Below are 52,514 nucleotides of genomic sequence, written 5' to 3' on the forward strand. Positions count from 1 at the left end.
CACAGGTACTTAAATATTAAGTCCAGGCCCAGATCAACAAAAAGGCTATCTTGTTAAAAATGGCCCGGGCCGTGTTTTATCTGACGTTGGAGGCCCCATCCGAGGCTAGCTTTGGAGTTTGGACATGGCCTCGAGTAGATTCTCTTTCTTTGTTTTTAAACCCTCCAACAAGACAAATTAAAACCAGTTAGGTCCCTCTATCTAGAACCCGGCTGATTTTGGGACTAAAATTAAACTGAATTTAAAAATAAATTGAGAAAGATAAAACTTAAAGTGATCCTTGATGAAAAAACCAGGTTTCAACTTGTTGATTTTTATTTTTTTATTTTTTACTAAAAATGATACCGTTTTAATTTTTTTAAAAAAAAAATTAATCTAGGTAACCTGATGATTAGATTAAAACCTGAAACTCGAGCCTTGATGTTTAAAAACTATACCTAAGACTATATACTCTTTTCTCATTTGCATCCCAAACCTAAAACTATGGTAAACTATGCTCGGTTTCTTTTAATATCTCATTTCTGATGTTTTATACACTAAATGATATTGATTAAAAGAAAGATTTGACAAAAAATTACTGACCTAGGCATTTTTGGTCTCTGAAGATTTATGAACATTTTTAAAAAAAAAACTTGATTAAGATTTTTTTGGAAATGTCCGAGATCTAATTATAATTATAGATTTTAGACTCATTTGATAATTAGTATGTAGATTCTAGATTAAATTGAGTTGTCTCCAAAAACTTACACATTATCTCATTATCATTTAACCTCGAAACATGAACCTCGAAACATCGGGGCTGAACGACACCTGTCATGCTGGTAGTGAGGATTTTATGGCTAGACCGTTGTGATCTCTACGGGTTTTGATTCATAAAAGTCGTGCTTTAATTAATTGCTTTGGTGGCCGTATACATTCTTGCCATTTATTTGCTTCTATTTCACCTATCAGTATTTTTCTTAGTTCTCACACTGTGTACAGCACCACTTTTGTAAAAAGCAAGCTTTTCTTTTTTCCTTGCCAGCGAAAAGCATAATTAATTTTGAAAACTAATTTGTGTGCAAAATTCGCTTGCCTTAACTTAGTTTACCAAGCAACGTCATCAGTCAATCTGCAGAAATTTCTTGGTTTAATTAAAAATGGAGTCCGAGCTTTCAGAAGAATGCCAAAGGGAATTGATAGTTTGCTTCGGCAGAAGACAACAATTGAAGGGCCCAGACCTAATTTCTGGGTTGTTTACGATGCCAAATTTCGAACCATGGGCCTGCTTAGACCAGTGCCATTCACTTTGGATAATTTGATCGGTTCTTACAGACAAAAAAGCTAGGAGTCCTTCTCTCCTTTGTGAGTTTAGGTCGGCAATCCAAAAAGTCATCTCCGACAAAGCGAAGGAAAGAAAAGAGGGGTCGGGCAGCTACAGATAAGAGTGAATCCCCGAGGCCGAGGAATGGCTACCCGGCGAACACGAGGTCCCGGTCACTATTCTTGGCCAGACAAAAAGGGACCACTAACCTAGAGAATCAAATATGGAACAGGCCATGAGTTCACCCGCTTGCCCGAAGATGAAGCGGGAGAAAGAGATGCCAGTGACAGAGTAACCTCAGGGTTCATTTCATGCCCCCGGAAGGTAAGCCACAGGATCAGGAGCGGGGAGGAAGAGGGAAAAGAAAGAGGAGAGGAACGATTGATCAATTCAGAGTCCCGAACCGAAGCCCATACTCCGACTAAGAATAGTGGAAGCTCGTACACGGGGAACATTGACATACGATCTTTCCGGATTAGGGAGCAGAGTATGAACCTGCAGCCAGTATTAAAGAAAGCCATCAAGCAAGATAGGCAGAGATCGAACTGTTAGGTTCTACAATGTTACTGCAATTAAACTGTTAGGTCCTCCAAGGTTCCATTTTGTAATAAAGCAAGTACATGACAAGTAAAATACAGTTGAAATTAATGCGACAAGCAACTCCTGTCAAGAATATGAAATTAAAGCCTTCCTAGCGTACTTGCTGTAATATTTATAACACTTTCATCCATTAAGCAAAGTAGCAAATGAGAGAAAATGGTCAGAAACAATAATGTCACAAAAGTTGGTGAACAGTGAGATCCGATCATGGTATTGGATCCCCCCCCCCTCCCGCCCTCTTGTAAACAACCCTTGGAGGACCTGATCAGCTGTCAACCTCTCAAGGGTCATCATCATTTAACTGTTCTGTGAGAGGGAAAATCATAGCATGTGCACCAGGATTTAAACAGTTGATTAGTTTTTAAGCATATGTTTTGGTTTTCAAGATGTATAGAACTCAAAACCATCCCTTTTCCTGCCCTTATTTTACTTGGAAGAGTACTGATATTCTTTAAAATCATCCAGTTTAACTGTACAAGAGTAATGCTTGTTTTACCGAGACTACTACTATACTTTGCAAAATATAACCGCCATAATTGAATTTGTGAGATCCGCCAGGACTTCCATTTGATTCCATTTATACGATGAATGAGATTGTTCTTTCTTATTTCGAAGATGATATTTGGGGAAAGATTAAATTAGGATTATTCATTGTTGAAACTACGTTTCAGAACTAAAGATGTGCTCGGAGACGCTCCATATCTGAAATGACTTTAGTGGTTGTGTGCTTAAGGACTGGCAATGCTTGACCACTGGATCGGTGGAAGAGGGACCAGTATTTTGTGCCGAAGGCACAGCAATCAATATAAAGCAGGAAGTAAACTTTACTTAATTTTGTTGCAAATCTATTTGTTTGTTTTGGTCAGAGATCGCAAGCAATATATATATATATATAAAACAGTATTTGTGATTTGATTTGGACTTTTATTGGATTTTGAATTTCGGAGGCAGTTGGTTGGTATTATCAAAACAATCTTGGACATGGAGACTCAAAAGGTCATAATTCCCATTTCCCGTAGGCACCCACTCGTGCAATCTTGGAGACATAAAATTATAAGAAATGGGCTGTGGTCAAATTAAAGACTCCAAGACAACATTTGAAAATATAGCCAATAAGAGAGCTTACGTACAGGCATGGAAAAACATGATTTTCGTTCCTCGACGAAATCGACCATTTGAGATGGACAGATTTCTCAGGAGTTCAAATGCTCAATAAATACTTGATGCAAGCTGAAATGATTTCTTCTTCCTTCGTGATCAGTTGCAGAGCCAGCTCAAAACCCCCTCCAACACCTTCTGATTTATTCATCAAGTGCACGTGTCAGATATTCACGAATGAAATCCTAAGAGTACAGATTTATTGAGGAAATTAACCCTTACGCACATAAAGTCTCCATGTATTGAGAACATGAATCTGGGAAGTGCAATTTGTTAAATATATATTTTCTCAGTTTCTTTGATTCTAACTAGGAAGTTGGTACTCTTAATTAATTTTAGTTGGGATGAAACGCACCTTTTTTATGTCTAATAGTCAACATAGCTCCCAAAGAAGTCTTCGTTCAAAACCGAGTATAGTTATGGTTTGAGGAATTCAAAATCACGGTTCCCTTTAATTGTTTATTATTATTATTTTTAATGTATTGGCGGTGAAATTGGTTTGAATTTCTGATCTTAAGCTAGCTTTAGCTACCATTTCCCAGAAGATACGTGCAATAACATGTTTGAATAAGAGACCTAGCTCCTCCTGTTTTTTTTTTTTTTAAAAAAACATCAACAAGAAGAAAGTCCTCATACGATTATAATTAATTGTAAGGAAATAAAGAATTGTATATGAAAAACACGCAAGAGTATTATCATTCTTAACAGGGAGCCACAGGTTTTATTTCAAGAAATGAAGTGTCAACAAGGAGTATTGTTGTTATCATTACTATTAGTATTTTGCTAGTATATATCCTGTTATATAATAATTAAGTTAAATATATTTTTTTTAAACACAAAAACAAATAAATTTTTGCATATCTCTTACGTGTCCAGCTTCTCCGAACCAAACATCTGATATTGGCTTCTTGAAACGAACAAACGTCTCGCTCTGAATTTTAAACACATACACGACTGCACAGGTGCAAAATCACTTAGAAGAGTGGAGTGAAAATCGAAAACGACACTGTTTCTCATAACAATTAACCGGTCAGCCTAAATACTCGAAGAACACTGTCCAAATCCTCAAATCCTCGAGCCTGGACAGGCACGTACAGGGGAAGTCACTATTATATTCTGGCTTCCTTTTCATCATCATCTTCTGACACAGTGCAAGCCATTCTATGATGATGTGACTTAACATGGTAGCATGCATGGAGTCCTAGATTTGTCAATATGTGTCACCTCATTAACTTTTATACACCCCATCTATGCACGTAACGAGAAAAAGTGGTTGATTACACAGTAAATCGTACAATATCAAAACCCAACGCCATTCTTTAACGAGTTTGTTGACTGAGCTAAAGAATGCAGCTGGTAAAAGGGCCCTTCCGATCCCACAATCTCTTCAAGTATTTGAATGCACAGAAGACATTTTATTTTTAAAAAGAAAAAAAAAAAAAACAAAGTCTGGCGACTTATTCATTTATTAGTGTGTGTGTTTTTGAAGAATACAAGGAAGTCCTCGAGATTGTATAGTGTGTGTATTACAATGAAGAAGATGTTAAGAGAATGCACTGCGAATATTTACACTGGAGTTCAAAGTTGAAAACTAGAATGAAAAAAAGGGTAGAAGAGGCGGTGGTTTTAAATCTTGGATTAAATAAGAGTTTCTTCTTCCAAGATTAAAAATATAAAACGACTAGATTATTCTTCCACAATGTTTGAACTGTTCTTTTTTTTATTTTTTTTCTTTTAAAACATATGTTTCATATAGAAAAATTATCATAAGTATTATTGTTGTGTAATTAAATGAGAAATAATATCTTGAAAGAAAATATTATTAAATCCGATGACATGCATGACTTTGTTCCATGAGTTTTCTTGATTTGATTTAAGTTTATTTTATTTTTTTTAATCTAATATTTTTTTTGTTAAATTTCTTTTAACATTGAATTAATTTAGAATTGAGCGTTTTTAACTTCTTTCAAAATTATTTTTGCAAGTTTCACAGTAGGTTAGTCTAATTTAACCCAAGTGAATTAAATATTTTTCTATCTTAATATCATTTGGTTGAATTTTTTTTTCAGAAGACTTGTTACAAATATATAAATATTTTTTGCGTTTTTTTTTTACTACTAGTGACATGGCGCGAGCCAACAAACTACCACTCTTCGAGTAATGCATATTTTTTCAAATAGATACAATAAATAACTAATAAAAAGTCATTTATTACTCTGTTTTCCATCACTCTCTAAATTTTAGGCTTAACCTTGCCTAATGCTTTGTGTCATGAGGCTGTATTTTTAATATAAAACCCGGACCATCATAGGGTGCATCCCTTCCCATGAAAATGGCAAGCTTAGACGCGTAAACAAACATAAAACACAACCACCAAAGCAAATGGCGAAGGGGATAGTAGTCGTTAATTTCAAGCAAAAGATCTAATGAAAAAAAAGATTTTAAATAACAATAGCAACAACAACAGAATGTTACCTCTCTCTCTCTCTCTCAGAATATTGCGTGGTGCAATCCGCTCCTGGGAGACAACCTTCTGCAGGTCCAATCTCTGACTTTTGTCTTTGTCTTTTTCTTCTTTCTTTCCTTCTTTATTGTCATTTCATGCATGCCCGTAAGTTTCTTCAGTTAATGCAGAGGGTAATTTCTTGACTTTTGTACACCCTTAGTTTCTTTTTACTACTGGCCTCGTGCTCTTCATGTTCAAAGGTATTCAAGCCCTCGACCCCCCCCCCCCATCTCTCCTGCCCCTACTTGGTGCTATATATAGTAGCACAGTCTATTCTGCTAGCCAAAGTGTCAAATCACACTCTCCTTCCTCTTGCTTCTTAGTTTCACCATGGCAGACCCTTGCTTCAATCTCATCACTGGATCTTTCAACTTCATGCCTCTTAATCCTCATTACACGGCTTTCACTTCTTTCCCAAACCACCACTTGTTCAACACCAAATCATCCATTCCTTTTGCCCCGCCTCAAAAAGAAGCACCTCCCCTTGTAGAATATTTAGGCCCTGTAGGACAACAAGAAGACCATCTCGAGTCCTCGAGTAGTTCCATGGAAGAGGACAAGAACGTGAAAAAGGATGTTGAGAACCTCTTTTTTAGTACTGCAGATGGTAATGATAAGCCAGTGTCTGTATTTCTGCATATAGGCCTCCCTAACCCTAGTTCTGATCTGCAGAGAGTACTTAGGGTTTCCCCATCTGCAAATGGACCACATAAGGAAGAGATTAGTGCAGTTTCAGGGTACCCCTCGGAGAAACTAAACAAGGATCAGTATTGGATTCCTACACCTTCCCAGATTCTCATTGGTCCAAGTCAATTTTCATGTCCTCTTTGCTTCAAGACCTTTAACAGATACAACAACTTGCAGGCATGCCACATTTTCTCGAAACATGTCTCATTAAGCTCTTCTTGTTTCTCTTTTGCTTTTATCTACTTTTTTCTTGCTTCATTATCAGCTCGATCTTGGTATTTTGTTTCTCATGATTAATCAACAGTAATTATTTAACTTCTTGCAGCAGTAGCATAGTACGTTAGCCTAGTACAGAAGGTCTCTGTCTACCTTAATTTGTTTGTTTGACTTCCATTTTGCATAAACTTCATATATCTTAACTATGTTGAGATCTGTCTTGAGTAATTGATTTTTCTTTCAAGTTCCAACTGAGATTTTTTGCGTGATTTGACCTTTCATGAGACGTCCTTGTGCTTCTGTTACTTTGAAGATTAGGCTAAGGTCAGCTACTGCGGTGGCTTAAAGAAAACAAATGCAGTGCTTCAGAGTTCTGAAAAATCTGCAGATAAGGCTTTGCTGAACAGTGAAATTCAGAGTGCTCCGATCCCTTGCATGTCTGTAAGAGTTCACCGAAGATTCAGGTTGTTTTTACTGAAAACCTGATCAGCTCCCAACCCGAACACTGTGTGTACCTTTAAAGGCACATGCTAATGTCTGTTACAACTAATTCTAGTATTTGTGGAACCCTAAGTTAAGCTTAAAGCCTGGCATGCACAATCTCTCAAGGTTATCTAAATCTTACCAGTCCCTTTGAATATTATAAGGAGGCTGCTAGAGTTTGTTCTCCCAACCTTTCATTTTCTTGTAGTGAATCTTGCCTAATTTCTTATATACATTGTATAACCCAGGACCCAGTACGCATCTCAGATGGATCAAATGTCATGCCCCTCTACCCAGGGCAATATTCCTTTCGTAGCCATTGATCACAACGCTTGTTTGTTTGTTTGTTTTTCTCTCTCTTTATATCTAGCTCAGCTGGGTTTTGGTTAATATTGCAGATGCACATGTGGGGACATGGATCTCAGTACAGAAAAGGACCCGACTCTTTAAGAGGAACCCAGCCAACAGGAATGCTAAGACTTCGATGTTATTGTTATGCACAAGGTTGCAAACACAATATTGATCATCCAAGAGCAAGACCACTCAAAGATTTTAGGACTCTCCAAACACACTACAAAAGAAAGCATGGAATCAAACCCTTCATGTGTAGAAAATGTGGCAAGTCGTTTGCAGTGAAAGGTGATTGGAGAACACATGAAAAGAACTGTGGGAAAATATGGTATTGCATTTGCGGGTCTGATTTTAAGCACAAGAGGTCTCTGAAAGACCACATTAAGGCCTTCGGCCATGGCCATGCAGCTTTTGGCATTGATTGCTTTGAAGAAGAGGATGAACTGGCATCTGAAAGTGAACATGATTGTGAATCCTCTATGTAATCAATAGGATTTTAGGTGAATCCTCCCACCTTTATGACTATATCCTTAGCTCAAACTTTATATTTCTCATGATGGGTGCATTAACTTGTCTGGTTGCCCGATTTTTCTGGCTTGCGTATTTCTAGGCATAATGTTAATTAGTTTCCATAACCATGTTAGACCAAGTTGTCAAACTCCACCCACTCGCAAGGAAGAAACTAATGAAACCAGTGCAACAAGTCTTATTAAATATATATAAGCTATCCTCATTGCTCTATGGTGCGTGGAGATCTTTCTCTAGTCAAATGGAATTAAGCGCATAGTTTTGATACTTGTTAATTATAAACTAGTTTCGTTTCTAGTGTATTGTGTGTAGATTCTTCTTCTTTCGCCCTCAATGGATGTGCTGTAAAGCTTTGATGATAAGTGCATGCTACAGTATTATTACTGGGATGTTATGATTGCTTATTTTGTCTGGGAACAAGCATATTTACGTAATTATTAAACTGTTGTAAGTCTTTAATTAGGATAGATACTGACAGACAGTTTTATTAAAAATAAACAGTAAGACTAGGATTCCTTGAGCTGTTTTCGTGATTTTCGTCTTCTTGATTTTCTTTTATTCCTAGCTTGTCTAGACATTTCAGGTTGCACAAGTTCTTTTATTTAGAGGTATCTCTTGACGTGTCCATTTTTTTTTTAATTAATTTAAATCATGAAAATCTTAAATTTATTAAACAATTGATAGTACTAGCTATGTTTTACATGTATAAAAAAAATGCAGGATCACAAAGAAAACTAGCCTTTAGCCATCTAAATAGCATGCTAATGATTGAAATCAATGGAAAACCTAGGGACTTTTCTAGCTGAAGCTCCTTAAATTTCTAGTCAGGCTCTTGAGATTTCCTTATTATAATTGGTAGGTTGGATAATAGCTAGATACGCGTTGTTTCGAGCTGGATAATTTTTTTATATAAAAAATAATAGTTTTAAAAAAATTTAAATCTCAAGTTATTGGTTAAAGTATTAATTTAAATAATACAAAAAAAAAACAACAATAAATAAGTTATCCATAAAAAACCAATATTTAAACTCATTCGAATTATCAAACAACTCAATGATAATCTAATTAAATGAAAATAAATAAATAAAAAGTCAAACTTAAAAAAAACAAAAAAAAATATAAGCTTAAACATGCGAACCTTCTAAACTTAGTCTAATCTAAGAAAATTACAAGTTATTAATAGGACTAGGTTCAATTAAAAAGTTTAAATATCATCTAACTTAATTTTGAAGAGCAAAGTAGTTGAAAAAACTATTAATAAAAAAACTTATAAGAGAAAAAAAGAAAAGAAAAAAGAATAGAGCTGAAATTTGATGGTAAAAAAATCTCAAACAAAAAAAATTATAATCAAGAGAATTAGGACTAAACTTAAAAGATTAAAAAAATCACTAGGGTGAGATTGAAAATCATTTGTACTGTAATTAACTATTTATAAATTAAAAAATGATTAGGGGTGATCAAAAAGAAAAAAATATATATATATATTAAAGGCTAATGCAATAGAATCAAACTGGAAAAAAAAAAGAGTTAAAAAAAGAGAATTAAACCAAAAAAATAACAAAATAAAAGTTAAAAAATGATAAAAGAAGAAGGAAGAAAACATCAATTTATGAAAAAAGAAAAACACAGGGCAGACTTGAAAAACCTTTTAAACCTGATCTAATACCTAAAAGTCGCATTCTATTATTTTTTTTATTCATTTTCAATCAAAAAAACATAATTTTAAACCAATTTAATTTTAAAAGAAGAGATTGGTAAAAGAATAATAATAAAAAAATCTACAAAAAAAAGGATATAAATTGATAGAAAACATTTAAGGATGATGCAATTTAACAAAAACAATAAAAAAATAATCCAGATAAAATAAAGATTACTTTAAAAAAATAAAGATTAAATTTTAAAAATCATAAGAGTAAAATTAAAAATATCTAAAAAAATATTAACTAATAATTTAGAGATTTAACACAAATACCCCTCCTAATATTTGAAATGAGTGATGAAATTACTATAAAAATACTCTAGGAAAGAGAGGAGCAAGAGCCCATTTTGGTTGTTTAAGTGACTCGATCCATTAAATAGCCATGGACATGGCCCTTTATCTTTTTAAATTCGAAGTGATGTATTTTTCTTTATTTATTCCGAACAGTATGATACATTAACTTAATACCATATTAATCTTTATTTTTATCATATAGAGTTTAGTTATTACGTATAAATTCATGACCAAGCACGTTACGAAGAACTTGGAAAGTATTTTATGGACAGCTAGACAAATGATGGATATGCCGCATTTCTTTTGGGCTCCTCTCTTCGTTCTCGCTGTTCGCGTTTTGAAGACTTATTATTGTGTTGCAAATTATTATGGAATATCTAAATATGGGATGAGCTGATTGTAATATTATCCTATTATGGAATGTGAATATTCTTAGGCATGTATTTAGGCATTAATTGTGGACATTTAGGGATTATAAAACCCTAATACAATACACGCAGACTTTAAGCTTTTGGCTGCAACATACATTCTCTATTGTTGCATTGTTCCATTGTTTTATCATGATATCAGAGTAATAAAACAATCGAAACACAATCAAACAGAATACATGGCAGAATCCATGTCCGGCAACAGGAGTGTATCTGGTGAGAATCGAAAAACGATTTCGCCATACGATATTACATCTCTTGATAATCCTGGGTTTACGATTACTCAGGTCCAACTGAAGGGGAACAACTATGAAGAGTGGGCACGTTCGTTCCGAACGGCCCTGAGAGCCCGAAAAAAATTCGGGTTCATCGACGGATCTATTGAACGACCCAGTGAAGAATCAGAAGATTTGGAAGACTGGTGGACCATCAACTCATTGTTGGTGTCCTGGATTCGAAACACTATCGAATCCACACTCCGATCAACCATATCTCATGTAGAGATTGCACGGGATTTGTGGTTGGACATCAAAGACCGATTCAGCATCACCAATGGACCTCGGATTCAACAATTAAGGTCCCAATTGGCCGATTGCAAACAGAAAGGAATGACTATCATGGATTACTATGGGAAATTGAAACAATTATGGGATGAGCTGGGCAATTTTGAGCAATTGCCGGCGTGCAAGTGTGGAAAGTGCACATGCAATCTGGGTTCAGAATTGGAAAAGAGACGAGAGGAAGAGAAGGTGCACCTGTTTCTTATGGGTCTCGATGAGCAGCGGTTCCTTTAGAACAAAATCATCGACTTGCTTTGTCCACTAGTACAACATTAGTCGATCCGGAAAAATATCGTTGCTTGGTAGGACGATTGATTTATCTTTGCTTCACTCGACCCGAACTCTCTTATAGTGTGCATATTCTATCCCAATTCATGCAATGCCCACGGGAGGAACACTGGGAAGCTGCTTTGCGGGTGGTCCGGTATCTTAAGGGTAATCCGGGTCAAGGTGTATTTCTTTGTAGTGACAGTGATCTGCGGCTACACGGGTGGTGTGATGCCGATTGGGCCGGTTGCCCCCTTACTCGACGATCACTTACTGGCTGGATAGTTTTTCTTGGTAATTCACCGGTATCTTGGAAAACCAAGAAACAACACATTGTCTCCCGCTCCTCCGCCGAAGCAGAATACCGATCTATGGCTATGACGACATGTGAGTTGACTTGGCTTAAAGCTTTACTGGAAAGTCTTGGCGTGTCTCATCTGACTCCTATGTCCCTTCATTGTGATAGTCAATCGGCCCTTCATATGTCGCAGAATCCTGTGTTTCACGAACGCACTAAGCATATTGAGGTTGACTGTCACTTTATACGTGATGCCATTGTGGCTGGGAGTATTACGACTAAATTCGTTACGTCTTCATTACAACTTGCCGACATATTCACAAAAGCCTTGGAAAAGCAACAATATGAATTTTTATTGCGCAAGATGGGCATCCGAGACCTTCATGCTCCAACTTGAGAGGGGGTATTATGGAATATTTAAATATGGGATGAGCTGATTGTAATATTATCCTATTATGGAATGTGAATATTCTTAGGCATGTATTTAGGCATTAATTGTGGACATTTAGGGATTATAAAACCCTAATACAATACACGCAGACCTTAAGCTTTTGGCTGCAACATACATTCTCTACTGTTGCATTGTTCCATTGTTTTATCACAAATAACTCAATATGGATTTATCTCATCTTTCTCTATCTGTTTAAAACTCTAAACTACAGCATTTCTGTTTATAGAGAGCACAGGGATCAATTGTCAAGAGTTTTTAAAAAACTACATACAATGTTGAGTGTCCACCAACAGTCTCTAGCTACTTGAGCTAATATTTAGACCGATCGTACAAGTCCTCTGAGATAAGAAACTAGTTTGTAGAACCAATCATACAATGGAAGTACTTTTCCTGTAATTTTGATTGGCAAAATGGTTCACTTATCGCTGTTACTCGACAACCTTGAAACAGGGACTTGATGATGGAAAGAACTAAGAAGAGGAAGGAGAAAAGATGACATAGGCCCATGTTTCCAGATCAAAATTCATGGGCTACTATTATATTCTGGACAATTATCTAAGCTATAGGTATAATTGGGCTTTATTATAGAGTCTCTAGCTACGAGCCTCATCAATGACCACTATCTCTGTGGTGAATTCACCTGCAACATGGCTATGACATGCTCTCTCTCCCAAACCCTTCACTACAAGCCATCAAATGCGTTAAAAATCAGTTCATCTTCACAAATTGATGAAACAAAACTAAATATCACTCGAATCCAAGCCATGAAACGTTGCTTGAGATGCAATACTCTTTATCTTGACAAAGATAACTCCCCAACTGCCTGCTCTTTCCATGGCCACACCACGGGTATGTGCCCCACCTCACCCAAATGAATTCCCTGTCTCTCACTCTCTCTCTCTCTCTCTCTCTTTTAATGGAAGTTTTATGTTTACAATGTTTTGTGTAGGGGAGAAGGGGTTGTACGCTTTGGCTCCACCACACCAGGGTATTGACGGAGAGTGGAGCGACCGCTCTGGAGTGATAGTGTATAAATGGAATGACAAGAATAATAGACCAGATACTGGAAGTGTCAATTGGAAGAAAAGATGGAGCTGCTGTGCCCAGTATGATGAAAATGCTCCACCTTGTAGACGGGGGTGGCATGTTTCATATGACGATGGTTTCACTCTGTATTAACCCAAAAATTGTTTTGTTAGCTAAATTCAGAAGCATAATTAACAGTTAAGGATACAATTTAGGATGAGGTGGAAATCCAAGCATCGATAAAGTTTGCTCGGGTAATGTCTGATGTTTAGACAAATTAGGCTTGGACATTAAAGTATATCCTGTGTTTTTCTATTTATCTACATTTTGATTAACAAATATCATTTTCTTGGATATCAAGTTCCCTGTCTTGTTTTTTCACTCAAGAGGTATGTGGCTGAACATTTTCATTTTCTTGAGGACAAGTAGAGCAATTTGATTTATTTTTCCTTTTTGATGTGTTCAGCAGCAACGATTGCTTGCAAGGTGTATATGGAATTGATATAATATTATCTGAGGGTGAACATGCTTTACTTTTAAGCTGGAATTCAAAGTCTTCTATTCCAGGATATCTACAATTTAAGCTTTCAGACTACCCGGTGATCAAAGAAACACAAAATCCACTGCCAATCCGTAAATATGTATCCTGCTACCTGAGTTAATGATGCTGTTACCATTGTCGGAGTGCTTTTTGATAGAGAATTGCAGCAGAAGCCAGAGATCATGCAAAGGCCTGTAGAGAACGGAGAATTCATACAATTATGCATGCCTGTCCAGCACAAAAGTTCATGTTGCAGAGTAATGTGTCTCTATCCTTCCTTCACATGGCTTAATCTGAACACTAGAAGCAATTGATGAAGAGCTATATATCCATGGTGAATTCCTAAACTAGGTATTGTTAGGGCCAACACTTTGAAACAGAACATCATGCAAATGAACCTTTTAATGATCACTTGAGATCGGCCAGGTTTATCTTTCATGTTTTCAATCCAACAGCTAATTCTCTCTCTGATTACCAAAACGTTCACTTGTCATGATCTCAATGAGCAGCTGTTGATATAAAATTCCCTGCTGTATATATATTGCAAATAACATATATCATTACATTGCCACAAGTCAGAATATTTTTCACAAACTTGATTTCCATTTCTTGTTGGTGCTGAGTTCCAAAGGGCACGATTCCAGACATAAATTTATAATCCACTAATAAAGATACATGAATAAGATACAGCAAAAGGTTTTATTAAAACAAGAAGTCTTTACTTTACATGAAATTCTAAGATCAAACATGCTCAAAACAAGCAATTAAGCTTCAGCTCGTACAAAACCAAACCTCTCAACCCCCCTCTAATATTAGACATTAACAGTCTTAAATGACTGGTGAAGATGCCTCAAAGTCTCTTGATCCTTATTCCATTCAGGTGTTGGTGCATTGACAAAATGAGCATATAGCTTATTGTTAGCACAGGTAACCTTGATCAAGCTATGTTTCCCAACCCCATCAATCTCATAAACATAATACAGCTGTCCATTCCCATCCTTCTCCTCTTCACTCACCACACTGTCGGCACCTGATATCAAGTCTTGCAAGTCCACATCAGACAAGGCCAAGTTGTTTAGCACGGAATCTTTTGGAGCTAGCTGCCGGAAACCAGCAAGATATGTCAAGTACTCCTTTTCAGTTCTCTTCTTTGGATTGTAGAACTCGCTATCAGTTCCATTAGTACCCTTTTCAACTTTGGAGACTAAACGTTCTTTCCATCCATCAGGGACATCATAGACGTACTCAGCGGAAGCTTTCTTGTCCGAGTTACCACCATATCCTCCGTAATTGGCGGCACTGGCTGCGGTGCCGTAGTAGATGTGGAATGGTTGTGAAGGGTCTGCCAGGGAAGGAGTGGTAGCAGTTAATATGGTGGTGGCTGCAATGGTGGCAGCTAGTGTTGTAAGGGGTGGCTTGTTGGGCGGGGAAATGGGCAGGTGGGTTTTGGACAGCGATGGGGTTTGTGGTGGTTTTTGGGCGGTGGATGTGGAGGAGAGGCGGGCTGATGAAGAGAGAATGGTAGCCATGGGATTGGCTGATAGTGGGTAAGGTGCTTGTGTTTTATCTTGAATTCGGCATTTTTCTTATCCAATCAAGGAGTGAGGAGAGAGAAGGTTCATAAGGTGTTGGGCCAATGGACATCTGCCAGGTCATGTTAGTTTTGCTTGGATTTTTCTGGATGGAACCCATTTAAGTTAATCCATTTTCTTAGCAACAAAAAATAAACAAAATGGACGCAAGTGGAGATGCAGGGGATCGAACCCTGTACCTCTCGCATGCAAAGCGAGCGCTCTACCATTTGAGCTACATCCCCTACGACGTCAATGATCTTTAACAAATTTATATAATTAAAGTAACATGCCTTTTGTTCTTTTTAGTTCAATTTAGCTATTTCCACGGATACTGAGTCGGGTGTGTTTATTTCACAAAAAAGGTTGACTGAATTGAGCAACTGTGTTTCTCGTTTCGTGATTTAAGTTATATATACTTCAATTATAGTTCATGCTCTGTTATGTCTCGAACGTAATTCGATTCGATGCATGGTAATGGAACCTCAATCCTGCCTTCAGTCCCTACATGACAAGTTGTTATGTTTATGTTTCTCGTAGATAGATTCTTCTTACAATAATCAGGATTGGTCTTAATTAAAGAATCCATAACTTTTTTTTTCCTAAATTGAATGTGAACATCCCTCGAGGAAAAAATAGATCGTATCCTTGTGAATTTCTCTCAATCATTACAATGAAACAAGATCCGTAAAATTAAAGATAAGCTCAGAAATATAAGAAAAGTTTAAAGTGATTGATAATTAAAGCCGCCGCACTCAAGTTTATGACACTATAAATTTTACGTTATAATCCTAAGTTAAAGTTATTGAATCGAAGACAGTTGCAATTTATTTATTCTATTTGTTTTTTATATTTTAAAAAATATTTTGAAAAAATAAAAAAAAATTATTTTTTTATTTTAAATTAATATTTTAATATGTTAATATCAAAAATATTTTTTAAAAAATAAATAAATAATATTATCTTAATATATTTTTAAATAAAAAATACTTAAAAAAACAATTCATAACCACAGGCAAAATTTGTAACCAAAACAATTATCAAACTCCAAATCATCTTTTGATAATAGAGGCATATTATAAATTAAATTATTGCAAAAAAAATAAAATAAAAAAGGAAATAAATTCTAAACATACCCTAAATCACAGTCTTCGTACTCAAGTTTATTTTAAAATGATATTATTTAAAAAAAAAAAAAAAAAACATATAAAGGCTATCTCTATAATCATGTCATAAACTTGCCTAAAGAGCTAAGAAAATCACACAAACACCCCTCTACTTGTTAAAATTTAATTTCTGCCCCTCAGAACTGGCCAATTATCAATTTTGTTTTAAAGCATATTTGGTCCTCTACCTAACAAGTAGTAGGCGACAGAGCGGAAGATAGGTAGAGTGAATGGAAGGGAGACAGACACCTTTCCTCTTAAAATTTGGCTAACTCGCTCACGTGATTGACACCCTTCTATTTCGCTTCCTTTCCTTTCCTCTCCTCTTATTTTCCTTTTCTTCTCAATTTCCAGTGTATTCATAATATTATAATAACAATAATCATTGTGGTTAATACAAGCTCCAGATTAGGGTTTCAGTTATTCATCCACCTTCCTCTCCTAAAAAATAAAATAATCAAACTAAACCCGCTTTCGTTTTCTTTCGAATTAATTAACACCATTCTTTATGTCTAAAAGGTAATTAATCTTCTAAACTTTTTGATAGTTTCTTTTATTCTGCTCATGGTCGTATATGTTTGATTGCTGATTATTAATTCATGATTAACGCATTTTTTTCCCAACTATGATGTGCTAATTTTGATTGAATTGTAGGGAAATGATTAAACTAGTTGTTAATTTATTATTGAATTAATGAATAGGTTCTGCTTTTCAAGTTTGAATTTTTGTGTTGATATGTTGATGTTCATGCACCTAGTCAGTTGAATGATGATATGGGCATGTAATAAGGTGGAGGATGGAACTTTTATTTATCATGATTTTGTGTTTTTTTTGTTTTTGTTTTTTCAGGTTACTATGCAAGTTCTTTGCTCATGGGGCGTGTTTGAAAGGGGAACATTGTGAATTTTCACATGACTGGAAAGATCCTCCAAATAATGTAAATACTATGTTTTAGCTATGGTTTAAATTTTTGCTTTTTTTTTTTTTGCCTGTTTGGTTGTTTATACGTGGTTATTTTAATTATTGCCTTTTAATTGTTTGTTAATGCAGATTTGTACATTTTATCAAAAAGGTATCTGTGTGTATGGCAGTCGATGCCGATATGATCATGTTAAACCTTCTAGGCCTGAATCTACTGCGTCATCTTCTTTGACAGTTCTGGCCTCAACTTCTGTTTCCTTGGCCCTTCCTGCAAGAACTGTATCAAGTGGGGTGAGGACAGTACTGACGGTTCCTCCAGAGCTTTCAGCTTCAAGTAGACCCTTTATTGCTCCCACTACGCCAGCATGGGATTTGGAGTCTGTGCAACATGACTTCTTAGAAGATGGTGATGGTGAGGTTATACAGCCTAGGAATGTTAAACCAGCTGATCGATCTCTCTGTTCATTTGCTGCTGCTGGTAGCTGTCCTCGTGGAGATAAATGTCCTCATATTCATGGTGACCTATGTGCCTATTGTGGAAAGCATTGTTTGCATCCTTTCAGACCTGATGAAAGAAATGAGCATTTGAAAGCATGTGAGAAGAAGCAAAAGAACCTTGACTTATTAAAATATAGTCAGGAAATAGAGTGCAGTGTATGCTTGGATCGTGTACTTTCAAAGCCCACAGCAGCTGAGCGGAAGTTTGGGCTGCTATCAGAATGCAATCATCCATTCTGCATATCGTGTATCAGGAATTGGCGTGGCAGTTCCCCAACCTCTGGAATGGATGTTAATTCTTCATTGAGGGCTTGCCCAATATGTCGCAAGCTTTCATACTTTGTTATCCCAAGTGTCATTTGGTATTCCACTAAAGAGGAAAAACAGGAAATAGTGGATACCTACAAGGAAAAACTCAGGTAATTGTTTGTCAAATGTATTTTGCTTCCATATCTGCTACCCAATTACTGGATCATCAATATATTCTTGATCAGTTTTGAAGAATTTGCAAAGTTTGTGTACAAAATGTTTGAAATCTTGCAACATATAACTGTCATTTTTCTTCATATGGTGAAAAAGGGAAAAAAGAATCATCTTGCATATTCTCCTAGGAGATTGGTATGTTATTTTGTGATAATGTAGGCTGTAAAATTTCATCTTGTAAATTTTACTTGTGATTAAAAACCAGGTAGATAACCAATGAACTCAAGATTTTTGAAGTTGTCAAATAATCATATATTTACTTTGACTTTTGTAGGTCGATAGATTGCAAGCACTTTGACTTCGGGAATGGGAACTGCCCATTTGGAACCAGCTGCTTTTACAAGGTAAAGTGCCTTCTTGGTCTGTTCATTGGAATGTTATGCGGGGATTCTCGCTGTAGTTTGGACAATTTTGTTTTATCAACTCTATTTTTGCTCATTAAATGCTAGCCAACCAAAAACAATCTATCATCTGTAGCTGTGTTTGCCCCCATTTTTTTTTCTCCTTTTCCCTACTTATACTGACTTTTGACATGTGCTGTTAGACAGTAACGTCAGATCTGCTCAACAGTCCTTTGCTTTCCCTTTTTTTTGTGTATGTGTCTTGAATGTTGCTTTTCATGTATTTATAGTGGGAGCCATATATTTACCTCTGTGGCAGCCTTGCCAATTCAGCAGGAAAGTGTGAAATTGGGTGTCTATAGAAATTAGAATTAGATTTCAAGCCCTAAAGTTCTCTTTTCTCTCGCTTTTGCATGTATAAAGGGGTGTCATTGGTATTGTTAGCTTTTTAACTCTTAATGGATATGATGATGTATTGTGTTAACATGCACCGTAAAGGCCTCATGCACGTGTATATATTGCAGACCCTCTTGTTGGAGACCATGCTGATGCGCATCCTATGTTTTGGATATGGATGCATTATCTTATGTGTTTTGAGGACTTAAATGATTATGATTAATTACACATTTCTTATCCTGAGGATTTTAAGTGATGAAGATTAAATGCCTAGGGAAATGGCTTTTTTAGCTCTGCATCTAGATTTTAGATCAGGCTACTCTTTCAGTGATCAGGACAATTATCTATTTTGACTCTATATTTCGATTTAGCATACTGGAAGCACTTACTTTCTGCCAGACTGTTTGAGTTACCATCCTATTGTAACTGAAATGTAGTTTTTTCTGCACATATTTTGTTTCTCTCTCTGTATGTTTGCAATTCTACTTGGAAGTTAACCAGCTCAGAAATGTCTCTATATATGGTTAATGTGCTATTGTAAATAGACAAGGTTTCAAGCACTCGCTATTGTTATGTATTAGTAATAAGAAAGCAAAGACTCTGTTGTTAATGCATGTGAATTTCATAAAGATTGTGTTTTCAGAAAGTACTTTTGTTTCTCTTAAAGTTTTGCTGACTAGTTATTCTCAAATACTTTGGAAAACAATTTAAGTTTTGTTTATAGTTTCTTTTGTTGTAGAAAACTGGACTTGATAGGATGTAATTAGCAAACTGGTGAAAAGGTTCTTTGGACTTGATAGGATGTAATTAGCCAAACTAGAAAAAACAAAGAAAGGTAGGAACATGAATTCGTGTTGTTGCATGGATGGGCCATAGAAGATGGCACAGTATGTGACCATAAGAAGCAACATGTGATGAGATATCATGAATGCATTTTGCTAATAGGGATAATTTCTCAATCTCTCGTGGTACTTTTTTTCTGCATGCCATTCTATTGACTTCTCAACCTTGTCTCATAAGTTTTGATCGTTGCAATTCTCAATTTGCAGCATGCATATCGAGATGGCCGCTTGGAGGAAGTGGTTTTACGTCATCTTGGAGCTGAAGATGGACAGGGTGTGATAGCTAAAAATATCAGGTTTGCTTTGTTCCTGCTAATGTTTCACATAACTAGCTGACAAAACTTGTCTTTTGTCTATTATTAACGTGTTTATTCTTTTCTGTTAATTAATTTATTGTTGCCTCAGGCTGTCTGATTTCCTTGGTAGCTTGCAAATAAGGTGAACTGGTGGTGTTCAAATATTTAAATGTAAGTTTCAAGTTGTTAGTATTTCTGCTTTTTCAGGTATCACTGATTTCTGAACTGTACATGCCCAAGCACTCTGTCACGTGCACGTACGTGTACAGACATGCATGCTTGTGTTGGTCTCTTAATAGCCAAAGTAACCGTGCACTTTAACTTTCCCGAAATATTCAGGATATCTATCAATGTCAAGAAATTTATTCAACTTTATTGTGGAAGGTCTTCAATCTTCGGTGCCAAACCCGGTTGTTTGCAAGGTAAATTGCCTTGCAAATATTATACCCATCAGTTTATCCTATATGATGAACTTGTTGTTCTTTGGTTTTTGAAAATGCAATTCTGTGTTTTTTAAGTTAACTTTGACTTAATTTATAAATTTCTGGTGAAATTGCTTGGAATCTTATGCTCTCCAAATCTTTCCTGTTCTAACAACTCAACATGTTCTGTGATATATTCTCGTTACTAACCATCAGTTTCTATCTATTCATCATTTCTTCCTTTGGATTTCCTTGTGAAGACCCGATGGGATTTTATGAAGATTCATGGCATAGTTATACTTTATGTCAATCAATCAAGGGTTCATACTGCATAATTGTCATATGTTCATAGGGTTTCATTAACCTTGTGAAGTTTCCTTTAATACTTTTCAGTACTTGCATCCACATTTTGGTTTCTGTTCTGGTCTTTTCTCTTCTATGTACTTAAATGATCCTGTGGGGCGTGCATAAAATTCAGTCCGGAGAAAAAATTATTTACCATCTTAATATAAGCTTAAAGTTCACAGAATTACTTAGATTTTCCATGTGGTTGAATAATAAGTAGGTGCTTTGAGTTACTCTTTAAGCTAAACTTTTATTAGATGGTATTGTTTTAGGCCATCTTTCTATATACCCCTTTTATCTAGTTTCTCACTACCAGGCCATATTGTTTTATGTTTCTGAAAATCCTCAATATAAAATTTACTGCCAAATGTAGGATGGCTTTCTGGACGAGACTCGATTTCGGGAAGCTGAAAGGTGTGCCGGTGTGTTATAATAAACTGCCTCTTGAGTTATTTTGAAATAATATCATGAAGAACATGCCAAGGCGTGAAAAACTATACCAAGAGGTGATAAATTGTGTGCTTGTCAAAGAAAAGGATTTGAGTAATGGATGTTTGCGATTAGAATTTGCTTCCCTCACACCGCAAAGGACAGTGAAAACTACAGGGTTTTGCCCTAATGGTTTGTAATAATTTGAAGTTTTGATGGCAATGTCATGATGTGGTGTTGCATTATGCTGGAGTGGCTCCTGTATAAAAGTTTTGAACTTTTGAGGTATACATGAGATTTAATACAATGTAGCTCATTTGTATCAACTAACTGAACTGTCATCTTGTGGTGACGATTACAACTTCGTTTGGTTCTCTCCCCCCCTCCATCTCGTATGCAATTTCTTGTTCAAGGCCCTACTCTTTGTTGGGTTATTTGCTGCAGAGAGCGCGATTTGTTTGCACGAATTGCTGAAATTTATGCGTGGAATCTAATGCAAAAGTAGGTTGCAGACTCTTAGTTTCTAGCGTGAGAATGGGAGTATTCTTTTCTTATAGGAAAAGGAATAGTTGTTGATGCTAGATTTCCTTGGAAGCCGGATATCTTCTTTTCTTTTCTTTTCCTTTCTTTCTATTTTTCTGGGTGCTCTCACTCTCACCAGCCTTGAACCGTTGGCTATGGATTGAATTAAGCACAAACCATCACGGCCGGTTGTAAGCCAGATTATCCTATCTCTGTTATTGTAAATGCTCGTGATATTGCTCACATGCACGAGTCATCTGCACTGGTAAAAACAAAAACAAAGAAAAGGTCATCTGCACTGGTTAGCATTTCCCCTCAGTTTCATGTATATTTTTGTTTGTTGGGCTTGTTTCATCGGAAGACACGGTTGGCTTCGGCTATACAACAAAGTGGTCCCTGACCATCCCGGAATACCACTCCATTATTTTTTCAGGTCTTGAACATTTCCTAATGGAGAAATCCCATGACGAAATCGATGGCTGGCTCCCATGGAAATGTGCAGCTTTTGTTGCCAATCATAGTTTCTTTCCTTTTATTTTCCAGCATTTTGTGGGGTGCTGTACTGTTGTTGCTTTCCTTTCTTTTTTTCTTAAAAAAATTAAATAAATCTTTTCCTTACTAAAATAAATAGATGATTGCCACTAAAATCCTCCAAAGCAGGCATACAATAAATTAATTATCGTGTGTATAGTGTGACTCTGGTTCATAAATATTAATCTTGATCCATAGATGAGAACTTCCGCAATTTATAACACCATTGTTAAAAATGAACTTCAGCTTCTATCATCATACATCATAGCAATTGATCGTGTATACATTCTATTTTCCTAGCTAACAATTTGTCATAATTTACAAATTTCTTCGGCCTGACAAAATTGAAAACAAAATCAACATTGTGCCAAATAAAACTGAGCATTACAGGAAACTCAAACTCAAAATTATCATTTCTCTAGAGTAAAAAATGTGGATTGGCCATGCTTTTAAACCATTTCCAACTTTAGTCATGAGCAAGTTTTGTTTCGAGATATTTCGTAGGGCATAAACTTAGACAGCGACTGTGTTCATGAACATTTGTGCCCTGTCCTAGTTCATATGAATTATGATGGATGTACACAGTATCACACAGATGGTTAAAGCTACTGCATTATGCATTCATAAAAAGAGATGCAAGTATGCCTGGTAGCCAGATCAGGTGAGCGCAAGAAAATAATGGCAAAAAATAAACCAATTCACCAAAAACAATATTATATGAACCGCATTTTATTTATTCTCTTTATGGATCAACAAATAATAAAATCTTGATTCTTAAAACAATAAATAAAATCATGAACAGCAAACCATTTTCTCTTTCTGCATCAACAAATAATAAAATCAAGAACAACAGGCAAAGTAATTATACAAAGTCCCTCAAAAAGAAAGTCAAGCGAGCAGAGACAACAACAGGGATGAGCAGAACACAGCCGCGGACATCCCCAGAGAATAGGCTGCTCCCTTGTCCATTGTCGGTGCAGGTGCTGGCTCCATCTCAAGATCTTGAGCAGTAACAGTTGCTAAATACATGGCCACAACAAAGAAGATGGCCATAGCCTTGAATGTACACACTAACTGTGCCATGGAGACAGAGAAAAATAAAAGGTGCAAGAAAACTCTGGTGTTTGCTGAGTATGTTAAACTGCTTACTGTGTGCTGATTAGTACTGTCTGTGCGCTCTTAGAGAGATTAGAACCGATGGCTATTTATAAGGTTTTGTGGAGGCTTGCGGGACCCCAGGACAGAACCTGGAACACCTGCGCCATGTTCACACTTCACAGGTGAGAACGTTCCGAGTCCAGCAAGTAAAATCAACTTTCGTGGTTGGTAGCCACATGGTTTGGGTTGGTTAAGCTTGCTTCCATCCCAATTCCCTAGGACCTTAGCTCGTAAGGAAATTTCTAGTGTGGGACTTTGAAGACGACGCCCTTTCTTTGTTTTTTTTTGCCGTCCAGAAGTTTCTGTCTCGTGACATGATCAAATTAAAATCAAACACCAATTACAACTTACAAGGTGATTTTGGGTTCAGCTGAAATTCTAGTGTGGGACTTTGGGGCAGTTTGTAAATCCGTTCTTTTCTAAATTTTGAAAAATTTTATTTATTTAAATTATTTTTTTATCATTTTAATATGTTAATATTAAAAATAATTTTTTTTAAAATAAAATAATTATTACCAGAATCACAAACATCCCTTTTCAATACACTCTATTTGGTCCCAGATTGAGACAACGACGTTAGCCAGTGCAATTTCTGACATGTCACGATTATTAGCCCCTCTTAAGGTTTCGTGAGCCGCGTCTAAAATACAATGCTAAAATTTTTAACCACATTTTACACCTTAAATTTCAATATTTCTTTGAGCTGGCCCATATTAAAACACGTTGAGGGATAACAAAAACTTCCTTATTAATATCCTGTTTATTTTTATATTTTAAAAATATTTTTTAAAAAAATATTTTTTTAAATTAATATTTATTTTAATTTTTTTTTTAATATGCTAATATCAAAAATAATTTTTAAAAAATAATAAAAAAATTATTTTAATGATTTTCCAAATAAAAAATGCTTTGAAAAATAACAACAGTTACACTTCCAAATATAATTTTATTCGCTATAATATTGTTTTAAGTTTTTTTATATTTAAGTTTTTTAATTTCATCACGATTCAATCATTGTTTTTTAGTTTGCTTTTAATTTTAAAAATTTAATATTAAAATGTTTTGGAAATTATATTTTGTATTTTTTTTTATATTAGGTTATATACTAGTCTTATGAAATTAGATTTTTTTTCCTCTTTATTTTCATCTTTAATATTAGATTTATTGGAAGTGAGGTTTTATAATTATTTCAACTTGTTTTCTATAAATGTATTCAAGTCGCGGGTTTAATAAGTTAACTGAAGTTGACTTGGTTTTTTTTAGCTGTTTTTTTCAATTTAATTTTTTTATTTTATTTTTTAATATTAAATTAATTAAAATATAAAAAACAATTTATCTGTTTTCTATTATGTTATTTCCATATTATTTCATGCCCTCCTTTCGTATCTGTCTTTATTTGTTCATAAAAAAGGAAGGAAAAAAAATCTCCATCGAGAGAGCGACATTAGACCACGAACTTATCTCAAGATATCAAAACTCAAAAAGAAAAATTGAACGCTAATCAATTAAGACAGAGAAGAATAATTCTGACTTTTAGCTGTCGAATTTGCTTCCTTCAAGTTTTCAGAGATGCAAAATAAGAACGTAGTCTCATATTCTCATGCAAGGCAAGAGAAATTAAGGACTAGATTGAGAATACCTAATTTGATAGGACCCGCAACCTATTTTTAATTAGGAATATAGTTTTTAAGGACAAGCCTTGAGCTTGAATCAATAAATCCCCTCTCTCCTTGCAGAAAGAATATACGACAGATCACATTAATGCGGATGAGTCCATCCTGTTTTTTTTTTTTTTGTTAAAAATATGGATATTTAATAGTTTTATTATACATCCAACAAGAATTATTGTATTTTTCTCATAAGTTATTATATTTATGTCAAGATTTAAATTTATTAGGAAACCGAAGTGAATAAGATTATTAGATATTGATATATGTGTTAACTCGGCAACGAAAAAGAAACAAAATCAAAGCCCATATAATTTGCTAAAATGAATATTATAAAAAGAGTTGCTAAAACGAAATAATAATTTATTAATATCGAAGAAAATACACAAGTTCTTCTAATAAATCGATATATACATACCCCTCATTCAACAAAAATACAACCCATGTATAAGAATAAATAAACATTTATTTCACCGTATAAACAAACAAATAAATAATAGTACTAAAAAAATCCCTAAAAAACAGACTCTCAAAAGAGTACATGTAAAAATCCCATCCATCCAAGAGAATCTCAGATCACAAAACCCAGCTAGTGCCTCAAAAGAGCGAGCACAGACAAGAAGAGAGAAGAGCAGACAAGAGGCCCAGACATGCCATGAGAAAAGGAAGCAGCTCCCTCGTCCATTCCAGGAGCCGGCGCTGGCGCTAACTCTCCAAGATCTTGCCCGGAAACAGCAACAGTACTGGCAAGCATTGCCATTACAGCAGCAGCAGCAAGCAACTTCATTGCAGCAAATGCCATTGTACAAGATCGGGTGTCCGGACACGAAAACAAACCCTTTCAAGAGATATACTGAGAGCGTAACCAAATCTTGAATATTGTTCAGTGTTCTTGATCCAGGGTGGTGATGAGAAGCACGAAGTGGCAAGGGGTGTTTATATAGTGAGGGCTCGGGTAGGTTTTCACAGAAAACGCGTGGGGTCATAAAACGTGGACGGCTGGAACACAGAGGCCAGCAAGAAAACGGATGGTGCTAAGAAATAATTTGATTTTTAATAACTTTAGCGGACACTTGGAATCCTGATTTTATTTCCCTATCTTGGTAACCGTTACCTAACACTAGTCTCCATGTCAAACACTCAACGTAGTTAAAACGGCATGTCGGTGTGGGATTGGGTTGCGGGCCTTCGATTTGGTAAGCTGGGCCTGCATACTTGGATCTCATCTCACTGCATTATTATTATTATTATTATTATGAGTGCTATATATGACATGCTAAACTAATGGAAAATTACATACGTTTAAACGAGTAAAATCTTCCAAGCTTTAAACTTGAGGGGGGGAACCTGTTATGCTTAACATGGAAAGTTAACAAAAAAAATTGATTTCAAATGGGATTCATTTAAGGAGATTCATTACCACAATCTTTAGATTTACCATCAGAATTTTCTGTCGGTATTTGCACTACCATGTTATTAGCAAAAAAATTACCGATAAAATCACTGATGGAAAATTTATGTCGGTGAATCTTTCATCGATACTTTTTTTTTTCCGTATGTTGATAATAAACAAATATCATTACCGATGGATTTATTGACGGAAAAGGTGAGCAAAAAAAAAAAAATTATTCCATCGGTAATTCCCACATAAACAAACCGTATATAATTTCATCAATAATTATTTTAAAAATATTTTTAAAAAATATATTTTACAAAACTATAAAATAATTAAATTAATATTAATTAACATTCTATAATACTCAAAATGCTTGAAAAGAAGAAGAAGAAAATCAACTCAAAAAAATTTGCAACAGATAAATAACACAAAAAAATAAATTCAACTAAAAAGATTCATATGAAAAAAAATTAAAAATCCTATAAATAAATCAACTAAAAATTGATCTCACATGAAAAAAAAAAATCCTACAACAACATTCATACAATTATTAAGAACAAAAACAATTAAAAATAAAATAAAAACATGTAAAGTGAAAAAAACATGAAAAAAGAAGAATTTCTTTTTTACCTTAATGTAGTTCCAAGTGAAGTTAAGAAGAGAAAAAAAAAACAAATTCATAAAATGACTAATTAAAAAAAACTGAGAAGAAGAAATAAGAAGGGAGAAGAAGACAACTTTGAGCATAAAGGAGATGAGAAGGGGTTGCGGAGAGAAGAGAAGAAGAAGAAAGGAGACGGCTCTGTTGTGAAATTATGGATTCTAGACTTTTTATTTGGTGTTTTACAAATGATTTTATTGACGGATAATTAAATATTAATATTTTTAATCATTCTGTTGATGATTCCGTATGTAATATTTAATTTAAGCTAAATTTTTCATAAAACCGCCCAATAACATTGATGAATTTTCAATCCATCGATGATTTTGTCTATAAAAAACAATAATTAACAGTGCAATTTGGAAGTGAATAGTTCCAGAGCTCTATGTAAAATACTGATGAAAGTTTTCATCGGTGATTCCCTTTATAATTGATATGATGAATAATATTCACAGTTTACCAATTATTTTACCAATAAAATAAATTCTATTGGTAATTCCGTTGGAAAAAAGGTAAGTTATCATTTTTTTTGCTTTGTTTTAATATATTTTTTTAATGTAGTTTTCTTGGTAAATACTGAGGGAATATTTTTATTAGTAAAATTATAGGTAATTTATCAACACAAATATTCTATTAATATTTTTATTTGTATTTATTAATTTTCTAGTAATGATGATAGTTGAAAAACTAATTTTTTAACAATAATCTATCTGTTTTTTTCGAAGACTACGTACTCTATCTTGGGAGCGCACTATTGTCAACCCGGCAATGAAAGGCAACATGGTAATTAAAAACTCCAAAGTAGTGTTTTTGTTCAGCATTCAATACATAAAAAATAGTGAGAAAGAAAGCAGTCGTTTTCCATGTCCCACTTCCACCCAAATGATCTGTTAATTTAATCAATTTTGAATTATGGGATAGTAACCTAATTAATTTAACAATTCAACATCTTAATATTCTTAATTATAAGAGTACTTTGTCCATGTTGGACGTCCTTTATTCTTATAAGAGAAGAGATGGAAATAAATTAATTTTATTCAATGTGTGGGCCTGAAAAGATCATGATTAAATTGACGCCAAGGGTTCAAGTAATTATTATGATAAAGGGAAAAATAAATTAATGTGTGGGATTGAAAAGATCAAGATTAATATGACCAATATTTGTTAAAACAGGACTTACTGATAATTTGTCCAAAGAACAAGGCCATGTCTGCAAATAGCAGGGCTGCTCTCTGTGTTGAAATCTAATAGTTTTCCACTGTACTGAGTAAAGGCTTGTGAGTATAAAAAGAAAAACATGTGCCAAAATGTACTCCATTGATCGATTCATATAAAGCGATGCTCTTCTGATAAATAATAAAAAAGTGAGGGGCTTAAACAAAATAAATCAAAGCAGAAATACTTGGAACATAAAATTTACACAGAAATAGAGGTACTAAATAACGACACATCATTGCTTCAATTTCCAAACAATGATTACATTGTGCTTACAGAGGCACCGAAAGCTCCAGATTTTTCAAACTCACGAATCTCACATTACAGGCGTTTTATTTCGTACAGTGTTTAAGAGGTGGAGAATTCAAATCTTCATGGTGTTGCCGATGGTGTTGCCGATGTCAATAACAAATCGGTATCTGACATCTGTTCTCGAAAGCCGCTCCATGGCAGTGCTCACGTAATCCATCGAGATAACCTCAATGTCTGCCGTGATGTTGTTTTTGCTAGCAAAATCAATCATCTCCTGTGTTTCCTTCATTCCTCCGATGCCACTCCCACCCACTATTTTTCTTCCTGCCAAGCCAATAACATGGAATTCGTCGCTGTCAGCTCTCAATATATGTTTATTTATTTGATAGCCCATTGGAAGATCAATACCAAAATAAATTCAGAACACACACGGAGATGCATGCATATATATATATATATATAGACATACCCATGATCAGAGGAAACACTGGTAGCTCAAGTGGCTTTTCAGGCGCACCAACCAAGACCAGCTTTCCTTGAGTCTTCAGTAGACTAATCAAAGGCAAGATAGGATGCACGGCCGACACCGTGTCAATCACACCATCCATTGTGCCCATTGCAGCCTGAATAAACAAACAATATTATATTATGTTTGATGTTTAATTAATTAGTTTTGCAGATAAATACAAGGAAGGTTCTCTGAACCATGTATATATATATATATACCTGCATCTCATCCTGGTCACGACTAACCAGAAACGAGTCAGCGCCAAGATGCTCGAGGGCTTCTTGTTTCTTCTTGGGAGAGGTGCTAATAACTGTAACCTTGACCCCCATGGCCTTTGCAAACTTTACAGCTACATGACCTAGCCCGCCGAGCCCAACCACGCCCACATGCATTCCCGGTTTGTCGAGACCGTAAAATCTCAAGGGGCTATACACTGTAATTCCAGCGCATAGGAGAGGTGCAGCGGCATCTAGAGGTAGGTTGTCTGGAATATGAACAAGGAAGTGCTCATCTACGACCATAATGTCCGAGTAGCCCCCGTATGTGGTGGTTCCGTCGTGGTATTTGCTAGCATAGGAGAGTATCATTTTTGGGCAATAATTCTCGAGATGGTTGTTGCAACTATCGCAAGAGCGGCAGGATCCAACCATGCACCCCACCCCCACTTTGTCTCCAACTTTGATCTTCTCGACTTTGCTTCCTACCTCTGTCACTTCCCCGACAATCTCATGCCTGCATTGCCAATTTAATTTAATTAACCTCCAGCGGCGGAGCTGGTAATAATTGGTAGCGAAGGTCAACATTAATATAAAAAAGATATATATTATTAAAAAGTTTATTTATTTAAAATAAAAAATATTTTATATTTTATATTTAAATACTAAATAATAAAAAGTTTAAAATGTTCTGTGGAGCCAGCCCCTGCTTGCCTCCCCTAGTTCCGCGCGCCCTGCCTCATATGCAAGGCATGGATGAATTGATTCCAGTCAAAGCAGTTCCTCTAAACATTTTCGTTGGACTGCCAATTGCCATCCATCATGTTTATGTACAAAAAATCAAGAGAAATAACTATACGGTCATATATTTTTTTATTGCTGTGTGTAAATACCCGGGAACTAGAGGGTACGTGGACATTCCCCAATCATTCTTGGCCATATGAAGGTCTGAGTGACATATTCCACAAAACAGCACCTTGAATCGCACATCCTTCTCTCCTGTAGACCTGTTGAAAGAGGTGTTTCTTGCTTAGCATAAACCGCAAGTGAAAATGAGTGATATTAAGAGGTAGAAAATCTATCAGATCGCCATTCACCAACCATAATATTACTAAACATACATATAAAGCTAAAAAAATGTGATTCGATAAACTTATTTCACACATTAAAAATAAAAGGCTGCCATATCTGATGTAGCCCATCTTGCAGCTGTGCTGCATGCTTGTTGGTGTTTAGAAAAACAAGGAGAAAACGGGTCTAAGGTAAAACAGAGCTAGACAGAGAGAGAGAAGAAGTCCCATAATTAAATAAAGCAGCGACAAGATGGAGGAGAGGGAATAACCTCCTGGAGAATTTGAAAGGAGAGAGGACCCCGGATTGGTCTCTGGCTGCCCATCCAAAAGCCTTGGTAGGGTGTTCTTCCTCGTAAGATTTTTCTGCCATTTTCCCCTCCTTTTGCTCTATTTGGTATACTGCCGAGAGAGTGTGCATGGTGCACTAATTTATAATGGGCAGGGATGACATACTGGGTGAGCTAAGCACCTTTGGTCGCTCATCCGTGAGCTAATCAATTACCTCGACAGAAAAGCCATCTGTCCATTAGCTAGTTATAAAATTGGAAACAATCAGGTAGGTCTGCTTCTTTGTTTTAAAAATGATTTAAAAAATTTTAATTTTTTTTTTATTTTTAATATTTTAAAATTATTTTAATACACTAATATCAAAATTAATTTTTAAAACATATAAAAAATATATTATATTAATACATTTTTAAATAAAAAATATTTTAAAAAATAATCATAACCTCAATCATCAATTGAAGAGTTTCGAATCTCAAGTACAGGCTGTCGTTTACTCTCAACTCTATTTCCTTGCGTTGAATTAACAAGTGAAAAGTGAATTTCCGGCCTCCAAACCAATGGTTGTGTGCCTCCTAATAAATTAATATGTTGGAGAAGTTTTGAACCGCATTTTATTTATTCTCTTTATGGATCAGCAACTAATAAACATTCATAAAAAGAGATGCAATGCAAGTATGCCTGTTAGCCAGACCAGGTGAACGCAAGAAAATAATGGCAAAAAAAAAAAAAAACAATATTATATGAACCGCATTTTATTTATTCTCTTTATGGATCAACAAATAATAAAATCTTTATTCTTAAAACAATAAATAAAATCATGAACAGCAAACCATTTTCTCTTTTTGCATCAACAGATAATAAAATCAAGAAGAACAGGCAAGGTAATTACACAAAGTCCCTCAAAAAGAAAGTCAAACGAGCAGCGCGATGTCCAAATCTACTTATTATTATACATGGTACCTATTTAGGATTGCGTTTGAAAACTATTTTTCATAAAATTTAAATTTGTTTTTGGTTTAAAATTAATATGTTTTTGATGTTTTTAAATTATTATGATGTGTTAATCTCAAAAATAATTTTTTAAAAATAAAATAAAATTACTAACATATTTTTTTAAATAAAAAAATATTTTAAAAAACAATCATAACCACACTCTTAAACACATTAATACGGAGGAAAGCAAGCAGAGACAACAACAGGAAAAACCTGGTGTTTGCTGAGTATGTTATACTGCTTGCTGTGTGCTGATTAGTACTGTCTGTGGGCTCTGAGAGAGCTTAGACCCGAGGGCTATTTATAAGGTTTTGTGGAGGCTTGCGGGACCCCGGAACAGAACCTGGAACACCTGCGCCATGTTCATAAGTGGCAAGGGGTGTTTATATAGTGAGGGCTCGGGTAGGTTTTCACAAAGAAAACGCGTGGGGTCATAGATAACGTGGACGGCTGGAACACAGAGGCCAGCAAGAAAACGGATGGTGCTAAAAAATAATTTGATTTTTATTAACGTTAGCGGACACTTGTCCTGATTTTATTTCCCTAAATTGGTAACCGTTACCTATAACTAGTCTCCATGTCAAACACTCAACGTAGTTAAAACGGCATGTCGGTGTGGGATTGGGTTGCGGGCCTTCGATTTGGTAAGCTGGGCCTGCATACTTGGATCTCATCTCCCTGCATTATTATTATTATTACGAGTGCTATAAATGACATGCTAAACTAATGGAAAATTACATACGTTTAAACGAGTAAAATATTCCAAGATATTAGTCTTTCAAGCTTTAAACTTGAGGGGGGGAAAACCTGTTATGCTTAACATGGAAAGTTAACAAAAAAAAATGATTTCAAATGGGATTAATTTAAGGAGAACCATTACCACAATCTTTAGATTTACCAACGGAATTTTCCGTTGTTATTTGCACTACCATGTTGTTGGCAAAAAAATTACCGATAAAAAATCTTCGTCAGTAAATCTTTCATCGGTACTTTTTTGTTTGTCTGTTGGTAATAAATAAATATTATTATCGATGGATTTATTGACAGAAGGTGAGCAAAAAAAGTATATTTCATTCCGTCAATAATTCCCGCGAAAACAAACTGTATGCAATTCCATCAGTAATTATTTAAAAATATTTTTAAAAATAAATTTTACAAGACTATAAAATAATTAAATTAATATCAATCAACATTCTATAACACTCAAAATGCTTGGAAAAAAGAAGAAGAAAATCAACACAAAAAAAAATTGCAAAAGATAAATACACACGAAAAAATAAATTCAACTAAAAAGATTTGTATGAAAAAAATTAAAAAATACTATAAATAAATCAACTAAAAATTGATCTCACGCGAAAAAAAATCATACAACAACATTCATAAAACTATTAAGAAAAAAAACAATTAAAAATAAAATGAAACATATATAGTGAAAAATACATGAAAAAATAAGATTTTTTTTTTACCTTAAATAGTTGCAAGTGCAGTTAAGAAAAGAAAAAAAATTTCGTAAAATGACTAATTAAAAAAAAATTGAGAAAAAAAATAAGAAGGGAGAAGAAGACAAACTTGAGCATGGAGAAGAAGAGAAGGGGTCGAAGAGAGAAGAAGAAGAAAGGAGACAGGTCTATTGTGAAATTAGAGATTCTAGATTTTTTATTGGGTGTTTTACCAATAATTTTGCAGACGGATAATTAAATATTAATATTTTTAATTATTTTGTCGATGATTCCGTCCGTAATATTTAATTTAAATTTTGAATTTAATCAAAAAATTTCAAAAACCATCAAATATCACTGGCGACTTTTCAATCTGTCGGTGATTCTGTTTGTAATATTTAGTTTAAAATTTTACTTTAAGCTAATTTTGTCAGAAAACTGCCCAATAACATCGACGAATTTTCAATCTATCGTTGATTTTATCTATAAAAAACAGTAATTAACAGTAAAATTTAAAAGTGAATAATTCCAGGGCTCTGTAAAATATAGACAGAAGTTTCTGTCGGTGATTCCATTTGTAATTGGCATGATGAATAGTGTTCACAATTTACCACTAATTTTACCAATAAAATTTACCGATGGAATAAATTCTGTTAGTAATTCCATTGAAAGAACAAAATGTCATCATTTTTTTTATCTTTTTTTTTAATGTAATTTTCTTAGTAAATATCGATGGAATATTTTCATTAGTAAAATTCATAGGTAATCTATCAATAAAAAAAAAAATTACATCAGTATTTTTATTTATTTTTATCAATAAAAGTTGAAAAATTATTTTTTTAATAATCACCTATCTGGTTTTTTCGAAGACTACGTACTCTATCGTGGGAGCGCACTATTGTCAACCCGGCAATGAAAGGCAACATGGTAATTAAAAACTCCAAAGTAGTGTTTTTGTTCAGCATTCAATACATAAAAAATAGTGAGAAAGAAAGCAGTCGTTATCCATGTCCCACTCCCACGCAGACATGATCTGATTTAATCAATTTTGAATTATGGGATAGTACTGACCTAATTAATTTGACAATTCAACATCTTAATATTCTTAATTACAAGAGTACTTTGTCCATGTTTGACGTCCTTTATTCTTAGAGATGAGATGGAAATAAATTAATTTTATTCAATGTGTGGGCTTGAAAAGATCATGATTAAATTGACGCCAAGGGTTCAAGTAATTATTATGATAAATGGAAAAATAAATTAATGTGTGGGATTGAAAAGATCAAGATTAATATGACCTATATATATTTGTTAAAAACAGGCTTTCTGATAATTTTCTCAAAGAATAAGGTCATGTCTGCAAATAACAGGGCTGCTCTCTTTGTTGAAATCTAGTAGTTTTCCACTGTACTGAGTAAAAGCTTGTGAGTATAAAAAGAAAAACATGTGCCAAAATGTACTCCATTGATCGATTCATATAAAGCGAAGCTCTTCTGATAAATAATAAAAAGGTGAGGGGCTTAAACAAAATAAATCAAAGCAGAAAGACTTGGAACATAAAATTTACACAGAAATAGAGGTACTAAATAAAGTCACATCATTGCTTCAATTTTCAAAACATGATTACATTGTGCTTCCAGAGACACCGAAAACTCCAGAATTTTCAAACCCACGAATCTCACATTACATGCGTTTTATTTCGTACAGTGTTTAAGATGAGGAGAATTCAAATCTTAATGGTGTTGCCGATGTCAATAACAAATCGGTATCTGACATCTGCTTTCGAAAGCCGCACCATGGCGGTGTTCACATAATGCATCGAGATAACCTCAATGTCTGCTGTGATGTTGTTCTTGGCAGCAAAATCAATCATCTCTTGTGTTTCCTTCATTCCTCCTATGCTGCTCCCTCCCACTATTTTTCTTCCTGCCAAGCCAAGAACATGGAATTCGTCGCTGTCAGCTCAATAAAATAAATTTAGAACACATGCTGAGATGCAAGCATATATACATACCCATGATCAGAGGAAACACTGGTAGCTCAAGTGGCTTCTCAGGCGCACCAACCAAGACCAGTTTTCCTTGAGTCTTCAATAGACTAATCAAAGGCAAGATAGGATGTATGGCCGACACCGTGTCAATCACACCATCCATTGTGCCCATAGCAGCCTGAATAACAGACAATGTTATATTATGTTTGATGCATAATTAGTTTTACAGATAAATACAAGGAATGTGCTCTGAACCATGTTATATATATATATATACCTGCATCTCATCCTGTTCACGGCTAACTAGAAACGAGTCAGCACCAAGATGCTCAAGGGCTTCTTGTTTCTTCTTGGGAGAGGTGCTAATAACTGTAACCTTGACCCCCATGGCCTTTGCAAACTTTACAGCTACATGACCTAGCCCGCCGAGCCCAACCACGCCCACATGCATACCCGGTTTGTCAAGATTAAAAAACCTCAAGGGGCTGTAAACTGTAATCCCAGCACATAGGAGAGGTGCCGCGGCATCTAGAGGTAGGTTGTCTGGAATATGAACAAGGAAGTGCTCATCTACGACCATAATGTCCGAGTAGCCCCCGTATGTGGTGGTTCCGTCGTGGTATTTGCTCGCATAGGAGAGTATCATTTTTGGGCAATAATTCTCGAGATGGCTGTTGCAACTATCGCAAGAGCGGCATGATCCAACCATGCACCCCACCCCCACTTTGTCTCCAACTTTGATCTTCTCGACTTTGCTTCCTACCTCTGTCACTTCCCCGACAATCTCATGCCTGCATTGCCAATTTAATTTAATTAACCTCCAGCGGCGGAGCTGGTAATAATCGGTAGCGAAGGTCAAAATTAATATAAAAAAGATATATTATTAAAAAGTTTATTTATTTAAAATAAAAAATATTTTATATTTTATATTTAAATACTAAATAATAAAAAGTTTAAAATGTTTTGTGGAGCCTGCTTGCCTCCCCTAGTTCCGCCCCTGCCTCATATGCAAGGCATGGCTGAATTTATTCCAGTCAAAGTTCCTCTAAACATCTTCGTTGGACTGCCAATTGCCATTCATCATGTTTATGTACAAAAAATCAAGAGAAATAACTATGCGGCCATGGATTTTTCTTGCTGTGAGTACATACCCGGGAACTAGAGGGTACGTGGACATACCCCAATCATTCTTGGCCATATGAAGGTCTGTGTGACATATTCCACAAAACAGCACCTTGAATCGCACATCCTTCTCTCCTGTAGACCTGTTGCAAGAGGTGTTTCTTGCTTAGCATAAACCGCAAGTGAAAAGGAGAGATATTAAGAGGTAGAAAATCTATCAGATCGCCATTCACCAACCATAATATTACTAAACATATATATAAAGCTATAAACATGTGATTCAATAAACTTATTTCACATATTAAAAATAAAAGGCTGCCATATCTGATGTAGCCCATCTTGCAGCTGTGCTGCATGCTTGTTGGTGTTTAGAAAAACAAGAAGAAAATGGATCTAAGTAAACCGAGCTAGACAAAGAGAGAGAAGAAGTCCCATAATTAAATAAAGCAGCGACAAGATGGAGGAGAGGGAATAACCTCCTGGAGAATTTGAAAGGAGAGAGGACGCCGGATTGGTCTCTGGCTGCCCATCCAAAAGCCTTGGTAGGATGTTCTTCCTCGTAAGATTTTTCTGCCATTTTCCCCTCCTTTTGCTCTATTTGGTATACTGCCGAGAGAGTGTGCATGGTGCACTAATTTATAATGGGCAGGGATGACATACTGGGTGAGCTAGGCACCTTTAGTCGCTCTTCCGTGAGCTAATCAATTACCTCGACAGAAAAGCCATCTGTCCATTAGCTAGTTATAAAATTGGAAACAATCACGTTGGTTTATTTATGTGTTTTAAAAATAATTTTTTTAATTAATATATTTTTAATATTTTTAAATTATTTTAATACATTAATATCAAAAATAATTTTTAAAACATATAAAAATTATATTATATTAATATATTTTTAAATAAAAAATATTTTAAAAAATAATCATAACCTCGACAATCAATTGAAAAGTTTCGAATCTCAAGTACACGCTGTCGTTTACTCTCAACTCTATTTCCTTGCGTTGAATTAACAAGTGAAAAGTGAATTTCCGGCCTCCAAACCAATGGTTGTGTGCCTCCTAATAAAATAATATATTGGAGAAGTTTTGAACCGCATTTTATTTATTCTCTTTATGGATCAGCAAATAATAAACATTCATAAAAAGAGATGCAAGTATGCCTGGTAGCCAGATCAGGTGAGCGCAAGAAAATAATGGCAAAAAAAAAACCAATTCACCAAAAACAATATTATATGAACCGCATTTTATTTATTCTCTTTATGGATCAACAAATAATAAAATCTTGATTCTTAAAACAATAAATAAAATCATGAACAGCAAACCATTTTCTCTTTTTGCATCAACAGATAATAAAATCAAGAACAACAGGCAAAGTAATTACACAAAGTCCCTCAAAAAGAATGTCAAGCGAGCAGAGACAACAACAGGGATGAGCAAAACACAGCCGCGGACATCCCCAGAGAATAGGCTGCTCCCTTGTCCATTGTCGGTGCAGGTGCTGGCTCCATCTCAAGATCTTGAGCAGTAACAGTTGCTAAATACATGGCCACAACAAAGAAGATGGCCATAGCCTTGAATGTACACACTAATAGAACTTTTGTGGTTGGTTGCCACATGGTTTGGGTTGGTTAAGCTGCTTCAATCCCAAGGACCTTAACTTGTAAGGAAAATTCTAGTGTGGGACTTTGGGGCAGTTTGTAACTCCGTGCTTTTCTAAAATTTGAAAATTTTTATTTATTTATTTTATTTATTATATTTTTTTCATCATTCTGATATATTAATATTAAAAATAATTTTAAAAAAATAAAATAATTATTACAAGAATCACAAACATCCCTTTTCAATACACTCTAAAATACAACGCTAAAATTTTGAAACACATTTTACACCTTAAATTTCAATATTTCTTTCGGTTGGCCCATGTTAAAACACGTTGAAGGTTAAAGAAAACCTTCGTGGCTAAATCACTATAGCCATATTCACATGATTTTATTCACTATAATACTGTTTTAAGTTTTTTTATTTTTTTTTATTTATTTCATCACGATCTATCATTGATTTTTAGTTTGCTTTCAATTTTAATATTTAATATTATGTTGTTTTAAAAATTCTATTTTGTAAATTTTTTATTTTTATATATTGGGTTATATATTAGTTTCATGAATTTAATTTTTTTCGAGGCTTTTATAATTTTTTTCAACTTGCTTTTTATAAATTTATTAAGATCGCGGGTTTAATAAGTTAACTGAGGTTGGCTTGGGTTTTTTTAGCCGTCTTTTCTAATTAATTATTTTTTATTCTTTAACATTGGGTTAGTTGAAAATTGGATTTTATTTTTTTTTATCTACTTTCTATAGAGTTATTTCTTTTTCATTCTATGGGTTGTGAGTTGGACAAGTTGCCTCGGATTGACTTTGTTTGATTTTTTTTTTTAATTGAGCATTTTTTATGGGGCTTTATAATTTTTTTGAATTTTTTTTATAGGGTTATCTCGATCTCATAATTTAGATCACAAGTTTAATAGGTTGATCCAAGTTAATTCTATTTATTTTTTATGTTTTTTTTAAATTAAAAATATTTTATAAAACTTTCACCGCTCAACAACTCAAATCTTCCTCTTTTTTTTTAGTTTTTTTTTTCAATTTCATCTCTCGATATTAAGTTGTTTAGAAGTTTAGCTAAGTAATTTTTTTCAATTTGCATTTTGTAAGGTTATCCTGGTTTTATGGATAAATTTCTTTTCTTTAAATTTCAACCTTTAACATTAAATCTATTGAAAATAGAGCTCCATGACTTCTTTTTTTATTTGCCTTTTATAATGTTACCTGGATCTTATGATCGAGGTTGCGATTTTAACTGGCTAACCCAAGTTAACTTGGGTTGTTTCTTGTCCTTTTAATTTTCTTGTTTCATCATTTTAAACCATGTTGGTTGGAAATTAAGCTTCATAAGTTTTTTTACTTGTTTTTTATAGGATTATCTCAATTTCATGGTCCAAATCTTGATTTTTGCAAGTTGACTTGAGTAGTTTTTTTGTCTTTTTTTTAATTTAATTTTTTTTTTATTCTTCATCTTTTGAATGATTAGGAATTGACTTTCATTATATATTATGATTTGTTTTTTGATAGGGTTGTTACAATCTCATGACTTTAATTGCGAATTTGACAAGTTAATCCGGATTGATCCAATATATAACTATTTTTAATATTTTTTAAAAATCATTTAATATGTTACTGTATTAATATTTTTTAAAAAAATACACCATTCAATATGCATTATCTTTTTAAGTTTATAATTGATTTTTTCTTATTAAGAAACATGTCAATAACGCTTCAACATTTGTTTTTAAGTAGTAATAATAATAATAATAATAATAATAATAATAGTTATGATGGTAGTGGTAATAATAATAATGATAATGATAATACTAGTGGCAATGATACTAGCTAGAAGTACTAGCAATAACAATGATAATAATAAAAAAATCGATACTAAACAACAATTTAAAAAAAGAAGGTTTCTTTGCAGCAATAAAGATAATCCACTATTCACTATAATTGCCAAGCAAGGCTAATGGCATTTAAAAAAAAAACTTGCCTTAAAGATAGATATTGTTTTTATATTTTTACATAATTTATTAGTCATTATAAATTTGACAGAGAATATTTTTATCTATTCAATATTTTTAATAATAGTAAAATAACAAAAATATCCTAATGATAAAAAAATCAACATGGCAGGGCAATAGTGTTTTGGTATTTTTTTTTTATAAATAATTAAATTATACATGCACCCTTAAATTCAAGAAAAAAAAAAGTAATTGGGGTTAGGGGTATTAAGATTTTTTAGCCTAATTTTTTTTTTTTCTTATTTGCTTGTTAATTGTATGATTGATTGAAGGTATAAATATAATTTAATATTTAAATAATATTTTTAATGTGAAAGAAATGCTAGTATATTGGGGCTACTATGTACTTTGGATGGTGGCTCCCAATGGTAAAAAATAGACTTTGACTGTGTAATTCTATTCCTCGTTGTCTTCTCCCTCTTTCATCATGAGTTGCATGTGTTAAAAAAAATAATTAATAATGTTGTCTTAACTAAAACTAGTTTTGTCAATTTCCATTTGTTTACGAAGGTGTCTTGATCAAAATTTTCCAATAAAAGCATGACACATGTATCATTTAATCAGCAATTAATTGGGTGTTAAAACATGTAATTAAGCAGGTCTCTCATGCCCTCCTTTCGTATCTGTCTTTATTTGTTCATAAAAAGGGAGGCAAAAAACAAAAAAAAATCTCCATCGAGAGAGCGACATTAATTAGACCACGAACTTATCTCAAGATATCAAAACTCAAAAAGAAAAATTGAACGCTAATTAATCAATTAAGACAGAGAAAAATAATTCTGACTTTTAGCTGTGGAATTTGCTTCCTTCAAGTTTTCAGAGATGCAAGGCAAAAGAAAGGACTAGAATGAGAATACCTAATTTGATTGTACCAGTAAGCTATTTTTAAGAATTTAGTTCTTAAGGACAAGCCTTGAACTTTAATCAATTAAACCCCTCTCTCCTTGCAGAAAAAAAAAGTAGCAGACTATATAAATTTATTCCTCGTCTCGTATATACTAACAAGCTATTGGAATAATTTTTCTTTTCTCTTTTCTCTAAGAATATATGACAGATCACATTAATGCGGGTTAGTCCATGCTACCCTCTTTTGTTTTGGTTTAAAAAATGGATATTTTATAGTTTTATTATACATCCAACAAGAATTATTGTATTTTTCTCATAAGTTATTATATTTATGTCAGGATTTAAATTTATTAGGAAACCGTAGTGAATAAGATTATTTGATATTGATTTATCTGTTAACTATATATGATTTATTAATCTCCATTCAATTTTGTTTTTTACTCTAGTAATTGACCAGCAGACAAAAGTTGATCTCGCCTCAAAGTTCCTCCCTTTTTAAAAAAATTAACGCTGCTTTAAATTAAAAATTTGGTAAAATAATATATCCATAAAAATTAAAAACTCCGAAACGAAAAAGAAAAAAAGCAAAGCCCATTTATATTGCTAAAATGAATATTATAAAAAGAGTTGCTAAAACGAAATAATAATTTATTAATATCAAAGAAAATACACAAGTTCTAATAAATCGATAAACACATGCCCCTCGTCTAAAAAAAAAATACAACCACAAAACAACCCACATATAAAAAATAAATCTTTATTTCACTGTATAAACAAATAAATAAATTATACAATATACTAAAAAGATTCAATGCCCTTCTTAATATTTATCTAGACTCAAAGCACTATGTATTGAAGCAGTGTAATAGCAGCTTAGACACCCTTGACAAAGAGAGTTGCAAGGACAATGGGGTTGCTTTTTTTATTTGGATGCATTTGACATTGAATGGATAGTTGGGGAGAAAATGATCACTTCAAGTTTGGGTGGGGCTACTCTAGGTGTCAGCCAAGCTTGCTCACCCACATGAGGACACCTGGCGCTTAGGTTGACCTGCACCACATGGAGCTTGGACTGGCTTGCTGTTGTCATGGGTGGCAGCCAAGCCCGTGCATTCACGTGAGGATACTTGATGCTTGGACTGCCCTGCCCTTACACTGGATCTGACCTGAGCGCCACGTGGTGCCAGGCTGGCATGTCCTTGTCTTGGACAAAAGCCAGGCCCCCACCCCTACATGAAAACACTTGATGCTAGGGTTGCCTTGCCTTGGACACAACCAGACCGCTCAACTTAGGTCCAGACATGCTCCAAGTCCAATAAACTGGTTTGGACATGGAAGTGTCTCAATTCCAATTAGAAAGTACTCATGGCAACACTTGGAGTCCTGATTTTATTTCCCTATCTTGGTAAACCGTTACCTAAAACTATTCCTCATTTCAAACACTCAACGTAATTTGTGTTAGCATGGAAAGTTAGCACAAAAAATTGATTTCAAATTAATTAATAGGATTAATTTAAGAAGATCAAAGTTGAAAAACTAATTTTTAAATGATCATTTATCTGTTTTGTAATGGGATTAATTTAAGGAGATCAAAGTTGAATTAAAAACTCATTTTTAAATGATCATTTTTCTGTTTTTTAAAGACCACGTACTATATCTTTGTAGCACTATTGTCAGCCTGGCAATGAAAGGCAATATGGTAATTAAAAACTTCAAATTAGTGGTCAACATTCAACACATAAAAAAATAGTGAGAAAGAAAGCAGTCGTTTTCCATGTCCTACTTCCACACAAATGATCTGTTAATTTAATCAATTTTGAATTATGGGATAGTGACCTAATTAATTTAACAATTCAACTTCTTAATATTTTTAATTGTAAGAGTACTTTCCGCGTCCATGTTTGACGTCCTTCATTCTAAACTCATCCAAGCACTGGTTGTACAACGAAAATGAAAACCAAACACATAAAATATTAAGAGAGAAGTAGTTATTTCTCCGTCAAATAATTAAAGGAGGAAAGTTTTTTTTTTAGAGAGAGAAAAGATGGAAATAATTTAATTCTATTCAATGTGTGGGATTGAAAAGATCATTGATTAAATTGACGCTAAGGGTTTAAGTAATTATGATAAAGGAAAATAAATTGATAATATGTCCAAAGAATAAGGTCATGTCTGCAAACAACAGGGTTGCTCTCTTGGTTGAAATCTGATAGTTTTCCACTGTACTGAGTAAAAACATGTGCATATAAAAATAAATCTGAAACTGATAACGTTAAAGTACAGGCGCTTGAAAAGAAAAACATCGCAGTTTTCTTATCTTAAATTGGGCTGGGTTAGCCGAAATGTCCTCCATTGATCGATTCATATAAAGTGACGCTCTTCTGATAAATAATAATAAATTGAGGTGCTCAAACAAAATAAGTAAAAGCTGAAATACTTGAACAGAAATTTAACAAAAACAGAGGACTAAATAACGTCACATCATTGCTTCAATTTTCAAACCATGATTAAATTGTGCACCGAAAACTCCAGATTTTTCAAACTGATCATGAATCTGGCATTACATGCGTTTTATTCGTACAGTGATTACGAGGTAGAGAATTCAAATCTTCATTGTGTTGCCGATGTCGACAACAAATCGGTATCTGACATCTGTTTTCAAAAGCCGCTCCATGGCTGTGTTCACATAATCCATCGAGATAACCTCGATGTCCGCCGTGATGTTGTTCTTGGCAGCAAAATCAATCATCTCCTGTGTTTCCTTCATTCCTCCGATGCAACTCCCACCCACTATTTTTCTTCCTGCCAAGCCAATGACATGGAATTCGTCGCTGTCAGCTCAATAAAATAAATTTAGAACACATGCTGAGATGCAAGCATATATACATACCCATGATCAGAGGAAACACTGGTAGCTCAAGTGGCTTTTCAGGCGCACCAACCAAGACCAGCTTTCCCTGAGTCTTCAATAAACTAATCAAAGGCAAGATAGGATGCATGGCCGACACCGTGTCAATGACACCATCCATTGTGCCCATTGCAGCCTGAATAACAGACAATATTATATTATGTTTGATGCTTAATTAGTTTTACAGATAAATACAATTAGGAATGTGCTCTGAACCATGTTTATATATATACCTGCATCTCATCCTGGTCACGACTAACTAGAAACGAGTCAGCACCAAGATGCTCGAGGGCTTCTTGTTTCTTCTTGGGGGAGGTGCTAATAACTGTCACCTTGACCCCCATGGCCTTTGCAAACTTTACAGCTACATGACCTAGCCCGCCGAGCCCAACCACGCCCACATGCATACCCGGTTTGTCAAGATTAAAGAACCTCAAGGGGCTGTAAACTGTAATCCCGGCACATAGGAGAGGTGCAGCGGCATCTAGAGGTAGGTTGTCTGGAATACGAACCACGAAGTGCTCATCCGTGACCATGCTGTCTGAGTAGCCTCCGTACGTGGTGGTTCCATCGTGGTATTTGGTACTGTAGGTGAGTATCATTTTTGGGCAATAATTCTCGAGATCGCTGTTGCAACTATCGCAAGAGTGGCATGATCCAACCATGCACCCCACCCCCACTTTGTCTCCAACTTTGAATTTTTCAACTTTGCTTCCTACCTCTGTCACTTCCCCAACAATCTCATGCCTGCATTGCCAATTTCATTTAATTAACCCTCAGATGCAATGCATGGACGAATTTATTCCAGTCAAAGTTCCTCTAAACATTTTCCCTGGACTGGCGCCAATTGCCATTCATGATGTTTATGCGCAAAACAAATGAGAAATAACTATATATACGGTCATAGATTTTTCTTCCTGTGTGTACATACCCGGGAACTAGAGGGTACATGGAAGTACCCCACTCATTCTTGGCCATATGGAGGTCTGAGTGACATATTCCACAATACAGCACCTTGAATCGCACATCCTTCTCTCCTGTAGACCTGTTGCAAGAGGTGTTCCTTGCTTAGCATAAACCGCAAATGAAAAGGAGAGATATTCATAGGTAGAAAATCAACCAGATCGCCATTCACCAACCATAATATTACTAAACATATATATAAAGCTATAAACATGTGATTCAGTAATCTTGTAGCTGTGCTGCATGCTTGTTGGTGTTTAGAAAAACAAGGAGAAAATGGGTCTAAGGTAAAACAGAGCGAGACAGAGAGAGAGAGAAGAAGTCCCATAATTAAATAAAGCAGCGACAAGATGGAGGAGAGGGAATAACCTCCTGGAGAATTTGAAAGGAGAGAGGACCCCGGATTGGTCTCGGGCTGCCCATCCAAAAGCCCTTGTAGGATGTTCTTCCTCGTAAGATTTTTCTGCCATTTCCACCCTCTTTTTTGCTTTATTTGGTACTGCCGAGAGAGCGTGCATGAGCACCAATTTATAATGGCGGGTGGTCTGCCATTGCTTATTGGCAGGGATGACATCCTGGGTGAGCTAAGCACCTTTAGTCGCTCATCCGTGAGCTAATCAATTACCTTGGGAGAAAAGCCATCTGTCCATGAGCTAGTTACAGTTACCTTGACTTCTCGCCGTACAACTTTCCCATAAAGCTATCTCAAGTAAGCTGTCGTTTACTCTCAACTCTATTTCCTTGCGTTGAATTAACAAGTGGAAAAAAAAAAAAAAACAGGTGAATTTCCGGCTTCCAAACCAATGGTTGTGTGCCTCCCAATAAAATAATATATTGGAAAAGTTAATGTGATTTTTAATGCAAGAACTTTTATGATTGCCTTAGATGATGCTTAAATTTTATTTGAATAGATTTTCCAAATTAAAAAATAAATAAAATATGGATGTCCCTCCATTTGTGTCAACATCTCTTGTCGTGTGATATGGCATGGTGATGTTTCAACAATTGCTTATGACACATTAACTTTAAAACTCTAAATTAATTTTTAAAATAGAGTACAATGTACCCGAGTTAATGATATGTTTAATTATATTATGTTTTTTAATTGAAATGTGTGAAAAAATGTTATTATTTATAAAATAACAAATCACATGTAAAAGTCCTGTTATTAGAAACACATGATAAATAAGCCCAATTTTCAAACAGATCAAAGATTTGGGTATGGTTTTGAAATTTGATCTAATTTGATAGGTCGATTTGAGACCCAACTGACCCGAAGCTAAAACTTAAAATTCGGACCTTTAAGCAGACCGTATCTAAAAATTATGAGCGTAGAAAAATCAATTTCAACCTTTTCTAGTCTAGGGATGGGTTTTGTAATGATTTAAAAGTTCAGAAATATTTGTAGTAATCTAGACCAGTATGTAACGATAGAAATCAAAGTTAATTTTATTTTATTTTTATAATTAAAATAAATAATATAAAAAATAAATAAGTTTTTTTATTTTTTATTAATAAAACATTAAACATTGACACATAAAATGAAATATTCAAGATATTTTTTCATGTGACATTATAAAAGAACATGAGAACCCTTTGTAAATAAAGGGTCTCAATTTAAAAAAAAAAATTAAAGATATAAAATTTTTTTTAAGACAAGCATCTCGAGTAAGAAAACTTTTTGTCTCTGTGGGACCAAAACATAGACGACATCTCATACAAAAATTTTTAACAACACTTTAAAAATAAATTAAAAATACTCTTTAAAATATTAAATCATAAAATTTCGCTTTATAATAAACGCTAAAATTCATATCTCTATAAAACATAAATCTTGATTTAATTTCACAAATAAATCATATCATCATATTTTTACTTCTTTTATTTATCATTACCTCTCCTTTTTTATTCTCGTCTTCTCTTCTCATAGTCTTTTTGTTGTTTTCAATTTATTAGGTTTTGATTTCATATATGGTTAGATTTTGTACAGCTTTACTTGTTTCACAGTTAGATTTGTGTGGCCTGGTATGAACATCGCTGCATTGCTTCATCGCCTTTAAAATAATTCAATATTTTATTTTTCTTCTTCAACTCTCTCCTCTTCGTCGCCTTTAAAATAATTAAATAGAACTGTTGACAATTTGTAGGACAATGAAAGGCGCTTCAAAATATTTTATTTATTTATTTATTTTAAATTAATATATTTTAATATTTTCAAATCATATATTAATATTAAAAATAATTTTTTAAAAAAATAAAAAAACATCAATAATATTTACTTTAATATAAAAAAATATTTAAAAAATAACTCTAACGACGCTGTCAAATAAACATGATATCACGGTCTATCAAAGCTTGATAAACAAGAGAGTCCCATCTGTGAGTGGGTCCCAAATGAAACATAGCCTCCAGATCTCAAGGACATCAAAATAGCGTGGGGACAGAGGGAGAAAGGTGGGCTGTGATTTTCCAAGATTTCTCCTTGTAGTGATGAAAAGGAGAGGGAAAAAACTTTTTTAATGTTGTTGACGTGGTTGTTTTTAATCATAATTAATAACTTGATTCTATTATATAAAAATAAATTAATTAAATTAGTTGCAAGGAAGTTGTTTATTAATAACAAATATGTTAAAAAATAAATAAGTTACAATAGTAATATTTTTTATTGGAGTGCATATAAGAAAAAAATCAACCATATATATACTCTTCAAAATACCATTTTAATAATTTGGTTACTATGAATGGCTTTTGCCACCATTGGAGATGTTCCAAAAAGATAAACATGATATAGTACATATTAGATAGGAAACTTTTCTTAACGTGAAAGAAAAAAAAAAGGTGATACCGACTTTTTAAAAAAAAACAAGAAAAACATGATACCTTAATTATTAACTTACCAATATTTAATAAACATGATTAATTCATAATATAATTTTAAAAATAAAAATATTGTAAATAACATGAATAAAAAAAGACAATAATTAATTATACTCTAGAATTGAAGAAAAAGAAATCCGTCATCAACCCATCATCACTTCACCATGCAACTGCTCAACTATAAAAATTAACTTATCAAGATAGTTTAAACCTCATTGTGAAAAGCTTTATATCGATATTAAGAGAGGCTACACATGTTGTTAGAGTAATGAATTAGAAAACAAACTAATCAAAATATCATAAGATGAATATCTTATGCTTATATTTGATTTGATTTTAAAAAACATTATAAAGAAAGATAAATTAAACAAAAAATAATAAAAAAGACTTGAGATAATTTGAGTTATTATTAAAATTAGTGAAAATCTCTATATAAAAAATAATAACAGAGTCCAATATTTAATTTAATAAATGTTAAAGGGTTAAATTGAAAAAATATAAGGTTAAAAAAGAAGAAGAAAAAATCGAGTAAAATTTCTAAACCATGTTAATCTTCCAAATTTATAACTCCTGAAATCCTAGCCTCATGCTTAATAAAGAAGCTAATTATAAAAAAAATTAAACCCTGGAGCATGAAATCGTTAAAAAGGATCATTCTAGAAAAAAATTTCCTAGAAAAAAAATATAGCTAATAAAATAACAAGGATAAAATTGGAAGAAAAAAACCTTTAAAGTATGCAATCGAAAAAAATTAAACTTTAAAAAATAATCTCAAATAAAAAATATTAATTAAAAGAATAAAGATCAAATATGAAAAATAAAAAATATTAAAGGAGATGAGATTGAAAAAAAAATCTAATTTTATAAATTATCTTAAATAAAATAAATAGTAATAATAATAAAAAAAATAAATATAAAAAATATAACAAAGAGAGAAGCTGCTTTTATTTTTTGCATGGTAAACATAAAAATTAAGGTGAAAGGAAAAGTAGCAGAAAAAAAAAAGTGTTGCGTGCACTGAATTGAATAGGGGTGAGCAAAAAAAACCAGTAAACCGATTAAACCGAGAAAATCAGGAAAAAAATAACAGAAAAAACCGCATAAAAAAAACTGAATTAACCGATTAAAAAATCACAAAAAAATTCCAGTTCGGTTTGGTTTCGGTTTCTAAAGTTTGAAACCAATTGAACCGAACCAAACCGAACCGGTTCAATCAACCAACACTTAAAAATAAAAAAAGTATAAATATAAATGTTTCCTAACCCTAGCCCCCCCAACCCTTTCGGTCAATCTTTCCCTTTCTACTCCTCATCTAAATGAGCTAGTCGGGTATGAAATACCTTCAACGCTCCTTGGCTCTATCTTTTCCTTGACACTCTCCTTGGCATCAACCGGCCTCCCCTGGCTCTTCCACCTTCTGGGCTCCCTTTCCTCCCTATGCTCCCCCGGTACAGTAGTTTCGTTTGACCATCTTGTCTCCCCCCGGCCGCCGAACTGACCATTCTTGTCGAGTCTGTGCCATAAATGAAATTGGAATAGTAGATCCATTCCTTTTATTTTATTTTTCATATCTGTGGTTTTAATTACAATGTTTGGGTCTTGGGTTTTTTGCTCGATTTGCAGGGTTGAGTTTTGTTTGATTGGATGTTGTTGTGGTCAAGGTTGTAGGAGAAGCAGAGAGGATCATAGGGTTTGAACCGGTTTTCGGTTTGGTTTGGTTGTTTATTTTAATTTAAAACCAAATCGAACCGGAAATGTTGATCCCTATAATTAGATGTCCATTTGAAACATGCGTCACACCCGGACGAAGAGAAAGCCAAGAAGAATCTATTGGCACTCTAGAAGCCACGCATGTGTGCAAGTTATTTTTTTTAATAATATCTATGCTAAGTCAAATATCAAACAACCCGTCAAATAATATTATTATTACAAAAACCCAATATGAAAAAAGATACAAAGACCAGTGGACCAAAGCTATAAAAAATCTAAAACGATGAAGCCTCTAGATTCAAGTTTAGAAAATTTTGCTTTTAAATTTTACTATGCTAAATACATATATAAAAAGGTTGTTGCCCTTGTCCAATTCATAAATAACTTTACTACCATTAGAAAAAAGGACTATACTACCCTCCATGCAAGGGTTAATAATTCTGGCATGAATGAAAGATCCCTACTTCATTACTGTAATAAATTCACTCCTGGTCCACAATATTTGGGGTGGGCACTTATAGTTTTTTTTTTCCTTCTTAATATTGCATTGCAATTTTCTTATTTTAAATTGAGTTGGGTCAGTCGATGACAACCACAACAACAGAAGCTGTAAAAATTATTACAAGAACATCGATCTATTTATATAAATTAAGAGGTGCTTAATAAGTACCAAAAACTGAAGATGATTCAAGCTCATGAATTCTCACATTACATGCATTTTATTCATACAATATTTACGAGGGCGAAAATTCAAATTTTCATTGTGTTGCCAATATCGATGACAAATCGATACCTAACATCAGTTTTCAGTAGCCGCTCCATGGCAGTGTTCACATAATCCATTGAAATCAACTCGATATCTGCTGTTATGTTGTTCTTAGCAGCAAAATCAATCATCTCTTGTGTTTCCTGCATTCCTCCACCAGCACTCCCACCCACCATTTTTCTTCCTGTTAGGCCAATAACATGGTAGTTATACTAATATTTATCTGTTCGACTACCCATGAGAAGATCAATGCTGCGATAAATTTAGAACACATACTGAGATATATGCATTTATACATACCCACGATCAAAGGAAACACTGGTAGCTCAAGTGGTTTCGCAGGCGCACCAACCAAAACCAGCTTTCCTTGAGTCTTCAATAGACTAATCAAAGGCAAGATCGGATGCATGGCCGACACCGTGTCAATGACACCATCCATTGTGCCCATTGCAGCCTGAATAACAAGCAATATCAGATCATAAAACAAACACACAGGATAAAAGATTTGATTTAATGTTTAATTAGTTTACAAATGCAAGGAAGGTGCTCTGAATCATGTTTATATACCTGCATCTGATCCTGATCATGGCTAACCAAAAATGCGTCGGCACCAAGATGCTCGAGGGCTTCTTGTTTCTTGTTGGGTGAGGTGCTAATAACTGTCACCTTGACCCCCATAGCTTTTGCAAACTTTACAGCTACATGACCTAGCCCGCCGAGCCCAGCCACACCCACATGCATACCCGGTTTGTCAAGACCGTAAAATCTCAAGGGGCTATACACTGTAATTCCAGCGCAGAGGAGAGGTGCAGCTGCATCAAGAGATAGGCTGTCTGGAATATGAACTACGAAGTGCTCATCTACGACCATAATGTTCGAGTAGCCCCCGTATGTGGTGGTTCCATCTTGGTATTTTGCACCATATGTGATTATCACTTCCGAGCAGTAATTTTCAAGATTGTTGCAGCAACTATCGCAAGAGCGGCATGATCCAATCATGCCCGCCACCCCCACTTTGTCTCCAACTCTGAACTTTTCAACTTTGCTTCCTACTCCTGTCACTTGCCCAACAATCTCATGCCTGCATTGCCAATTTAATTTAATTTAATTAACAACTTTAATCGCAATGCATGAATCCAATTTATAATAGTCAAAACTGCTCTTTATACTAGTAAAAACTCCTCTAAACATTTTCGCTGGACTGCCAATTTTCCATTTATAATACATTGTTCGCAATGTTTATATACACAAAAAATATTATCACGTTGTAATATAATAAAAATCAAACCTACCAAATCCCTAAATTAGAAAATATATAATTATTATTTTAGGCAATTTCAATAGATTAGTGGCGATAAATTAATCATGAAAGAGAATTTTCAATAAATTATTCGTGAATAAATCTCAACAAATGATATCACTTCAATTTACAAAATTACCATGTTCCTCCCACAACAATTGATCAAGATAAAGATTGTAACAGAGAAGGGGGGGGGGTTAAAGGAATAATAGAAATTTGATTGCTTTTGAGTCAAAAGAGATCCAAATCATAGTTGCAATTTTGAAGGGAAAAAATGGAGGAATCAGAAAGCGTGAAGGTTGAAACTCAGAACAGAAAATGTTGGTGCAAGCAAAAACTAAAGGAAAAATGTTTAAAATGAAAATCAAGATACAGAAGAAGTTAAAAGATTTCTCTTGCAGTATGTTCATACCCAGGAACTAGAGGGTACGTGGAATTACCCCAATCATTCTTGGCCATATGAAGGTCTGTGTGACATATTCCACAAAACAGCACCTTCAATCTCACATCCTTCTCTCCTGTTGACCTGTTGCAAGAGGTTTTCCTTGCTTAGCATAAACCGCAAATGGAAACGAGAGATATTAAAAGGTAAGAAGATTAATCAGATCGCCATCACCGACAAAATTTTTACTTAGAAGACATATAACTACAGAGATGTGATTTGATCAACTTATTTACTAAAAGACTGCCATATCTGATGTCGCCCATTCTGCAGCTGTACTGCAAGTTTATTGATGATTAAAAAAACAAGAAGAAAATGGATCTAATTAAACCGAGCAAAGAAAAAATAAACCCATAATTATATAAAGTAGCAACAAGATAGAGGAGAGGGAATAACCTCCTGGAGAATTTGAAAGGAGAGAGGACCCCGGATTGGTCTCTGGCTGCCCATCCAACAGCCTTGGTAGGATGTTCTTCCTCGTAAGATTTTTCTGCCATTTCCCCCCCTCTGTTGGCCCTATTTGGTAATGCCGAGGGAGTGTGCATAGTGCCCTCCATTTATAATGGCGGCTGGTCTGCTATTGCGTACAGTGGACAGGGATGACATACTGGGTGAGCTAATCACCATTAGAGAGAGAAGTCGCTCTCGTCCATGAGCTAGTCAATTTCCTTGAGAAAACAGTCAGTATGTATAACAAATATAAGGTGCGGGAGATTCACCGGAGCTCCCTCCTCGAATTTTTACGCTCATCACTATAGTATGGTGATATTATTTTGATACTTTTAAAGGGTTTATAAGTCACTATCAATTTGTTTGGGATACTTTTGTTATTTTAATATTTTTTAAACAGTAAAACAGTCAAAATACTTCGAGAAAAATTAGGGTATTTAGATTTTATATATATATATATATATAATAGTATTATGCATGTTTAATTCA

General features: G+C 34.3%; 7 protein-coding genes, 1 long non-coding RNA gene and 1 other non-coding gene across 12 annotated transcripts; 3 read left to right on the forward strand and 6 right to left on the reverse strand.

Annotated features, from left to right (window-relative positions):
- Positions 1-5,871: 5,871 nt before the first annotated feature.
- LOC118027686 (zinc finger protein WIP2) lies at positions 5,872-7,967 on the forward strand. The gene is made up of 2 exons (XM_035031114.2): positions 5,872-6,431; positions 7,352-7,967. The coding sequence occupies exons 1-2, from the start codon at positions 5,898-5,900 to the stop codon at positions 7,787-7,789; spliced, it is 972 nt and encodes a 323-aa protein (XP_034887005.1). The 5' UTR covers positions 5,872-5,897; the 3' UTR covers positions 7,790-7,967.
- A 4,380-nt stretch (positions 7,968-12,347) lies between these two features.
- Positions 12,348-13,832, forward strand: LOC118027685 (uncharacterized). Its single transcript, XR_012170691.1, has 2 exons — positions 12,348-12,678; positions 12,779-13,832. It is a non-coding gene; the product is annotated as an uncharacterized lncRNA (long non-coding RNA).
- Positions 13,833-14,076: 244 nt separating this feature from the next.
- LOC118027684 (thylakoid lumenal 19 kDa protein, chloroplastic) lies at positions 14,077-14,964 on the reverse strand. Its single transcript, XM_035031112.2, has one exon. The coding sequence runs from the start codon at positions 14,923-14,925 to the stop codon at positions 14,209-14,211; it is 717 nt and encodes a 238-aa protein (XP_034887003.1). The 5' UTR covers positions 14,926-14,964; the 3' UTR covers positions 14,077-14,208.
- Positions 14,965-15,139: 175 nt separating this feature from the next.
- TRNAA-UGC (transfer RNA alanine (anticodon UGC)) lies at positions 15,140-15,212 on the reverse strand. Its single transcript has one exon. It is a non-coding gene; the product is annotated as a tRNA-Ala (tRNA).
- Positions 15,213-16,329: 1,117 nt separating this feature from the next.
- On the forward strand, positions 16,330-21,482 carry LOC118027683 (E3 ubiquitin-protein ligase makorin). 2 transcript variants are annotated; one of them, XR_004683863.2, is made up of 8 exons: positions 16,331-16,652; positions 16,983-17,070; positions 17,184-17,971; positions 18,310-18,379; positions 19,822-19,910; positions 20,020-20,081; positions 20,250-20,332; positions 21,051-21,482. XR_004683863.2 is itself a non-coding variant. In XM_035031111.2 (7 exons), exons 1-6 carry the CDS (start codon positions 16,642-16,644, stop codon positions 20,054-20,056), a joined length of 1,083 nt encoding a protein of 360 aa, XP_034887002.1. In that variant the 5' UTR covers positions 16,330-16,641; the 3' UTR covers positions 20,057-20,081; positions 21,051-21,482. The 2 variants fall into 2 exon arrangements, 1 of the variants encoding a protein (XP_034887002.1); XM_035031111.2 differs by lacking the exon at positions 20,250-20,332 and having other exon boundaries at positions 16,330-16,652.
- Positions 21,483-28,414: 6,932 nt separating this feature from the next.
- LOC118027679 (probable mannitol dehydrogenase) lies at positions 28,415-30,732 on the reverse strand. Of its 2 annotated transcripts, none has more exons than XM_035031105.2 (5): positions 30,574-30,719; positions 30,125-30,238; positions 29,235-29,748; positions 28,978-29,131; positions 28,415-28,832 (listed from the first exon to the last, which is right to left on the reverse strand). In XM_035031105.2, the coding sequence occupies exons 1-5, from the start codon at positions 30,672-30,674 to the stop codon at positions 28,621-28,623; spliced, it is 1,095 nt and encodes a 364-aa protein (XP_034886996.2). In that variant the 5' UTR covers positions 30,675-30,719; the 3' UTR covers positions 28,415-28,620. The 2 variants fall into 2 exon arrangements, with proteins under 2 accessions (XP_034886996.2, XP_073267402.1); XM_073411301.1 differs by having other exon boundaries at positions 28,633-28,832; positions 28,917-29,131; positions 30,574-30,732.
- Positions 30,733-34,604: 3,872 nt separating this feature from the next.
- On the reverse strand, positions 34,605-36,766 carry LOC118027681 (probable mannitol dehydrogenase). Its single transcript, XM_035031108.2, has 5 exons — positions 36,613-36,766; positions 36,166-36,279; positions 35,292-35,805; positions 35,039-35,192; positions 34,605-34,950 (listed from the first exon to the last, which is right to left on the reverse strand). The coding sequence occupies exons 1-5, from the start codon at positions 36,759-36,761 to the stop codon at positions 34,751-34,753; spliced, it is 1,131 nt and encodes a 376-aa protein (XP_034886999.2). The 5' UTR covers positions 36,762-36,766; the 3' UTR covers positions 34,605-34,750.
- A 6,310-nt stretch (positions 36,767-43,076) lies between these two features.
- On the reverse strand, positions 43,077-45,008 carry LOC118027682 (probable mannitol dehydrogenase). The gene is made up of 5 exons (XM_035031110.2): positions 44,850-45,008; positions 44,449-44,562; positions 43,751-44,264; positions 43,500-43,653; positions 43,077-43,411 (listed from the first exon to the last, which is right to left on the reverse strand). Exons 1-5 carry the CDS (start codon positions 44,996-44,998, stop codon positions 43,212-43,214), a joined length of 1,131 nt encoding a protein of 376 aa, XP_034887001.1. The 5' UTR covers positions 44,999-45,008; the 3' UTR covers positions 43,077-43,211.
- A 4,675-nt stretch (positions 45,009-49,683) lies between these two features.
- LOC118027680 (probable mannitol dehydrogenase) lies at positions 49,684-52,313 on the reverse strand. Of its 2 annotated transcripts, XM_035031107.2 has the most exons (6): positions 51,972-52,313; positions 51,765-51,853; positions 51,546-51,659; positions 50,401-50,914; positions 50,134-50,287; positions 49,684-50,017 (listed from the first exon to the last, which is right to left on the reverse strand). In XM_035031107.2, exons 1-6 carry the CDS (start codon positions 52,023-52,025, stop codon positions 49,818-49,820), a joined length of 1,125 nt encoding a protein of 374 aa, XP_034886998.1. In that variant the 5' UTR covers positions 52,026-52,313; the 3' UTR covers positions 49,684-49,817. The 2 variants fall into 2 exon arrangements, with proteins under 2 accessions (XP_034886998.1, XP_034886997.1); XM_035031106.2 differs by lacking the exon at positions 51,765-51,853 and having other exon boundaries at positions 51,972-52,311.
- Positions 52,314-52,514: the final 201 nt, after the last annotated feature.

This window comes from Populus alba, chromosome 9 (genome assembly GCF_005239225.2).
Source record: "Populus alba chromosome 9, ASM523922v2, whole genome shotgun sequence".
Classification (NCBI taxonomy): Eukaryota; Viridiplantae; Streptophyta; class Magnoliopsida; order Malpighiales; family Salicaceae; genus Populus; species Populus alba.

Excerpts from the sequence above, each read along its gene's own strand:
- LOC118027680 (XM_035031106.2), bottom strand. The coding sequence starts at position 52,132 with ATGGAGGGCACTATGCACACTCCCTCGGCATTACCAAATAGGGCCAAC. Across the intron at positions 50,915-51,545 it reads ACGTACCCTCTAGTTCCTGG|GCATGAGATTGTTGGGCAAG; the intron begins GTATGAACATAC and ends TTGGCAATGCAG. Across the intron at positions 50,288-50,400 it reads ATGATCAGGATCAGATGCAG|GCTGCAATGGGCACAATGGA; the intron begins GTATATAAACAT and ends CTTGTTATTCAG.
- LOC118027682 (XM_035031110.2), bottom strand. The coding sequence starts at position 44,998 with ATGCACGCTCTCTCGGCAGTACCAAATAAAGCAAAAAAGAGGGTGGAA. Across the intron at positions 44,563-44,849 it reads CCTTTCAAATTCTCCAGGAG|GTCTACAGGAGAGAAGGATG; the intron begins GTTATTCCCTCT and ends CTCTTGCAACAG. Across the intron at positions 43,412-43,499 it reads AGTGTTTCCTCTGATCATGG|GAAGAAAAATAGTGGGTGGG; the intron begins GTATGTATATAT and ends TTGGCTTGGCAG.
- LOC118027684 (XM_035031112.2), bottom strand. The coding sequence starts at position 14,925 with ATGGCTACCATTCTCTCTTCATCAGCCCGCCTCTCCTCCACATCCACC.
- LOC118027683 (XM_035031111.2), top strand. Across the intron at positions 17,972-18,309 it reads ACCTACAAGGAAAAACTCAG|GTCGATAGATTGCAAGCACT; the intron begins GTAATTGTTTGT and ends TGACTTTTGTAG. Across the intron at positions 18,380-19,821 it reads GAACCAGCTGCTTTTACAAG|CATGCATATCGAGATGGCCG; the intron begins GTAAAGTGCCTT and ends CTCAATTTGCAG.
- LOC118027679 (XM_035031105.2), bottom strand. The coding sequence starts at position 30,674 with ATGGCAGAAAAATCTTACGAGGAAGAACACCCTACCAAGGCTTTTGGA. Across the intron at positions 29,132-29,234 it reads GTGACCAGGATGAGATGCAG|GCTGCAATGGGCACAATGGA; the intron begins GTATATATATAT and ends TTGTTTATTCAG. Across the intron at positions 28,833-28,977 it reads AGTGTTTCCTCTGATCATGG|GAAGAAAAATAGTGGGTGGG; the intron begins GTATGTCTATAT and ends TTGGCTTGGCAG.
- LOC118027681 (XM_035031108.2), bottom strand. The coding sequence starts at position 36,761 with ATGCACACTCTCTCGGCAGTATACCAAATAGAGCAAAAGGAGGGGAAA. Across the intron at positions 35,806-36,165 it reads ACGTACCCTCTAGTTCCCGG|GCATGAGATTGTCGGGGAAG; the intron begins GTATGTACTCAC and ends TTGGCAATGCAG. Across the intron at positions 35,193-35,291 it reads GTGAACAGGATGAGATGCAG|GCTGCTATGGGCACAATGGA; the intron begins GTATATATATAT and ends TCTGTTATTCAG.
- LOC118027686 (XM_035031114.2), top strand. The coding sequence starts at position 5,898 with ATGGCAGACCCTTGCTTCAATCTCATCACTGGATCTTTCAACTTCATG. Across the intron at positions 6,432-7,351 it reads ACAGATACAACAACTTGCAG|ATGCACATGTGGGGACATGG; the intron begins GCATGCCACATT and ends TTAATATTGCAG.